We start from the raw sequence: 72,089 nt of genomic DNA, 5'->3' as shown, positions 1-72,089 counted from the left end.
AGGGGCGAAATGAGATTATACACAATTGAAAAGCAAATGATTTATTGCTCATATATATATAGGCAAGACGTGGTTTGTTGTATTTTTTATTATTTCAATTAGTTTGTGTTTTTAATTGTGTGTGATATATTTTTTCTACCTAATTTGTTACTTGTAAATTTATGTGATTTTGAATTTGTGTTTACTTTTTATCAAAGTATATTTTGTAGTATATATTAGGTGTATTTGAAGTGTATTTTTACGGCCACGGTCACACCTTTGTTGTAGTGACAACCACGATTGCTTTTGACATTGATATATTTGCATTATATTTATAGTATATTTTCAGTATATCTTGAATGTGTTGTTATTTATTGTGGTTAATTTGTTATTTTTTTATTTTTTCATGTTTTGTTAATGTAAAGTTTCAGTATATCTTGACGCATTCCAGCTAAAATTGATGCAAAGTTTCTCCGTATGAGGTACGACGCAAATCGACAAGGCAACCCTGAATGCATTTATTGATAACGAGCAACCACCAATACTGTCAAGGCTACCGTTGATTATGATGCGATGATTTTAGTAGATGTTCGGGAGTAGATTTGTAGGCCGAGCGAGTTTATGTTTTAAGTTGTTTTTTTCTCAACTTTTTTTTTATGTATAACATCAACATTGCGACATTATTTTTATGAAGATTTTAGAAGAAGTTTTATGTATTTTGGTAATGATCCCGCTTGTTGTATAGTCTAATCGTAGATTTGAATTCTGTTTTTAATACATTTAAATTTTTCTTGTATAGGTACTGCTAAAAAATTACAAAGTGCACTTCAATATCAAATTTGTATTTCCTACATGTTTTCACTATATTTTATTGATGAACCAGAAAGAGTTCTATGCATTTTCTCTACATATTCATGGTACACTTGAATTCATTATTGAACCATAAAATCCATTTTTACGTACAATATACTTCAAAAATTAAAGAACAATTTTAATACTTCTAAAATACATACAAAATACAAGTGAAATATATTGTAAATATATTCATTACGATTCAAATCTTACGTATCAATTAGAATACACTCAAAAATACAATCATAATACAGATAAAATACAGTGAATCAAAAGCCACCCTTAGGGATTAAAGTTTTTTTATGGAGTCAAGTTTTCCCATCTTATTAAAGTTACTAAATAATATTCAATATCAGCTTATTGCACTCAATAACTAATATTTTTGATTTTTAATAATGTAATTTCATTGAATATTTTTAATGACGCACACAAAATCGATGGTCATAGCATCAGGAGACAATCTCAACTTGTCACTATGCAATTCAGTTGATGAACAAATCAAGCTTTGCATGATTTATGGAACATTAAAAAGAGTTTTTTTTTTTTAGTTATATTTTGGGAAAAAATATGATGAGTGTTTTTGAATTCAAATTTTATGTGAATGATTAGATGTTGAATGAGATATGTGATTAGATATGGAAGAGAATGAGATTTGCGTGATTTATGGAACATTAAAAACGATTTGTTTAGTCGAAAAAGATTTTTTTTCTCCCTTAAATAGAGGCATTATTTGCTCAACAATTCCGTGTATTTAGTCTATATTTTAGCTATATTTATGTGACGCGTCCAGGACCTAAATATAGAAAAAACCAGCTACGAATTGTAAATAATAAACTTATAGTTATAACTTGTTAGAAGTAGCTAAAAGATAGCTATTTGTGAAAATTTTACATAATATATACTATGATAATTAGTGATTAGTATGTAAAAAATAAAGGACTTAATAAAAATGATGACGAACCATTTTGAAATTTGTGATAAAGTAATAATAGTGATGTCGATAGTAAAAATAGTGAAGATGAAAAATAACGATATTAATAGTAGTAGCAATAAAATAATAGTAAAAATAAAGTATTTAGCTCGTTGATAAATTTAGAAGCTCCAGGAAATAAATTAGAATAAGGAGGGGCAAAATTGGGTGTCAATATAAGTAAGCCGGGGATTCTTTTCTGTATGTTTATTCAGTTAATAAGGTAAATGGGAAAAAAATAGGGGAAAACCTTAAAAATTGGAGAAGCAGAGAACAAGAGTACAAGAACGGTTAATGGCACAAGGAGCAACGACGTTGCGGTAAACTTTTAGAGAGACAGCGGAATTTTATGGTAAATAGGACACCTTTTTTTTTTTTTTTTTTTTTTTTTTGCAGGCTAAAATTTATCAATCAGGCAAAGGAGACAAGTAACTGCCATGGCTGCGGAGACATATTGATCTTTTGCGAGTCTCAAGTCGAGTGATGTAATTCATATATAATCTGCTATATTTGGGCTTCACCCTATATTTGGGTTACTCTTTTCGTACTCTCTGGCTCTGGATTTGGCTCTCAAAAATGATTTCCTCCTCACCTAAAACCTTCTTCTCATCAAAGTTGTGTACTAGAAATTGGATATGGGGGCAAGAATTTAAATTGTTTCTATGCATATTATAGCTTTTATTTTGTTGTAATGGTGTTCAAATAAAAAAACTAGTACTTTTTTGTTTTATTTTTGTCAGACTGCAGTGAATCAGAGTCCAATGATGATGAAATTGCGGTGGACCTTCAGCCATATCTTCATAGAATTGTTCGTATTGATCGCATAGATAGGTAAAGTTGTATAGTAACAATTGTGACTAGCTTATCTAATGCATTGGTGCACTTTGTCTATTTAAAATTGTAGGGGTATTTAGTAACTGAATTGGTTCTTGGTTTTTTATTTACAGTGGTCGAAAAGATGTGTGTGTTTGGACTTGTGTTGTTTTCGGTATAAGTATTGCTAAACATTTCAATTCATAAACAGAAGAGAGCCAAAAGTTGATGTGCTTCAAGGAGCTAAAAATCAAGTTCCAGGGCGTAACCATTTTAAAGACATTTATTTGACAAATATAACATTTGGATTTGATACAAGACTAATGATAAATTTGTTTCCTTTACACACCTAAGTGTCTAAATTGTCTAGGAGAAGGCAATATTACAAGGTCTTGAAATACTTTGGGTATAAGAATTGCTAGGATTAGGCATATTCCTATCAAATTGTTATTAGTGATATATCAATGGAAAAGGGCCTAAAATACCCTTGAACTATTGAATTTGGTGTAAAAATAGTCTTCATCCACCTTTGGTGCCTAAAATACCCTTGACGTTAACCTTTGGGGCCTAAAATACCCCTGACGTTAACCTTTGGGGCGTAAAATACCCTTATTTTTAACAGACCCATTTAATTTATTACGTGGCACCCTTTGATTGATTGACAATTTAATTAACTTAAACTAATTAATCCCCCATTTAACCCGATCCAACAAATAACACCCGACCTGCCCCAGTTAAATCCCCATTCCACCGTATCAAAAAAAACATAAAAATCCAGGTCATTACAAACCATATAAAAAAAAATCCACGAACCTATTTCATTACAAATCGTGAACTCAAAGAGAACAAACCATAATTTCTACTCAAATTTTGACATGTTAAGCTCAGTAATGTCCACATTCATAACATTTACTAAAACCTTACTTCATATGGTACACGGGTATGGTAATTGGCTTCACAATATCACAACTCATCATAAGCAGTAACAGAAGATGAAGATAAAAGTCATGAAACTGGAAATTCACATAATTTTGGGTGATGTGGTATTATCAGCAAAAACATAGATATCAGAGTCACATAAATAACAAGGCCGATCAAGAATACATCTGATATGCAGAGTGAAATGCTGAAAATCATATATAATTTAGACAAAAAATGAACTATCATAATTGAAGCACCACAATTCACGATTTGTAATGGAATGGGTTCGTGATTTTTTTATTTTTTTTTTAAATATGGTTTGTAATGACCTGAGTTTGTATGTTTTTTTTTGTACGGTGGAATGGGGATTTAATTGGGGTGGTTCGGGTTTTATTTGTTGGATCTGGTTAGATGGGGAGATTAATTAGTTTAAGTTAATTAAATTCTCAACCAATCAAAGGGTGCCACGTAATAAATGAAATGGGTAATAAGGGTATTTTAGGCCCCAAAGGTTAACGTCAGGGGTATTTTAGGCCCCAAAGGTTTACGTCAAGGGTATTTTAGGCCCCAATGGTGGATGGAGGGTATTTTTGCACCAAATTCAATAGTTCAAAGGTATTTTAGGCCCTTTTCCGATATATCAATTGTCATTCACGGATATGACTCCATCTGCAATCATTATCAATCTCAATTTGCTTCAGTGTTTTATATAAACTCAATGGACATTTCATGCAAGTTGAAAAGTTAGTTTTTTTTTTTTTTTTTTTTTGGCAACTAGGTTCCATTGTCTGTTGCATTGAGACTTTAGAAAAAACTGCAAGCAAAAGCCATAAAAACATTCTACCTTTAGCTGCTACAGTTAATACTCCAAGTAACACACTACAAATAATAGAGCTCCTACTCTTGTGGCCATATAAAATGGTTCAAACACGTATTTAACCCAAGCAAATCGCCCATTTACCACAACTACAAGAAACATTTGTATACTCTCACGAACCGTTTGGTTGATGAACAAATTATACTAGAATTATAATGACAAGATTATAACACAAAAAGTAGTAAAATAACACACGGTGGATATGGAAATTTACATGGTGATTTATAGATTAGTTAATTTACAGAAGGAAAAAAGCTTCATAAGTGGTTGTATATATAAAGTTTTATTTATATATTGTGTTAGTCTTAAATTGCTATTTTTAGTAACAAATATATGTTCACTTCATGCACAAACGCCGTTCCTACCAATGTTGTATATCTTTTTTCAACCTACTTAAGTCTAACCCATTTGGACCCCTTAGAGGCTCTAACCATGGAGCACGCTGATTCCAAAAATGCATAGTTTCTCCTCCAAAAATGACTTCTCCGGTCGGGGAACACATTAGATATTTACCTAAACCAGTTGGTCCTTGAGCGGATCCCACGTTAGCCCCAAGACGTTGGTCTCTAACTAAAAAAGTAAATGCTTGAGCTTGAGAAGCTTTTGGTCCATTTTTAGTCTTGTATATTGGGTCTTTGGTAGTATATAATTAATATTATGTAGAAGTATATACTCAAACTAAATTTTAATTTATAAACTAACCGATGATTAACCCAAATGTGCATCGTTCATGAGCATTTTTTTAATAATAAAAAAGTGGAATTGAATCTAAATTTCTTATCTTTTTGTTAGTTCTCTGTATAAATTTGTCATGAATTTTATGATCGCGGGAAGCGCGAGTAACTTTACTAGTTAGTTCTAATTTGCTTAATGAGCTCATTGACAAATCATTGTTGCAATACTTGCTTCCCCGGCAGGTTGAGAGAGATGAAGTCTAACCCTCTTTCTTGGAACGATTTATACACGATCAGACATTTAAAAGATAATTGCAGGAAACTTTTATTTAACAAGTATCGATTAGCACTTAACTCTTAAGAGTAAATGATAAATAACATATTATAACACATAGCGTAAATGATGTTTACATTTTCAACGCATATAGCTTAAACTCGTCTTTAATCCATTGAAGCAGACTTTTTAGGGGAGTTCTTTGCGGCAACGAGTTATAGCACTGCAGCCTCTGTGATAATGGTTAGCTGGAATTCTTGTTTTTTCATCTCCAACATGTGGATTTGGTGGAAATTTTAAATATTTCTTGTTGTCTGGAACCTTTGCAGAGCTTGAACCTGCGACAAGTAAAATGAAGCAAAGAACAACGACAACATTAATGTTTCTGTTTCCTATTGTTGAAGCCATTTCTTGGTTATGTTTTTGTGGATACAGAGACTAAAAGTTCGTCAATAAATACCAGTGTTTCGATTCTGTTCATATGTAAATATAGCCTAAGGTAGTACGAATTTTGAGGAATTCCGTAGAAATTTGTACAGAGACTAATATTTGTTATTTCCTGGTCTCAAATAATTTGTGGTTAGTTTGAAATTTTAATAAAAATTAGCGGCGGATCCAAATTTTTAAGATCGGTATTGCTAAAATTCGTTACTTCAAACGTGGATCCACCTTTGTTGTGAGCTTTAATTTTTATATTGGAAGCTCATTTCATTACAATTAATTTTATTGAATTCAAATTCGCGTGATTTTTCACCCCAAAAAATAAAGGAAAAATATACTTTTGAAATAATTTTTATATTGGAAGCTCATTTCATTACAATTAATTTTATTGAATTCAAATTCGCGTGATTTTTCACCCCAAAAAATAAAGGAAAAATATACTTTTGAAAGGAAAATAGATAGTACTAGTAAAAAAAGATGTAGTATAACAAAATTTTGTAAAAGAATATCTCGAAACTCTATGGAGATCGAGTTAGGTCTTAATGAGCAAATCGGTGTTTAACTATTAATTACAAGTTTCACGTTTGACTCAGTATTCACACGGGAAATTTCAATCAATGAATCATAGGGAGAACCTACAATCTTTTCAAATACAAAATTCAGTATCTTCTCTCGAATTAGTGAATCAGAAAGAATCCATTGTCTCTAATAAGAAGTGGTGGGTCAATTTTCATGAATTTCATCATAAATATGAAAAACTTATGAAAATGTGGGAGAGAGAAAAAAGATGCAGTGAATTAATAAAGAACCAACATCTCGTGTTGATCTTGTCTATAGTTGATATTACAAAAAATATTTTTACTTACGAATAAAGCATTTCATTACTGATAAACGGAAATGATAACCTTGACAGTACAAAATATTGAGAATCCGTTATTGTAACACTTCTTTCTCATGGCTAGAACCCGAGAGCGGAGAATTAGGAGCCATCACCCGGGGTGCGGCCCCATTTAGTACCAGTCGACCACGACAACGAGTTATAGGACTGCAGCCTCTGGTATAATTATGTGCTGGAATCCTTGGTTGTTCTTTGGTCCCAACATTTAGAGGTGGTGGAAATTTCATGTACCTTGCGGCATTTGCAAACTCAACAAAACATGAAAATGCAACAAGTGAAATGAAGCAAATTAGAACAATGTTATTTTTTGTGTTACCTCTTGACGTAGCCATTTTTAAGTGATGGTATGTGAAGGTTTAATGACGTATAAATATTGCAAATTTAATGAACTTGTAACTTACCTCAAAGGTATGAAATTAAGATTGACAAAATTCAAATCCTGGATACATAGTGAATACACTTTAGTTATCATATTAATTAAAGAGGAACATGAACTAATCGCCATTAGTTAACATGAAACAGAAGGAGTAATTAATTAAAAAGAAATCTTAATTTTCAAGGTAAACAATTGTGATAGCGGATGGGAGTAAATTCAACCTGATGAATTCTAACCATATTTTGTTATGCTTCACCATTTCTGAAAAAAAAGCCATCACTTAAAATTTGAATGGCAAAAAATAATCACACAAAAATCTTCTTAGTTTATTTACTGATCTAGTGTGTTCTACTTTTTAACTTAACTTGCAATTCAAAGGTGGCAAGGGACGAAGTTCACAAATACCCGTTTTTGATCTGCCATCTGACTTATGTTCGCTTTTCAAATATTTTTGCACATGTATCCGGTTCGAACAACTTCAAACATACTTCTGAAGTTTCATATGACTAGAGTTCAGCCTCAATACCACATATATATACAGTGGATCTATTGTGCAGAACTTTTAAAAAGGTCGATACATATAAAGAGCCCGTTTGGATTGGCTTATAAGTTCTTTGATAACGAACATAAGTTGTTTTAATTTTTTTTGAGTGTTTGGTAAATGAAACATAAGCCATTTTGTGCTTAAAATAAGCCCAAAAAAATAATTGGGCCCATTTGACTTAGCTTATCTAAAGCGGCTTATAAGCCAAAAAAGAAAAAAGTTGGGCTACCCCAGATTTTTTTTTTTTTTGGAGGCTTATAAGCTATTTTCAGCTTATAAGCTGTTTTTTTTAAGCCTATCCAAACAGGCTCTAAATGACTATATGAAAGCAGAGTACCGCGTGAATTTTGTACAATGACAAGCTGGCCCACCGACACAGATAGTGTCTCCAAAGGTTGAAGCTTCGGCATTTTCAGGGTCCGGAACAAAAATGATGCAAAAAAAAAAAAATTTAACCAAAATACCCCAACAAAAAAAAATGTTACCAATATACCTTTAGCGCAGTATTTCTTTGCGCTAAATCCTGCCTGTAACGGTTCCGTTAAGTGCTTTAGCGCAGTAAAATACTGCGCTAAAGGGACTTTTCTCGTGTGCCTATAGCGCAGTATTTTACTGCGCTATAGCGGTGCCATTTTCCAAAACCAGCCTATTTACACTCCTTTTTACGTAGTTTAGCCGTATATTAATCATGCTTTGAGACTCCGGAACTTCAATATTTTATATAGAACCCTACTTATATTTGTACAATTAATAAGATAGGCTCAATACATAAAGAATACGCAATACTTTGGATTGTCGTTTTAGTGGTTGAAAAGTGCTCGAAGTCCCTTTTTGTTTGAAGACTTGTAGTCATTAGCTTTACGTTATTTATCTTTTAGGGTTTCGTCTTATTTTTAAATTAATGCTTAACTTTATTTTGAACGTGTCAGTTTTTTTTTTTTTTTTTTATCAATTTAGGGTGTGAAACTATAAATAATAATAAAAACTAAGATAATATGTATAAATATACAAAAAATATATTATATTTACGATAAATTGTACAACACTAATGTATATACACTATCGAGGATGGGTCCCACATGTAGTATGCGGAGACTATCCCTAGGCCTAAGGCTCGTACCATCCCCCGCCCTCGCCATCGTCTCCATCGTCCTTCTTCCTCTTGCTTAGGACGCTCAAGTCATGATCATCTCCTCTTCCCCCAGCCCGTGCGCCCTTGACTAGAACGTGCTTCTTCTTGGGATCTGTTCCGTGGCACGCTCGGAACCTCGGTGAGAGCTAGGTGCGGAGACTCAACCACTTCCTCGTACGGAGTCGCTACCTCGGGCGCCGAAGGATGAACCTAAAAAGTATATAATAATTAGTACCATTTCTTATTTATATTGAATACATTAACGTTATTTATTTAATCAAACTTTGTGTGTCGACGGGCGCACGAGTAGGCTCTGAGATGGGCGTAGGCTCCTCGGATGGGGGTGGTGGTGAATATGAGGTAGTCTCTGGATGAGATGTTCGTAGTCAGTAAAGGTTATAAAAATTAAATAAATATTTACCTTATATTGAATAAAAGTAGTTATAAGTAAAAAACTTACGTGCGCCTCGGTAGTCTCATGAGAAGACACCTCTGCCTCGACGGTGACCAGGAATGCTCTGAGTGGGTCGCTCTTGCGGACCCGGCAGCGTCGAATCCTAAAATATCAAAATAACGAAATAATAAGTAACATACATATTTAAAATAAGTACTTTAAATAATAAAATATGTATTAAATATTGATCTTATGTTGAATAAAAGAAATTGTAATAAAAAGCTTTGTGGCTCGGTGGTCATATGGGAAGACACGTGGCGGCTCGACGGACCCATGAGAAAACGCACGAGTGGGTGACTCGGTGGACCCGCAGTGCTTAGAATCCTAAAATATAAAATAATAACGAGTAAAATATATATATATATATATATATATATATATATATATATATATATATATATATATTTAAATAAATAATTTAAATGAACAAATAAGCATTTTAAATACTAACGGGATCAAAAACTCATCGAAGTCAAGAATCACGGGTCCCTCTAAATTCCTCACGGCGGCTTTGACTAATGAAGCGCGTAACGCCGCCAAATCAACGTTATCACGCTCCTCCATGTATGCATTACGGCTCGGGCGTGATGACGACCGGGTATCTCGGCAAGCAAGAGCGCCGGCGTAAACGTAGGTGAGTCCCCGGGTGAGGGCGCCGGCAGGCACGGAACTGCGGATGGACTAGGCCGTGAACGCCCTGCGGAATGGGATAGGCCTCGTCCGCCTCATCTACCGGATGGTGTCCTCCACCACCAGGTCCTCGCAGCGGCACCGCGGCCTCTGCGCGCGCGGCGTCCCCGGCGGCACGGCGTCCCCGGCGGCACGGCGTCTGCCCGGCACGGCCGCCTCTGCAGGAGCACCGGTCCTCCTCACAGCGGCGATAGTCGGCCTCGGAATAGGCTCTCCTCCGCCTAATCTCGCACACTGCCCGGATACCATCCTCGCTATCCGTACCATCTCGCCGCGAGCCGCAAGCCCGGGTAAGGCATATGCTCTAACCCCGACATGTGTGTAATTTGTACGGCCACCGAAAATTTGCATTTGTGTTCAACGGGGGAAAAAAAAAAAAAGTTACTTTTTAAAACGTAACATTCGATGCGATTAAATAAATCTAAATACGATAAACTTACCAATGCCTCGTCTTTGCCCGCGAGTGCTGGTATCCTACGTCCCCAGGGGGACGCAAGGCTGGGTTGCCGATCAATCGGCGTGTGATACGATGATACCCGGCGCGTGTAATGCTGAATGGGAGTCAAATGGCGACGACGGCTAAAGTGTCAACTTTGTTCTCCCAACGGTGGGTGAACATGCATGAAAGCCGAGAAAATCATCATCGACGGCGGCTCGATCGTCCCGCTGGTAGTGTCGGAGCTCGACGGACGTGAGGGTATACTCGCGCGCGCGCGCCAGCTTGTCGTAAGACACGGCTCGGGCGTGTGCTCTCCTACGATGTCCGGGTGTATCAATGGACACCGCGACATCAAACCCACGACACACATACTACGAGAAGGCGGCAAACCATCTAATATAGCGACGTACGGTGTCCGTATAAATAGCGCATAACATATACATACAAATCGGTGATCACCAAGTCGAAAAGACGTTTAATTAAATTATTAATGTAAATTTAAATTGTTTTACCGCATCGTCGTCATGTGATCAGGCGGTCCGGAATGGTAGAATGCGTGGTGCGTATCCACGTCCCGATCAAAACCGGCTGTCCACACCTCATCGCGTAAGGCATGTCAATGTCGAGGTGATGCTAGGTACGGTGAAAAGGCGACGTCCTCTCCTCCCGTACCCATAGGTTTGTACGGCGATATTAGAAAATACGATTTTTAAGTCGTCTTTTCAAGAGTTTTGTCTACATTAAAGGAAAGGAAGGCATGTAAAATATTACTTGGAGAGCGACAAAAATCCACACACGTACGCGCAACTCCAATAGACGCTCGGCACGGACATACGTAAAGATACGCCAAAACGGCCCCCCATTTGTAGTCTCCCGGGCGGTCCGGATGCTCAAAAAACCAAATAATGTGCAACCGACAAAGGCACCGATGAATTCGGGGAACAAGATGCCCCGAATATAATAGCGGATACAAACGGGCATGACGATCGACGGCGTCTCTTGGGTGCGTCGTCGGCCGGATCAAGACCTCTCAAAAAAAGTGCGAGTGCCTAATCAGAACCGACTGCGTCGACATCGGCACTCGGGCAACGCGGTACGAAGTGGGTGAGCCTAGTCGACTCCGTCGCCCGTGTCGACCGGGGAGGAGGCTCGTACCGAGTGTATAATGGCTCTCCGTCTACCGCGGTCAAATAGGACCTCCGCGTCACGAAGTGTAATCGTGCCTCGCCGGTGCGAAGATGGAAGGTATGTGTCTACGGCCTCCCGCTCGACCATGGGCGTGATGAGCGCCCGATCATCTTGTACTCGACCAACGGACACGCAACGGTAGATGCCGCCCCGAAACAATATCTCGAGACGCGAGGGTGTGGGGGTGCTCGCGTAAAGAGCTCAGCTGCGCGGCCTACGGGAGCGGAGCCTAGTAGATATCACATGTACGTGAAGCCCATAATAAGTCGATCTATGATTGTCTTGTAAAGACAATGCGATCTATCGAGAGGGTCCGGGTGAACGAGAGGGCCCGCGTGAGCATCGGGCCCGAGGGGAACATCGGGCCCGGGGGAACATTCGGATCCATGAAAGAGTCCGTCTGTACAAAACTAAATTAGTCATTATTCTTGAAATGAAAGATAAATTATATTAACTAATTAATAATTTGTAGGGAATATGTGAATTATGTAGTATTATATCTTGTGAATAATTAATATGGATATGCAACAAATTTAATATGTGATAGTAAGGACACATATGTGATGGCAAAGACTTTTTTGAGAATCATCTTAAGTTAATTAGTTTGAGAATCGAAATTCAGCAGTAATATTTGTTTAGAACTTTATTTTGAATAGAAGAACTTTAACTATTCTTTTTTAGATAATCTTTTTTTATTTAACATATATATATATTCACGCTTTTAAAATTATATAGCTAACAATTCATAATCATTTACAACTTATCTGGATGGTTGTTACCTATTGTATTATATTATGTTGTTAATTTAAATACAATGTTTGTTTTGATTGTTACTTTTCCTACAAACTTTACATTTTTATCGTTAACTTATGTATTTATGAAAAGAAGAACTTTAACTATTCTTTTTAGATAATTTTTTTATTTAACATATATATATTCACGCTTTTAAAATTATATAGATAACAATTCATAATCATTTACAACTTATACGGATGGTTGTTACCTATTGTATTATATTATGTTGTTAATTTAAATACAATGTTTGTTTTGATTGTTACTTTTTTAGATAATTTTACATTTTTATCGTTAACTTATGTATTTATGAAAAGAAGAACTTTAACTATTCTTTTTTAGATAATCTTTTTTTATTTAACATATATATATTCACGCTTTTAAAATTATATAGATAACAATTCATAATCATTTACAACTTATATGGATGGTTGTTACCTATTGTATTATATTATGTTGTTAATTTAAATACAATGTTTGTTTTGATTGTTACCTTTTTAGATAATTTTTATGTAACGACTTTTAAAATTATATAGATAAAGGTCTATTTTACGTAATCATTGATTTGGTCCTATACAATATGACACAATACGAAAAATGTCAAAATAATACATAACAATCATCCAATCAAAGTGTTAACAACATAATAATTCATTACCATTCAATTTCTTTCAATTCATACACAATATTTAACAACTAATAAATTCATAATTAATATTTAACAAAATAATAATTCATTAACAATTCATAAATAATTAACAAATTATCAACTCATAAACATATAACAAATTAACACTTCATAAACATTTAATAAATTAACAATGCATAAATATTTAACAAATATTGAATTAAACCAAAAAAAAAAAAAATCGAACGGTGGCTTGCCAGCTGAAAAAAAGAAAAAAAAAAAAATTGTTTTTTTTTTTTTAAAACATAGCAAGGATTAAATGTTAAGCATGCTTAGAATATAATGTATATAACAAAATAATAACAAAAGTTCATAGTAAAAAACCTTAATCGAAGATTTTTTGTAGAGTTATTTAATCGAGTTCTACGCCGCTTTTCTCCAAAATTTGAACTTAGAATTTGCTCCTCGACTTGAATATACGAGAATCTAAACTTTCCGGACGAAATTTAATAGAAAGTGACGTTTTTGGAAGTGGGACCACCTCTTTTTTCTCTTGATAGGCCGTTTCTTTTTTTTTTTTCAACCCGGCTGGAGCGGACCGGTGGTGGAACCCGATCGTTTATGTTGATGACTATAACGCACTTGTATTTCTTGCGTTATATCGTAACGCGAGAAATGCGCTATAGGCGCACGAGAAAAGTCCCTTTAGCGCGATTTTTCTTGCGCGAAAGCTATACTGAACGAATTACGGTTAAGTGATTTAGCGCGATGAAATCTTGCGCTAAAGGTATATTGGTAACATTTTTTTTTGTTGGGGTATTTTGGTTAAAAAAAAATTTTTTTGCATCATTTTTGTTCCGGACCCGCATTTTCACGGGTTGGATTTGAGCTTCTTCACAAATTATATTTGGACAAGTTTATTTCACGGGATACTAAGGGCATTTCGCATGAATGTCCCTCCTTGCGGTGGTCTTTAATTTTTGTCCCTCAAATTGCAGGTCTTTAATTTTTGTCCTTCGACACTTTAAGTAATAAAAGGTGGCCGAAAATATCCCTGACATCGAAAAAACAAAAAAAGAAATTTGAATCTATGACCTAATTTCGCAAGGTAAGGTTTCATAAAAATTATGCCTATTCGGGCAAAGTTACATAGAAACTATGCCTTGTCCGGCATAGTTCTGTAGAAATTAAGTTATCCTACAGAACTATGTCGAAGAAGGCATAGTTTCTATGTAACTTTGCCCGAATAGGCATAGTTTCTATGAAAATTATTTTTTAATTTTACTTTGCTGAGGATCGAACCCAGAATCTCTGATTTTGTAGACCAGCGAATAAGGGTACTGTGACCCACAAATTTTCATTAAATGAGAAGCAGGGTCAAAAATTAAAGATCAGCGATTTGAGAGGCAAAAATTAAAGACCGATACATGTGAAGGACAATCCACACAAAAAATTGAAATGGGCTACGCCTAAATCAGCCCATCAAAAAATTAGACGGGTATAGACCATTTTTGCATCCGTTTCGTGTGAGTTAAAATCTTGGTACTCACACTGATGGTTTCAATAATTTATTAAAATTTCGTGTAGTTCAATATTTCACCAATTATTAATTCGATATACATAGAGTAGACCTGCTTTCCCACAATATAATACTAAAATGTAAAAACACCAAATAATCTAGATTGAAAGAAGTATCAATACTTTCCTTGAGCCGAGGGTCTATCTACCCTCCTCTGACCCTATCTGGTGGGATCGTAAGGGGTATATTGTTGTAAGAAGTATCAATACTTGGGAAAATCTTAAATCTAGGCCAAAAGTTGATTTGTTGGAATCTTGATCAGTTCAAGAGAGAAAAACTGTGATAAATCGGTCAAAGAAAATTATGGGAGATGAGCATGAAACGAAGCGGGTCAAAAGGAGAATCCTTTAAAAACTTTGTGCTAATTGGTTTCGAGATCCCATTTCCTAATACCCAACGTTTTCCCATAAAATTGGGATTAGATTTTATTCTTTTTCCTCCATTCCCAATATTATAAATAGATTCAGAGTTTAAAGCTTATAAGTTCTTAATTATAACAGTCTTAAATTAATATTTCTCTCGGTTCATAATAAGTGACCTTTCAACTTTTTTATTTTGATTCAAAATAATTTTTAAATTTTTCCCTAGCTAGATAAGTGAGTTTTTATGTGATCAGAAAACTATTACTATTAAATATGGAGTATTCTTTATTTAAGAGGAAGTTAGTCAAAATATCTATTTTTTCTCTAGGAATTAATATTTTCTTAAGAGATGTGTCAAAGGTCAAAAGATCCCTTATTATAGACCCGAGGGAGTAGTATATTATACTAACAGGGTTCACAATCAAATATTTATACATATACACAAAAATTATTGATTCTTGTGAACTCGTAACCATTACTGTAAATTCTCCCCTGCCAAACATCGACGCACACGAAATTAAGAAAAGAGTTGTCACTTGCCAGCTCTTCACGTATTCAATTTCAATCTTCTAGGTCAATGTCAATGTTGGTTTAGCTAGAATTATTAGGAGTTGCATCCAGGTTAACGTAAACAATCAACCAAGATTTATTTAAGAAAAGTCTTCATTTATAAATAATTTCTAATTATTATCCAACGGTCCCTTTATTTAAATCTATATCAAGTGAAATCGTAAACCTCAAGTCAACAATTGAATTGTAGTTAAACTGTAGTACCTGCTTCCACGTTACATTGCTTATATGTAAGGTTCAAATTTTATATGCATTCCCTTCTTGTAAGTGTATATTACTCCTCGTAATTTATACAACTTTTGTCTTATACTATAGTTCTCATTACGTAACATGCATAAGGAGTTCTGCACCTATTAGATTGTTATTGACTTTTAATTACAACATTGAACAGGTCTTTTGCTTATACAATTTCTTAATTATGGGTGCTAACTTTATATTATTAGCCATCAAGGGAAGGTGGTAGAATGACAAATGAAGGTTCATTTATCCAAAATTAAAGGTTAGTTCTAACCTTGGAAACTATTCTTTACGGAGTGTTAAAATTAACCAGCCATATTTTGAATTAACTTTTTATTTTTGAAACTTTGACTTACAATAATGAAATTGTTTTTTCTCTGTTTTACACCCGGTGTTTGATACCTGCTTTAGCGTATGATTAATCATAATTCGTGCTAGAAGTTTTTCTTTGAAGAATAAATCACTCAGTACTAAAGATGACTTCATTCTCAGACTAGTAGCCAAGACTTTTGATTCAGGATGGAAAATAGGAAAAGTACTTCCAATTCCACCACCAATATCAATCTTTGATCGTAGATGGTCACATCCTACTCATTTTTTTATGGACAAATGCGAGTCTAGTAGATATAACTCTAGGGAGCAACAAAATTCATATTTCATCATCGGATTATTATCAATCTTGGACTCCCAAAGGATTCTGCTGTCTGCGACTTCTAGTCATATTGCAAAGTCATTTTTGTCTTATATATCATCTTTACCGCATGAAATCACGAGTATTTTCTCAGGTCTTAGGAGCCGTTTCGACATGGTTTGAAATCATGTTTGAACATGTAATTTGGATATCTTAAGTTGTATTTTCTCTTCTAGACATAAAAACTCACAAATTCTGAAAATTATCAAAACATTCTCAATTCTTATAAAATCTTACCAAATGAGCAACTCATAGTTCATTACAAAATTAATACACTACTAGAACGCCTTTCTAAAAATACGACGTGATTGATCAACTTTAGTTCAATAAAAACAAAAATTTAACATGAATAGTAATGTAACTACTCTTTAATATAATCCTCCCACATGGTAGACATAAATAAAGTTAATGAGGTTGGTAAATGGTTGGTGGGAGTAATTGTTAAAAATATTTACCAACTTATGAGTCTTTTATTATAAAATATAAACTTATAGGTCAAGTTTTATATTTAAATTTTTGAAACCATGAGATAAAATGCATGTCCAAACGCTGGTTTCATCTCATGGTTTCAAACCGCATGAGTAAATCTCTATTCACCTCAGTGGCGCAGCCACGATATTCACTAAGGAAGTTCAAAATATGAAAAAATAAATACACGAAGAAGCCAAAAGGGGTTGATCAAACGTCTACTATATATACATAAAACATAATTTTAACCATGCATAGATACTATAATTTTCTGCCGAAGGGGATTCGGATGAACCCCTTGGCCCTTCCTCCCTCCGCCCCTAATTCACCCCACAAACATTTTTATTTTGGTAGACCAGGGATTTATGACTAAAAGAGAATATTGTTATATACCATGTCATGGAAACTTAATTAGGGATAGAAAAAACAGTTTATAGTTTATCACTTTATCTAATGACCAGGTAAAAATTAAGAACATAATCAGGGCGGATATAGAAGGTAAGGTATGATTTCAGATGATCTTAGTAAAATTTGACTCGAACTTTGCACATGTGTTAAAAAGAACAGTACTATAAATAATTAATTTCAGACCCAGAAAATTGAATGAGTTGTGCTAGATTAATCTTATAACTAGAGCCCGTAAAGTTCAAATCATGAAGTCGCAGCAATATAATCCTATCAAATTACAATAAACGTGCAAAAGATTATCTCTATTCCAAACAAAACAAAAAGTTCAAAAATCTTGTTCACAGTGCTGTAACAAATTGTGTACAACATTAAAGAACATGGGAATATCTTTGAAAACTATGGTCAAAATTCAATTTTGGTTGACAGATATGCATAATGATAGTTGCCACCAAACAAAATTTGTAGGTATATGTGAACATCCACATATCAATTGCGTCTCTGTTGAAAACAGCTTATTCTCTTTTATCCTTTTCTTGTAATATTCTTTTTTTTTCCTCCTTAATAGGATTCAAATCAAATTAGACGACTTTTTGTTCCAATTTTCAATCAAGAACATGGCCACAAGAATCACACAATTTTTCTGGCTCTATCTCAGAGTATCCATTCACTCGAAAGTGCTGGACTTCTACAGTTACTTTTCGTAATCAAGAACAACCTTTAATCGTAACATGAATATATACAGGAGTTCAAGAAAATACACATATAATTCTAAATGGTATTTCGTTTACAACCTCTATTACTCGAATCCTCTAAAAAGATCGGGGTGTCCGTGTCCAATCCTAAATTTTTCAAGATTTGGCACGGGTAAATCTGTATTTTTGAAAGATTCAAGCAACATAGTTTACAAGTAAGCTAATTATAAGCTGAAATGAATAAAAAACAACAAATCAATGGAAGAGAACTAATTATACAACCTTATTTTTTCAATTGGAGAGGATTTGGTTTGGTCATGGTTCTCCTTTTCCATAAATTAATTTCCTTCTTTGGCTCCAAAGGAAAATTTGGTCTATTATCTCTTCCTACTAAAATTGGAGCTGAAAATGGAATAATTACCTCTTCTTCTTCTTCTTCATCAGAATAATCTTCTCTATCATCATCAGAATAATATTTTCTATGATCTTCTGGTGTAATTTGCACATTTTTCCAGTCGAAATTCGACAAAGTACCTTCACGACCACTAGCAAATTTTTTCAACTGGTTCAAACTGGGTGCACTGTTTTGTACATCACAAGAACTAGTTGTATCATCACCAGATTTGCTCCCCCTTTGAAATATATTTCTAAATTTGGATCTTGATGATTTCTTCTTACTGGGATTTTTCTCTACTACTGGAGTTGGTGTGGTTGTTTTGATGATTTTTTTCTTGTTTTTCCTCTGTTTGATTTGGCCAATGCATGAGACTTTTGGTGATGTCGGTTCTTGATATGTTTCATTATTTGATTTTCTAGTTCTTGCTTCTGCTGGGATAATTGATACAATTGGACCAGAAAATCCTTTGTGATTATGATGAAATCTTTTTTCTCTGCCTGGACTATAAGGGTGATTTTGGAATATAACAGCTGCAGCTGCTGCTTTTGGCAAAAACTTCAAGATCATGTTCTTCTTTGACTTGGCTGGTTTCTCTTTCTCCATGAAAATTTTAGCTCTTTTGATCTTCTGTTGGTGCTGATATGAAAAGAAAAAAAAATCTTAGTTTTGGTATTTAAATGATTAAACTTGTCATATTTAGGGTGTATTTATATATGTGTGTTTGGTGGGAGTGGGGGAAGGGTACAAGAAAGAAGGTTGGATAAGGGTAAGGATGGGATTATTGACCATGTCACGACTAGGATTGGTGAAAACTGAAAACATTGAGAACTAGATGATTTGAGAAGGAAATTGTCAAAAGAGTCAAAAATAGATAAATATGACTAGGCAAAACCACAGGCCAAATCAGTGTATTAATAAGATAATAAGTTTGATTTTGTTTAGATGCATATTTTTCATGGCGGCGGTGTTATGTGTTTTGTGTAAATTTGCCCATCACGAGGGGATTTAAAATTTTAAGTTTATGAATTTTAAATTCTACATTAGGATAACAGTTGATTCATGATCTATATATATATATATATATATTCTAATTTTAACTCAAACATAGATTCGCTATGGCGCACACCTCGACGTTGGCTAGATATTTCTGTTATATTTCGATTTTACAGATATCAAGTAATTTTGTCCATCAAAACTTAAGTAAATTAAAAAATACCGGTGAAATTTTTCAATTTGAACATGAGATCAGGTGTTTCTTGTTCACTTCATTAAGCAGAGGTATCAAAAGTCCAAAACGATATTCAATGTTCAAATCCTATAAGGTGTACAACTACGTGCTAAATCAACTTTGCTGACATACTAGGAGTTGTGTCCAACACAAGTTGCATTGCTATTTCAATTAATTGACCTGTTAAATCTCAAAATGACTCCTTAGCATTTTATAATCTTTGTTTTTCTTTTGGTTGGCAAGAGATGTAGGATGTCATGCACTAAAGTGACATGTATATTTTATCCAGCTTTTGATTTTTTTTTTTTTTAAAGATATAACTAAACTCAATTAACTTAAGATTGAAGCTGCCTAATTGATTGATTATTTGATGGGATAGAAAGCGAGATAATGAATAATCAAAAGCTCCTTTGCCGCAATGTTTAGTGGGAGAGAGATTAAAAATGTAGAGTTTCTATTTTTTAAAACTTTTTTTTTTATCCACTATGCATTGTATAATTTTTATATAAGCAGTGTGATTAAACTTATAGAAGGGGCGGAGCGTGGCAGGTTGGTAAATTCTTTAGCGCCAGTAATGACCGGGAGGTCGCGGGTTCGAGCCGTGGAAACGGCTCTTGCGAAATGCGAGGTAAGGCTGCGTCTGATAAACTTATAATCCATGCCTCCCGACCCCCGCATAGCGGGAGCTTAGTGCACGAGTGTGATTAAACTTATAATACGATGAATATTACTAGCAAAGATTACAAACTACTACAATTTAAGTAGGTGAAATATTTTTTACCGACTAGCTAAAAATATTGTAAAATCTTTCTTTTTTATAGTTCAGACGAATATTAGTGATGGACAGAGAGGAAAAGTTGAGCCACATGTTGCTACAAGCCTACTGCATGTGATTTATTTCATGGCCCAAATGAACCTAGTTCTGGGCTTGTGGCCCAGAAAATTACGCCCGATGACCTTGTAAATAGGAAATAGTCTTGAACTTTTGAGCCCGCATCGGCCTACGAATAAACAAGGTCAAAAGCTCAAGACCACCCACCTTCCAGGCCATTCTTGTAAATCAACCGTTCTGGCCTGCGGTCTTCCATCATAATTCATAAGATGGATGTTGAACGAATAATGAATGAGAAATGAATATCTCTAGGAAAAGAAAAGGCTTTCTTTTTCTCCCTTCCTTCACTCTTTTATAGATAAGGAATGCTGCCAAACTACAGCTACTTATCTCAATGACTAAATGCACACTGCTACTCCTAGGTATCTTTGATGGACTTGTTATGTAAGAATTACAATACAGAATTTAACATATGGTGAATATATATATATATATATATATATATATATATGAACTGTAATACGACGAATATACACGGATTATATATTATTTAAGTCATACATGTATTAAATATGATGGTGTAGAAACCAAAATGAATCGGTAATAATGCAAGTTTAATATGGAAAGACTAATATCGTATCAGCAATTCGGATTTTGCGTTGGAATATTACTTATAGGTCTTAATATATTTAGGCTTGGATTTTTCTTTCAAAATAAATTCAAGTAAATTAAGGGTAAGGCTAAGTGGTATAAGTAAGAACATTCTCATTCAAAATCAATTATGCCAATCTAGATCACTTACAACATAGTTCACAAACTAAGCATACCAAACATCTCAACCAAGCCAAGTTGGTTACTTTTTGTACCACAAACACTTAACTAGTCCATAATCATCTCACAATCAAATGTCCCAATTAAGTATAATTAAGCTCAACATTTTTCAACAATTTTAATAAGTAACCCTAACTCCTTGGTATCTAAGAATTTCTCCAATAAGTTCTCCTTTCCCAGATCCAACATACCTTCCACAAATCTCCCCATCTCTTATAAACAAAAAAGTAGGCACTTCAACTACATCCATGTCTTTCAAGAACTGCATACAACTGTCATTCTCATCACCGTTCATTCTCGCGAACACAACTGTATCAGACATCTGCTTCGATAGCTTAATCACTGTTGGATAAACTTTAACACATGGTCCACAATGCTTCAATCCAACATCGAGGACTACGAGTTTATGATCGATTTTGTGGTCTTGAATTACTTTTTCTACATCCTCTCTGCTGTGGAGCTGTAACACTTCGGAGTGGCTGTCACCGTAGTAGAGTACGTCCCCGACTAGTTGGTCTGGTCCTATGCCTTCTTCCTCGTGGATCTTTTCCATGCTTTTGTAGAAGGTGAAATGGGGTACCTATTGGGAAAAAAAATGAGCTTACATTAGCTAAAATAATTTATTAATGTTCTAACCGTTTCGAGTTTGATGATAGTGTTAATAAATGAGAGGCCAATTAAAAGTGTGATACATAATTATTGGATCATGTAGGTTATATCATATTTGCTTGGAATTAATGTCTATTAAGATCGTCGATATAGGCTTAACTTCATAAGTTGGTAAGAAAGGGTCATAATGTGTTATTAACGGGGGTAGAGCTAGTATATTTTAGTAATAGTTCAGGAGAATCTAGTAACTAATTTAGTACAAATTTTGTATATTTATTGAGAAATTCACTAAATATACACATATAAACTTCAGAATATACATACTTCAAATTTCGAACCAATCGATAAATTTCAACTCCTCGATCCACCTCTAGTTACTAAGCCATTATCTTAAGACAGGGTCATAATAAGGGGTTGTAGCTCTTTTATGGGTTCACTAACTTAGTATTTCCATGCGGAATGTTAGATCAAAAATACAACATATTCAGGCTAAGAATTTCAAAAATTGAACCTATCAAGTCTAAATGTTAGATCGCCTCTAATCGGACGAAAGATCTAGTCGTACATAGTCAAATATCGTTCAAATTATATTAGACTATACGCCGATGTTTTTATTACCAATATTCATGTATATATTATTGTAGTGTATTGCTTCAGCCGTTTCAATTTACGTAACACTGTTTTTTTGATTAAATTGTTCCAAAATAGTTAACACGAAAACAATTAGCTTTAAACATCCTATCTTAACTTAATGATAAACTATTATAGTCTTACATACAATATTGACATATTTAAGACTTAAAATTTTCAAATGTTTCCCTCTCTTAAATTTCACGCCAAATTAAACCATTGTCACATAAATTGACAAGGAAGTAGTACTATCATTATGTTTCATGTAGAGATTTAATTATGTTTTCAAAGCATTACCTTGTCAATCTTTTCTCTCCGGCAGAGTGCCTTGGTCTTCTCCGATTCATCACCGATCACCAGCAAGAAATCAACGTCGTTACACGTCTTACTTAAATTCACCATAAAAGGATAAATATTTTTGGAACGTTCACTATCTTTGCCTGCATATTCCACCACAACTAGCTTATTTTTGGCTTTTTGAAGTGCTTCATCCAATTCCTCCATACTATTAACCTTTTGTATTCTTTCATCTTTGTTCACTTTTTTCTCAACACCAGGTGCTGCTGTAGCCTTTGTAGTTAATAAGGGCCTGTTTGTTTTGAAAGTCCTCAATTTCTCGAAAGATTGGTTTGTAGGGAAATTGCAGTAAAGTGATGGGCTAATTTTGGTAATTGAAGCGAGATCAGGAGAGGGTTTGAGCAAAAAGTTTGTGAGAGTAGCCATTTTATTTTATTTTTTCGCAGAATTTCAGTAAAAAATTGCCAATTTAATAAATAGCCAAAGAGAAAAAAGGAAGAAGAAACTAGAAAGGAAATCTAGTTAAGATGAGGCTAGGCTGTGACCCTATTGGAGTAACTATAAACACATCCACTTGATAGGCTTTGGTTACATATCAACCACATATATATATAAAGAGGATATCCACCACATTCTTTAAGATTTTTTTTTTGTTTCGTTTGTTGTCTTTATGTGTGACGGTTCTTTCAGTCTTAAAATATCATAAAGAAGAGTTTGATTGGTAATTGACTTTCTTAAAGATTTATATTGGTTTATGTACAGTTTTCTTACATAGTAGATGTATTTGCTATTATATGTGGAGCAGCTAATTTCTTTTGCCGTAAAAGGTTCAATTATATAAATCTTAGTTTGACTTGTTATACGTGTATTTTGTTTTTTTAAGTGGTTACGATGTAATGTGACTGATATTTTGTAGAAAGTTGAAATGATAAGCAACTGACACGTTAGGCATAAGTATTATTCCCTTATTTGTCATACTTTTTTTCTAGGCTGTTTTTAAACAAAATGCTATATTTTTTATTTAAAAATAATCTAACTTTAAAACTTATAATTATACTCTTAATGAAATGATATCTAGTCAGATAATATTTATATTTGTTTTAGACCACATATTTCAAAAAAAAAAAAAAAAAATCCCTTCTTAAGGTATATGCTCAGTCACCACATACATTGAGACAACAAAAATAGAAATAGAAATCGATAAAAGTTGAGGAGAAATCCACGCTCCTTGAATCTAATCCATAATGAAAAGCAGTATGACGTATATTTTCATTTTCCCTTCAAACGCACTGGTCTTTAATTTTTGCTCTTCGCTTAAAGAAGTGACCGAAAAAACCTTGAGGTTCTAGGTTCGAACCCCGCTCAGTAAAAAATAATAATAATAAAAATAATTTCGTAAGGCAAGACTTTCGCAAAACCTTCACCTTAAGGCCTAACATTTGTCCAAATTAGGCCTATTCGGGAAAAGTCTAATTTTTCCCAGAATAGGCCTAATTTTGGGAAAAAGTTTGCCGCAACACCTAATTTTTGCCCGAATAAGCCTAATTTTGCTACAAACCTCTGACTTTGCAATTTTTTATTTTTTTTACTGAGGCGTGGTTCAAACTCAAAATCTCGAGATATTAGACGAAGGATAAAAATTAAAAACCATCCCCCAATAAGGCCAATCGGCCTGTTGGAATCCTTGATATTTGAGAACCCAAAGACCAGCCTTAGTGGATCTCTAATCTGACTGGGTTGAACTTGGTCATTTGCAAGATTAACCTTCAAAGGCACTGGACTTTAATTTTGGCCCCTCAAATTGTTTTTTTTTTTTTTTTTTTTTTTAACTTTTGTCCTTCGCCTAATATCTAGAGGTTCTAGATTCGAATTCCGACTTAGTCTTTACCCTCAAATGCACTGGTGTTTAATTTTTACCCTTCGTTTAAAAAAGTGACCGAAAATATCTTGAGATTCTGGGTTCGAACTCCGCTCAGTAAAAAAAAAAAATTATCAAGGCAAGACTTTCGCAAAACCTCTGCCTTAAGGCCTAACATTTGTCCGAATTAGGCCTATTCAAGCAAGGTCTAACTTTTGCCTGAATAAGCCTAATTTTGGCAAAAGTTCGGCGTTAAGGCTGAGGTTTGCCTTAAGGCCTAATTTTGGCCAAAAATTGCCTCAAGGCCTAACTTTTGGCCGAATAGGCCTAATTTTGCTACGAAACTCAGGCTTCTGATGTATTTTTTTTATTGAGCCGAGATTCAAACCCAGAACCACGAAGTATTAAGCGAAGCACAAAAATTAAAGACCATCCCCGAATAAGGCCAATCATGCAAATTGTCCCCCTTTTTTTTTTTTTTTTTTTTTGGGGGGGAAGCCCAAAGAATAGTCACATGAAATCTCAAATATCAAGGATTCCAACTTCCAACAGGCCAATATCAAGACTTTTTTTTTTTGCGTGAATTGTCCTTCATTTGGTGTGGTCTTTAACTTTTGTCCTTCAAATTGGTCGCCTTTAATTTTTGTCCTTCGCCTAATATCCGGGGGTTCTGGGTCCGAACCACAGCTCATCTAAAAAAAAAAAAAAAAGAAGGAAATTTCGCCAGGCAGATGTTTGGATTCGCAAGGCAGAATTTTACAAGCGAATCCAAACTTTACCTTGCGATTTTAAAAAAAAAAAAAAAAATTGACTGAGCGAGGGTTCGAACCCGAAACCAAGAAATTTTTAGCGAAGGACAAAAATTAAAGACCAGTTAATTTTTTTTTTTAAAAAAAAATCGCTTTTAGCGAAGGACAAAAATTAAAGACCACCAATTTGAGGGCCAAAATTTAAAAACCACTCCTAGAGAAGGACAATCCTGCAAATTGCCCATATCAAGAACCCAAAGACCAGCCTTATTGGATCTCTGACCGGGTTGAACTTGGTCATTTGCACAATTGTCCTTCAAAAGCACTGGTCTTTAATTTTTGGCCCTCAAATTATTGGTCTTTAATTTTTGTCTTTCGCCTAATACCTAGAGGTTCTAGGTTCGAACCCCGATCCAGTAAAAAAAAAAAAATCGCAAGGCAAAGGTTTGTAACAAAATATATTCGGGCAAAAGTTAGGCTTTAAGGCAGATGTTTGCCTTAAGGCAAACTTTTACCCAAAATCAGGCCTTAAGGTAAACCTCTGCCTTAAGACCAAACTTTTGCCCAAAATTAGGCCTATTCGGGCAAAAGTTTGCAAAAGTTAGGCCTTAAGGCAAGACTTTTGCCCAAACTCTGTCTTACAAGGTTCAAACTCTACCTTAAGGTTTTTTTTTAATTTTATTTCTCCAAAACTCTGCCTTGCGATTTTTTTTATTTTTGACTGAGCAGGGGTTCGAACCAGGCACCCATAGTTTTTAGGCGAAGGATAAAAATTAAAGACCAACAATTTGAGGGACTAAAATTCAAGGTCAGTGCCATTGAAGGAATTCCGCGCAAAAATTTGGTTGAACTTTGAATTAGCCCACATAAACATCCTACTACTAGAGTTTGTCCTGGCCCATCGTCCAAACCAGGGCGCGTCTGTTCCAAATTTTAGGAAACTCTTTTGTGGTCGGGTGATTTACAAGAATGGCCTCAAAAGTGGTTGGCATTGAACTTTTGACCACGTTTTTCCTATTGGCAAAACTTCAAGTTTAATTAGTTTTGTTGCATGGGCAACACTTTTGACTTTTGATCTTGAAAGTTTAATCATGGGGCAAGAGGGATTCAAAACCATCCATTTTCAAGGTCATTGAGTTAATTTCCTGCTTATTCGGTCCAGGTTGGTTTTTGAAAGAAAATTGATGAAAGGTCCAGTTAGCTATTGTGCAATTGTCAAAAAGCATAGTTACTAAGAGAAAGTAGAAAGAAGATGTTTTCTTTCGGCTACACAAAATTGAACTTCCGTTGACATTGACAATTTATTTTAGGGGAAATTTCAATAATGTATGATCTAGCATAAGAAATTACATTCACGTAGTCATATTTTTATTTACATTCGCATAGCCAATTTTTCACAACATTATACAATAATATATAACTTTATATACCTATTGTAGACAATGTATCAATCTTGTATAAAAGTGCATAACAAATGTTTATGCGCACTTCTACATTGCTATATAAAATTTTACAAACTTATACAAGAGGTATTTATACATAAGAAGTGTTTATACTGTATACACTTTCACACTGTATAAAAGTGTATAAGAAGTGTTTATACACACCTTACCATAAATAACACCAACATTAAACCGTAAACCAAACTAAAAACACTTCAAAAACTTTGAGTGGGCAACTTAAATGGGGCATTGGAACCAAAGTAACCACCAAAAACAAAAAGTAACAACAGTACCTTTTGCGCACAAATTTTGTGCGCAATAGGGGTTAGTTTTATTTTCCCACACTTATAATTTCAAAATTTTGAAATTCATGTTTTTTCCATACTTTGACCAAAGATTAGTCATGTCTCATAACTCCGGAATATTAATATTTTATATAGAACCTAATATCTTTTTATGCGAACAATAATGTAGGCTCAATACATCAAGTATACCGAAACGTTTGGATCGTCGTTTTAGGGTTGTAAAGTGCACGAAGTAAAATTTGTTTGGAAACTTGTTATCGTTAGATTTAAGTGTTTTATTTTATAAGGTTTTGATTCAAGTGTTTTATTATTTAATCAAGGCATTGCTTTATTTCGAGTATGTCGAGCTTTTTTTCATAATTAATTTAGGACGTCGCACAAGTTATTAATAAATGATAATAAAGACTAAGATAACTAATTATCTTTAAGAAAATAATATCAAAAAAATATAATATTAACATAAAATGCACATAAGATAATGTATTAATTACATAAAATGCACATAAGATAATGTATGAATTAAAATAAAATGCACATAAGATAATGTATTAATTAACATAAAATGCATCATGTTAAAAATATAATATTAACATAAGATAATGTATTAATTAACATAATGCATTTTAGTGCGCAATCAACAAAATGCCAACGTATGGAAAAGGAAAAAGCTAGTTGGGGTGAGGTATATAACTCCTGAAATATAAGAGGAAACGTCATTCTTTCTTAAAGCAAATAGAAAGAGATTGAATGTTTGATCCAAAACTTACTATTTTATATTGCGCACAAATTCACGTTTATATATTATATTTTTCTAATAACTAAAACTAAAATTATTTCTTAGTCTTTTTATGTTAATATTATATATGTTAATATTATTAATATTATATATTCCATATAAACATAATATTATATATTTTATATTAAAAATTATGTTAATATTATATTTTTTTGGTATTATAAAATATATAATATTAACATAAAATTATATCATGTTAATATTATATTTTTTCGGTATTATTTCTTAATGATAAATTAGTCTTTATTATCGTTTATTAATAACTCATGTGACGTCCTAAATTAATTATGAAAAAAATCTCGACATATTCGAAATAAAGTAATGTCTTGACTAAATAATAAAACGCTTAAATCAAAACCTTATAAAATAAAACACTTAAACCTAATGATAACGAGAAGCCTAAAACAAAACTTACTTGGCACTTTACAACCCCTAAAACGACTATCTAAACGTTTTAAGATACTTGATGTATTGAACCTACATCATTGTTCGCGAAAAAAGATATCGTGCTCTATATAAAATATCGATATTCCGAGTTCCGTATACGACTCAATCTTTTGTCAAACCATGGAAAAAACGTGAATGTTAAAACTTTAAAATTATACAAAGTGTGAGAAAAATAAAACTAATCCCTATTGCGCACAAAAGTAATGTGCGGTGGGAGGGTTCCATCGCGCACAAAATTTGTGCGCAAAAGGTACTATTGTTACTTTTATTTTTGGTGGTTACTTCTGTTCCAATGCCCCAAACATGGGCCATTTAAGTTGCCCACTCCAGAAACTTTATGGCTTCGGGTACTATCCAACGTCATTGTCAGCCTTATCATGTCCATTTGAAATGGACAAAGCAGGGTAGCCAATTATTCGCAAGACCCAAAATGGATCACCACATACTCCACCCTCCATTTCATCCATTGTTCCACCCAAGAGCAATTCCCCTCATTATTATTCGTAATAGATCTGTCAGCAATTTAATTAGTTGCACATATTCCTAGCTATGGAGGAGTACGTAATCTACTTAGCAAGGAACCTGTCCAGCGGTCAATATATGAAAAATTGGCTATTTCTAAAATTGTTCCTTCAAAGCGTAAGCCACATGACAAAGGAGCTTACAATTGCAGCAGTGGGCTTTAATGAACATAATCTTGAAGCGTAAGCCACAGTTTTTTAATGAACATAATAGGTTGATATTTGTGATGATAGAAGGTAATAATACCCAAAGAAATATAGTAGAAATGCACCCAAGTAAGAAAATATTCATTTCAATGTTGCTTTTTCGTTACTCTCTAACTTATATCAGTTCTCCTGTATATTAATGTGCCATTATACGTCCTCTTTATGTATCAACTGTCTCCATATTATGTATGAACAACAACTAGATTCACTTACCAGATAGCTACTTTTTCGAACACTTGGAGTGATGTTGCAATTGAGTGAGCAAATGGAAGCTACTCTTGGCAAAACTTCAAGATATCGGTACAAAAAAGAAAGAGATATCTTAAGACGCAAAAGAGTATATTTTCCAGAGTGTAGTTATCATCACCATGAACACATCAATAGAAAGGAAGGTACTCACAATCATTCTATCAGGGTTGTCTAAGTATATATCATATTGAGACAAGTAAAAATCATGAGATCTGGATGATAAAACGGGCTCAATGAAAATTTTTAATTCAATGGTAACCACATATAACGATACATTATGAAATTTCTTCCCCCATTAGGCAGTTCTCGACACATAAGAATAATATAAAGAGAGTAGCTATGTACCTAAAGTATATATGTAGACAGAGGATAAAAGAATAAATCTTTGTGGTTTCCGAGCATAACTTGATTTAGAATAAAATTGTATAGCTACCAATTCTTACCTCAATAGACCATGGAGCAAATTTCCATCCTTTCACTCATTGGATCCATAGCTCTTCAAACATCCTCCAGAAAATTTGGCGAAACCAGACTTTCCACAAATAGATTAAGCTCGCCTCCATCATCGCATTCACAACGTGTTTGATTCTCAGGCCGCTCAAAAGTGTCATCATCTCTTGAAACATACCACCACACTAAACCTGAAACATCTTGCAGTAAAATTTCATCATTCTGGGAGATGAAAATGGGCCAAACCACCTTATTTACAAATTTAGGGATCGAAGCAACCTTGGTCCATACTCCTTCATTATCCACACATCTTTCTTGGTTCTATAGTCACAAGTCACGCATAGATTACCTGCTGAAAACACTAATTTCCAGTTAGAAGTATCACCACTTGGGTTCGGCAATGCTAGATTTCCAAATGTCTCATCTACAGGGTTGAACCGTGTGGCATTCCTATCACTAACACCACTGTTGATCCAATGAAGGTTTCCTTTTAACAAATTTAACAGGTTCAGTCAAACAGATACTTGGGTAGTAATGAATCTTTTTCCAAGAATTACTTCTTAAACTATAAACACTAACATGAGGAACCAGAAAATTACTAGATTTACTTGCCACAATTTCTACGATTCTGTAATCATTCTGACACGGAATATAACCAATGTTGGGTATTAATGTGTAATGGGCATTAATGTGTTATGAATGGGAAATGGAGGGAAAAAATGAAAATTTTGAATTATTTCCTTTGCTTTATGGATGAAGCATTTCTCCCACATTGGTGGTGGAAAGGGAAGTTCTTGTACTTATATAAAAACATTCTTTCTGGTTGCTAAAGGGTTAAGAAGAGGGTCTCCCCTCACACCGTCGTCGTCGCTTGGCTTCGGATTTGGTCGATTGATTAATAATCTTTTTGGATCAAATTTTCTTTAATTAATTATTAATAATTATTTAATTATTAATTAATTATCCAAATCATGACCCGGTTTTTTGACCCGGATCCGTGCACCTGACCCGTTCTCTTTCCCGGTTAAATTTAAAATTTTCCACCATTTTTAACAGGACTGTGTTGCCTCAATGGCTATAAATTCCTACTGATACTCAGATTTTTCCTTACGAATTTTCTGACTTTCTAATCTACTTGTCCTCTCTTAAACTTTCTGTGTGCTTTACTGTCTTCGAGTGGTTCGCAGTTCGCCGGAGTTTTCTGTAATGATACATCGGTGAGTAAATCGTTCTATCCTGAGAGGATATATTCCACAACCTCGGGTACATTGAGAAAAATAATTTCCTTAAGGACATACTGTGCATTCAGTGGGCTCGATTTGCGTACATTTTACCCTTTCCAGACCCAAATTCTGAAATTACATTGGGTATGTTGTTGTTGATAGCTAAGTCTCGTGAATCCTAAAGTACTCAATATTCAATAATTTGTATTTATTTTTTGGAGTTAATATACCACTAGATAGTGTAACTAGAAGGTGATAATATGCTTAAAGATTCATTCAATTATTTTATAGACAAGGACCCAGCAAATATAATTTTGCCATCTCAACTAACTACGCTTTGGATTGTAAAATGTGCTTAGAGTTGTGTTTTGCTCTGGTCTTTCTTATTTTAAAGTGTCTGTTGACGCATCTTCAATATTAAAGAAGTATTTAGAAAAAATACTATAAAAAAGACTCATTTAAATATCCATCTATTAATAGTGCCACGTAGAATGAAACAAAAGAAGTACAAAAATAGAAATAAGGAAAAGTATATACCTATATGCAACAATTATTTCTTCATAATTTTCCTTATGGAAATTCTTACATTTAACATTAAGAATCTGAAAAGTGGTTTCATCAATAAAATCGTTCAGCCTCTGATATTGGTTTCTAACTCATATAATTGGCAAAAAGATCAAAGATAGGCTTTCATATATATTCTTTAATTTCCCTATACTACAACTTGTTATGAACTAGTGAATTTACCATATTAATCCAAAATATTAGTTAAAGAAAAGAACAAGTTTAACTAAAATCTCTCAACCGAAAGTTGATTGCTATTAAAGACCTAATGTTATTACTATCTTCTAGTGTACGTAAAGAAATAGGACCAAATTAATTAATAGAAAAAAAGACAAAAGAAAATGACGTAGAGTGGCCCCCGCCAAAGTGTGAGTTGCTCATCCTTTAGCTTGTACGCCTCAAAGCGTAAGCGCCACATAAAAAAAAAAAAAAAGAGCTTGTGATTGGCAACTTTTTTTTTATTTCCTCATTTGATTTAAGTTTTAACGAATAATTATATGATAATGGAAGATGCTAAGAAATTTGATACTGTATGAAAATTAAAGAGCGAAAAATACCAATTTGTTCCGAAGTCACTTTAGAATTTGATTTATGCTTCGCTATGTTCCGATATCTCAAATCGAGATGGTTCTAAACTCAAATTTGTTTACCTATCTAGTTATAAAGAGAGAAGAGGGGCTTTGAAGCTTGATTCACTTGTGTTTCAGAAAATCAAATCAAAGTTAATTCATTCAACAATGCTCCTTCGGACATACAAAAATAGGAAAGGGATGGAGGCATGCACGATATTTTTTATATTTCAAAAGATTGAGTACTTGATCTTGGGATAATAGATAGTGCTCTTCTCGAATAACACAAGCCTATTATCAATTCTCTTGGAAAGCGTCTGAGTTGAAGTGAAACAACATTTTTATACACAGAGAACGTTAGCAGTTAATTTCGATTGAAATTATATCGGAGAGAATAGCGAATTTAATTCTTCGTTTTTACAAAAAAATTACAAAATAAAATAAAGTAGAATAAGTTTGTGATAAGTTAATTAAAAAATTCCCTTTGTAGCCAATCATTTATTTAAAAAATATTACGCTTAACACAAACGAAAATAAAGAAATAATTGTAACTTGATCCCGGACATCTACTATTATACTCACAATGATCGGTCGTGCTATGACTATCAATAATGGAATGATCATCTGCCAACTTATATAACGGATGGCATGGCAATAATAATAATAGTACCTGTTATCATTATTGCAACAATAATAAGAACTACGTTTCAATCCCGAATAAATTGAACTCGGCTATATGAATTATCAAGATAATATATACCTTAATTAAAAAGAAATACATTCGAACTGCACATAAAATGATACAGACACGAGCACTAGTGCAGTGAGTTCCACATTTACAGTATGTTTTTTTTGCATGAACTTGCAAGCTACGCATCATTTCAACGTCGCACTTTCATTACTCTTTTGACTTATATCACTCCTCTTTGTATATTAATGCGACATTATATTCCCTCTTAACCCAAATTATAACCACTTCCCTTTTTCCCTGTTTTTACTTGTTTATCATTTAGTTGGTAACTTCCTTCATTTCCTTTCTCTTTAAACTGTATAAATACTTTTGCTAAAGAGTGAATATAATCTTTCAATTGTCATGCAAAAAAGAAAAAGATCATTCAAAAGTCATAAACTCCTAGAAGACAGAGGAACAATTTTTCTCCTATGAAGAACTGTCTTAGCTTCTTTTTCTGCTTTTGAGATTGGCTTTTTGCTCTTTTCATTTTCTTTAAATTAAGTGTTATTAGAGCTGTGAAAGAGCAACAAAAAATAACTGAGAAGTGATTAGAAGGTGACAGGAAAAAAAGAAGCAATGGAGAAATACTCTGGTGGGCTGAGTCACCTATTCATGACAGTATTTTTTAGTTGCTTCTCCGCATCCATGGTGATTCCACCTATGACTGATATCACTTTATCAGCCATTTGTCCAGGCCAAGATGAATGTTCACTTGCTATTTACCTCTCCGGAGTTCAACAAGCGGTAATGTTTCCTCCTCTATTAATTTTGATTATGGAACTGTAACAATCTAACCCCTCGTTTTCAGTAGTCGAATACTAATCCGTGTTTAGAACATGTCTTGTTTTTGCGCCTCGTTGAGATAGTTAGAGTTTGAGTTCGGAGGTGTTCGAACGCTTTTTGGTACTTTCAGAGTGAAAATTTTGGTGCACGGCCAGAGTTTAGGATTTTTATTATGGAGAGTTAAAATATAAAGAATTAAACACATGAAAAAGTTAAAGAGATTCACCATATAGTATTATATGTATTAAGAAAAATTTACATAACTACATTGTGTAATTTTCTGGCGGATCTTGAATAAAGATGGCTCCGCCGCTGTATGTAGCTATGCGACTGCCGCAGCATAACTGACATGTGCAAGTAGTTAGTACTTGTATTACGATGTGAAAATAGTTGAAATTCCTTGTTCTTAACTATAATACTTCCTCTGTTTCAATTTATGTGAACCTATTACTATTTGGGGAGTCTACGAGGTGCTTCGACCACGTTTTCCTTACATTTTTTCTTAGTTATTCGAATTATGAATTATCATGACTTATAGTACTTTTTATGTAGGTTCTAAATATATAAATTTTATTTTTATAAACTTGAAAAATTTATGTCAAAATTTACGATCAAAGTTATAAAATTTGACCCTCGTACTCTGAAAAGGTTCACATAAATTGAGAGGGGGGGGGGACTATGAGATTAGAGTGCTTGCATAAAAAAATCTCTTAATAGAAAGTGCTTTCTCCTTTCAATAGACTTATTCGACGTGAATTAAGATTAGTCGAACCGGTGGTGCTGCGAACATCTCGCTGTCAAAAGGGCAAAAATACTTTTTTATCTCCCTTTGCTTTTCCTCAGCATTACTTTAATTTCTTGAGTTAAAATTATACTCCTTAATACGTATAGCCATTTCAAGAAAAAGTAGAAAATTTGCTTTTATCATCCATGTGACTGCAGTTATCTATTCTTTCTACTTTCTTATATTCATAGCCACTTTTGAGACTGGAGCAATAGCTCAGTGCTTCTTTTTTCCCCTCCTCCTCTGTTTTCAGATGAGAAAAGGCCATAAATAGTCCCTGAACTATGGGAGTAGGCCTAAAATGGTCGAACTATACATTTCGGTTTTAGTCTTTAACTATTCAAAAACTTATCAAATTTGGTCTCGTCTATTTTTTTATACAAACGGCGAACAAACTCATAAACCTTCGTGAGTTTATGAGACCGCTTCGCTTTTTAAAATGAGACCGTCGATTTTTTAATTTTTTTTTTTAACAAAACCGACCTACTAGGTCGGTTTTCCGTTCGATTTTAACCAACGCAGTCCGTCGGTTACGAAACGCGAGAGAGATCTTGAGGAAAAAAGTTGAGGTTAGAGAACAAACTTGAGGAAAAGGAAGCGAGAGAGAGAAATATAGGTACGAGGAATGGTTTAACGATTAATCTCACGAAGGTTTATGAGTTTGTACGCCGTTTGTATAAAAAAATAGACGGAGACCAAATTTGATAAGTTTTTGAATAGTTAAAGGACTAAAACCGGTAAGTGTATAGTTCAGGGACCATTTTAGACCTACTCCCATAGTTCAGGGACTATTTATGGCCTTTTCTCGTTTTCTGATTAAAAAGGTATCTTTTCATTTCTTATCTTACAATCAACGTAACACTCATTGCTTTAGAGTTTCTTCTATGGATATTTTCAATGTACTCGTGCCATTTGTAAATTTTCTAAGTTAATTAATTGACATGTGATTAAGTTTGATGGTAAGTCTCACCACGAAATTTTGAGGGGAAAAAACATGTAATATATACTTAACTTGTACAGCTCTACTACATACAAATTTTTTATACTATCGGTATACTTTAACCTATTATAACAAGTTATCTATGTTATTTTTCTTGATTATCCTTGAAAATACCTCTTTGCTAACCAACTGTAACTCCTTTTTTATTTTTATTTTTTATTTTTATTAATTACAGTCATTATATAAAAGTTAAGCTCTTAATAAAATATACTAATATAGTAAAGAAAATGAATGTTAAGTAAGAAATTAAAACAAATTGAATAGAACGTGAAAAAGCTAAAAGGAAAAGAAAAAAAAGGCAAAAAGAAAGTGAATGCTTTTAATTTGATAGCTAGATAAAGAATCTTAGTACAGTATATTGGGATATGATAATTAATGTCTCCACGCCTATAGTACGATGATGATCATATTACATTTTTGGACCACTTCATATAGGAAGTTACCTAAAAAAAAAAAAATTAAAAATAGATATATAGGAAGTTTCATCTTCTAAGTCTTGTTCTCATTGTCTCTTTAAGAAACTTCCTCCACTGGCAAGTGAATTATTTGTACTTTTTAACTTTTTGAACTGATATTTTAACACTTCGTCACTTGCCAGTGAACAGAGATCTCATGTTAGCTCGTGTTATTATTTGTCCTGCTTCCCTCTTAAGATACCCTTTAAAGTACTATACATTTTTTTTCTTTGTATTCTACTTTAATTTTGCATTTAAGGTATATCTCCAACGGATTTCGGTGCATCTTTTTGGGCTAAGTTATAATCCTGAGCAGCAGGGGAGCTACAATGGTGCGAGGAATTTAATTGAATTCCGTCTGTCAGAAAATTATATTTAGCACTTTAATTCATTTTTTTAATTTTATACATAACCTGTTTAATTCGGTATTTGAAGACCACAGATTTGACTGATTTGGACTCTAAGGTAGGCCCATTGTGGAAGCCGAAGTACTCCTACCAAGAAATTGGCATTTCCATGATTTGAACCCCAAATTTGATTACGGATAGAGGACCCCAACCATTCATCACATTCAGTGGTGGTCGTAATATGTGAAGTAGTAACTTAATGTAGCCTTTTCGATATGGGTCCATCTAAATATATATGAAGAAACCTATTAAAATTTCAATAAATGTGAATCCATAGTTTTAATAGGACAATGAATTTATTGCAAAGTTAAACCATTAAGTTTAAATGTTGAATCCGTCTCTAACTTAACGATTGCGGATTTCTAAATTTATTAGTCTAATTCAACTAATTCCTTCATTTTGTCCTCTTTTTTTTTTTTTTTTTTTTCCTCTTCACTATTCATAGGATCGTCAATTCAAAATGATACCTAGAGAAAATGCATAAAAAGTTTGATGGTATTTTTGTCGTGGTTTTTGGTTACAACATTGCAGATAGTAGGATTGGGATCACTAGTAATGATGCCAGTGTTGGGGAATTTGTCAGACACATATGGGAGAAAAGTCATGCTTACTGTTCCCATGACTCTTTCCATCTTCCCTCTAGGTAATCTCTACTACTTTGCACGTTTGACTTTTACTTTGTCATATTTTGCTTCTGGAAAGTTAATTTACTAATTTTTGGAAATAAATTAAATTAAATTAATTTAATATTTTAAATTTTAAATTTATATGTTCGAAAACTATATAAAAAATATTATAAGTTGTAATTTTTCTCATCTTAAAATGTCAGTCGAAGTCCAAGGAGTTTGACTCTCAAAAATAGAGACGGATTCAGGATTTAAATTTTATGGGTTCAATCTTAAGAATTTTAGTATTGAACTCATTATATATTAAAAGTTATGAGTTCATATGTACTATATATACAATTTTAATAACTTTTTACATATAAATTTATACTCCGTGTTGAATTGAACCCCCACTTAATAGGCTCGATCCGCCCCTGCTCAAAAATTAAAACTGGACTAGTAAAAGTGAAGGAATAAAGTATCTCCATTTTCATTTATTCAACGTTTCTTTCCACTTAACTTAATGGAATATTTATTAAAGCACTTCTGCATCTGATCTAATTGTGATTAGTAGTACTTAACAGGAATTTTGAAAATCGTCATACTATACGTCTTAATCCATTCATTAATTAAGTAGATTATCCATTTGGCCTTTGTATCCATTATGATGAAAGTTGAAAAGTTTTTTTTAGTAACAATCTAGTATCCAGAATTTATTGGCTCGACTAATCAATTACTTAGATCATTAAGGAGAAATACTATCTATCAAGAATTTTCTATTGTGAGAATTCTAACTGGAAATTTTAACTAAAAATGATGGAATCTCATCCAGCCCACTAATACTAGCACTACCGAATTTGTTGCTTTGAAACTCTTTTTCTGAAACCTACAAGCCTACTTAAACTTTGTTTTCATCAGCTAAAAGCGGAGGACCGAAAGTGGAAATTAATATTGCTTTCATGTTCCTTCTCTTTTCCTCCACTTCCACTCTTAGCTTCTTTCATTTTCCGTTTTTCCTTTAACATCACTTCTTATGGTGGCAAAGAAAGCAAAGAAATTCTCTTTCTTCCTGTTTGGTTCTAGTTTTTCTTTTTCTTAATCTTCAAAAATAAAGATAGGTCATGTCATTATGAAACAATCATACGGATCTTTTAAAATTAGAAATAGCCAACTCGATCACACGCCAAAAAAGAAGTTAATGGAATATTAGTTAGCGGCATACCCAAAAATTGTAAAAAGCTAGTTAACATTTAAAGAAGCAAATAAAGGAACTCTTCGTTGTAATTATGATATATTAGAAAGTCACAATCTAGACTATAAAATACAATTTAAGTATATTGCTAAAAGTCTAACGAGTTTTTTTTTTTTTTAAAAATTTTGTATTCGTGGAAATCTCGTTAGAGGTGTTTTTGATAAGTGTCTTTTTTTTTTTTTTTTTTTTTTTTCATTTTAAGACATGAAATGGAGCTCTGGAATAGAGGTTTAGTTGATTGTTAGGGTAAGAAGTTAGGCTTAGATTCCTTACGAACTCGATCCTTTTCAGACAAATGATGGTAAAAAATTTAAGACATATACATATAAAGCAGAGGTTCAAACCCCTGGCCGTGATTAAATGAATAATACATATTTAATTGATTGAATTTGGAATTATACAACTTACTAGTCCCAATATATATACTCCATTATATATATACCGATATGTTTTTTCTTATTTTTGCATAGTGTATATTTAGTACAATTTCTCGACCAAGCTTTGTCGAGTGACACCGCTCGGACTAATGTGGCTCCGCCCGTGCTATTAGTAATGTAGGTGGGCTAAAGTGCATCAGACGAATAAATTAAAGTTTAAGTTATATGTATTGACTACGTGTTATTGCAATGGCCACAGCGATATTGGCATACAGCAGGACAAAATACTATTTCTACGCTTACTATGTGCTTCGGACCCTCATTGCCATGATTTGTGAAGGAAGCGTTCAGTGTCTTGCTCTTGCCTATGTGGTAATTCTCAGACTTTAACACAAGATTATTGCATCCCGAATTTTTTTAGATCAAATCGCACTAGTTGTGTAGATATAATGTACAACCAAATTTACAAAAAAAATATGCTCTGTTTCTTACATTTCAGGCTGATAATGTACCAGAAAGTCGACGGGCCTCTGTTTTTGGAGTCCTCTCAGGGATTGCCTCCTCTGCTTTTGTCTGTGGAAACCTCTCTGCTCGCTTCCTCTCGACTGCTTCCACTTTCCAAGTACGTGACATTTAACTGTGATTTAAGTTATATATATTGATCGTGTATATTTGGTTACATTGTTGGTATACGTAGCTTAATTGGATGTAACATGTTTTTACTTACTATATTAGTTACCTTATTTTAAAGGGAAAATGTTCGAATTTACTGCTTTATGAAATATCTTTTGTTATACTTTGGGGCCATTCATATCTTTGTTGTTCATACATAGCCTCATATTTGTTCTTGACTTTAATGCTTCATTAGGATCTAAGGCAAATATAAGATGTTTTGCTAACAACGAGTATATGAATGACCCTAACCGCCTAACGTATGACAGATTGTAAATTAAGATGCTTCGTACACTAGAGGTAGAGTGGTACTTTTGACTCCTTCATAAATTGTTAATCGATTGTAACAAATTAGTTACCCTATTATTTAGTACCTTATTTCTAATTTACCAATTCAAGCTTATTATTGAAAGTTACATATGTAGGTTGCTGCAGCAGTGGCAGTGATAGCTTTAGCATACATGAAGATGTTCCTCCCTGAGTCGACAATGAAAAGTAACATTTGTTCGAAAGAAACCCAGACCATATGTCTATTGGAAAAAGCTCCCAAGAAAGGCTTCCAATTTTTGAAGACATTGCCTTCTTTCAGCGATATGCTGTGCTTATTAAAGACCAGGTAGATTTAGACTTGTCTCAATCTTTTTATCATTCAAAAGAGTCAAGCAGAGGCAGATCCAAAATTTTAAGTTAACCCGTAACTAACCCTCTTGATCCGCCCTGGGAGTCAGAAGTGATATTGCTTCCTGTTGATACTCATAGTCATTTTGAATGTGCTTTGCAGCTCGACATTCTTACATGCTGCTATTGTTTCCTTCTTTGTCAATGTTGCACAAGTTGGCCTTGAGGCTTCTTTACTTGTAAGTTTGATTCCATGTCATGCAGTACTCCCACTGTTTTATTTATATAGTGGTGTTTGACTGGACATGATTAAGAAGAAAAGAAAGACGCTTGGCACATATAGGAAATACATTTGTAACTTGTGGTCTATATTTCTATGGCAACAAGCACGCATCATTAAGGATAAAATGAGTAAAATAATGTTAAAATGTTTTTCAAATGTAAACCCGTGTCATTCTGTTTGAAACAGACTATACTAGAAAAGAAATTACTGTAGAAAATGGGAATAGAGGGAAGATAAGAAATTGGTTTGTGTTCTTTCTGTGTTTGTTTTTGAACCTGAAAGATTGGAGGACTTCAATGACAAGTTTGATTTCATCAAAATCTATGCAGTATTTCTTGAAGGCACAATTTCACTTTAACAAAACTCAATTTGCTGATTTGCTGATAATTTCTGGGATAGCAGGATCCATTTCACAGGTAACTTGATTTTGGATCATTTCTACTTTGTATTTCAGTTTTACTGCTGTTTAATTAGTTCAAAAAATTGTTCTGATTTCTTTTGTACTATTGCAGCTACTTCTCATGCCCATATTAGCTCCTGCTTTTGGAGAAGAGAAGTTGCTTTCTATTGGCCTCTTCTTCAGTTGTCTTCATGTACAGAGCTAATTTATCTATACTTAATAATTGTATATATCTTTTTAAGATATTAAGAAACCTTGCTTTACTGATGTTGTCTCCAAATTCAATTGCAGATGTTGCTTTTCAGCATTGCTTGGTCCACTTGGGTAGTTCCTCACCTCCTTAGTAGTCCTATGTTGTTCGGTTTCTCCAAAAATGTTGTTGCACCTGTGTGTGATCCTTCATTGATGCATTTTCGGAGAATCCAACATGGATGCGGCAATTTTTTTTGGAGGATCCGAACAACATGGCTTTTTATCCTTCATGCACTATTGGCATTTATCTTCTTTAAGGTGGATTTTTCCAGATGAATGAGGTTTTCTTAATTTACTCAAAATTCATGCAGGTCCCTTATGCTAGTGCATTAATCTCAACTTTGTCTATTTTTGCAATGCCATGTGTAAGTTTCATTTCAATAATCCATCTGTTGTTTCGTTAGTTTAAACATCAAAATTTGACAAAGGGTTTATGCTAAATGCAGTTAAAGAGCATTGCATCTAAACAAATCGGACCAAATGAGCAGGTACATTTTCAAGAATAGCTACTTGTTCTTGAGGAGTACTCCATATTTTTGTTTTCTTGCTGTTAAATATGGTTTAGCTTTAGGCAACAAGTTTTATTGAGTCGCTTCTGACCACAACCTGATCTTACTTTAATTTTCTCCTTTCAGGGAAAAGTCCAAGGATGCATCACAGGCATCTGTTCATTCGCAAGCGTAGTTTCTCCACTAATTTTTAGCCCTTTAACAGGTAGTTAAACTTTTTCTTTTTGTCTATTTTCCGCTGTTATTTTTTCCCGGCCCTAGGTCAACTTAATCTGAATGGTGTTGTTTCGTTCCAGCTTTATTTCTATCGCAAAACGCGCCTTTCCATTTCCCAGGATTCGGCATAGCCTGTGCTGCTTTTGCATCTGTAAGCACCTTGTCGTAATTCAAATATTCTCTGTTTACTTCAACAACAGCACAAAAAAGTTAAAAACTATGTTGCAAACTTGCAATTGCTTATGTAATATGTTCAATTGTCATGCAGATGCTAGCCTTCATTCAGAGTCTCTTGATAAAGCCTGATGAAGCTGTAACCAGTTGTACTCTAAATGATTCAAACTTAGCAGAGCCATAGCCTTGCAATTGGAGTAACCAGATTGTGTATAGTTCAATATATTCAACTTCCTTAGTACTTTATTTATTTATTCCATTTTGAAGCCAAGATCTTAGTTACTTGAGCCTCTTCCTAATAGGATATTAAGAATCCGTAGAAATGTACTATGGTCTGAGTAGATATTTAAGGTCCTTTTGTATGTTATTCTTAGAAGTGAAATGCAATATTATGCACCAACATTATTGCCTTTGTTTTCAAGAAATATTTCTAATACATCATCTATATAGTAGAAATCATTTGGATGGAACATGTAATTTCCTTCTTCCAGACAATTTTATTTATTATTTTCTTTTGTTTTCCTTATACTACTGCACATTACCTTTTATTAGTACAAGCCGACCGTTTGAAAGAGCCGCCATCTTCAATAGTTTTTTTTTACTTGAATACGATATTCTAGATATAACTTTTCTAAATCTTTAATTATAAGAATCGAAGCATGGTGTTTAGTAAGAAGGTGTAAATATTGAGTTCTGTAGTGGTGAAGTCAATGGCATCTATTATAGTGATACATGCGTTGGACGTGCTCAATTCATGAGTAAAATTTTTAAGAGTTGCTAAACTACCACCCCAATTTGGCCACACCTATGAAAAGATTACCATAACCTTTACTTGTACAATCTTTGTTACCATCAATTTTCCCTCCAAAACACCTTTTGTTAAATACACTAATTTATACTTATTCTAACCAAAATATCTGTAGAATTCAACTTGAAAATTCCAAGAAGAAATATATAGGGAATTTCAAATAACATAATTATAGAACGCTTTTCTTGCTTCATTCTTTTCGCCAACTTTAATCAAAGAAAAATCATCATTTTTAAAATGATTAGCATATTTTTTGAATATTATTGTCTACTAGCACTTAAAATCACGGAGGTAATATGAAAACATGAATAAGTCCAAAGATTTATTAAATTATGTAAGAGTAACCATATACTTTACAAACATTTTAAGAACCTTTACTAGAATTTTTTGGCGTATATATAATGAAAGAAGAAAAAAAGTATACTTTAAAATTATAGTTGAACCATAGGATAATGTTAAATAAACAATTTTACTATAAGTAAATGAAGTGATGAGAAGATAAAGCCATAAAGGTTAGTCCAATTTACCATGATTAATTATGATGGCAATAATTATCTTGCAAGACTAACTAATATTAAAAGAATTATATTATACAAAAAACAAAGAATAAAATGATTAATTATATTATTAATTTTTTCCTCATTAAAAATTACTCCCTCTCCCTCCTTCCAAATAAAAGAAAAGGAAAATCATTACTACTCCAATATTGTTACACCTCGGAAAATCTTCCGTTGATGCACAGTGAATAGACTAACGAAGGGCACGAAGTATACGATGTTTAGATAAGTAAGAAATAGCATTTTGATGATCCTAATTGAGATTTCAAAGACGTTCGAGGTAAGAGGAGAAAGTTTGCCAAGAAAGGCAAGGTATACGTTACGTACCGGAAAAGATTTTCGAGTAACAAGTTAATGATGACTAAATGATATCTTGGAGAAGAGTTATAATGTCCCTTAGATTGTCAATGAAGTGTTAAACAAGTATCAAGAAGGTTCCATAAGGATTGGAGATCAAACGAAACGACGGAAATCATTTCAAGGAAAATGGGGTTATACGACCGACTTATACGGTCCGTATAACATTATGCTGTCCGTATAACACCTTGAGAAATGTTGTTTCTCTCCGATGGTGAAGTACGGTCACTTATACGGACCGTATAAGTGTCCGTGAAAGTCCCGACGAGCTGAATTAAGTCCAAGTATAAAGTGATGTTCCCACTTCATTATTTTCAATCTCTCTCAAGGCTACTAGATGTTCTACATATTTCATCAACACTAAATCAAGACTAATCAAAGATTAACTTCATCAAACCAAGAGAACCAAGTGTAAGAAACTCATTAAGGTTCATCTAAAGCAAGAAATCTCATTGGAAGTGAACTAGGGTTTTGGCCCAAGTGAAGTATTTCCACTCAAGGCTCATTCCCACACTATCTAAGGTGAGTTTTATGATCATTCCATGTTGTTTAAGGTATTGAGAGGTTGAAAGACTTGGATTGTAGAAGGAGATAGAAAATGGGCCATAAATATGAGAATAGTGACATCTTTGAGTGGTAGCTTAGAATGAATCATGATTCTTGCTATGTTGTGATTATGATTATGCTATAAATGATATTAAGAACATGGGATAAACATTATATGTGAGAAAACGTACTAGTGTACTATGACCATGATTATGGATGAATTGAAGTGAAATTGTGAAATGTGGATAATGTAGATGAATGAAGATTGTTGGTTATTATATTGTGAATGTATTATAGACGTTTGGGAGTTGATATATGATATGGGGAAAGTTGCATAAACAAAGGAAATGCTTTAAATTTTCTCTAGCCTTAGTTGAGCATGTTCATGTGATCGATTAGCTAATGTTAATACGAACTCTCTTGAAGGTAGAAAAGTGAGCATTGAAGGAGAACGATCAAGCAATAGAATAGCTAAACGAAAAGGTATGTAAGGCTAGTCCCTTCCTTCTAAGGCATGACTCCCATGGCATGAATTCTCCTATTTTCCCATAACTTTCCTACATTGCGGCAATTATGAGTCTATGATTATAAAGAGCTTCATATGAGATAGAGAAACGAGATATGTCATGGGCATGATAGTGATGATGATGAGTTAAGTCTAAAGATCCTAAAGCGAATGATTCTAACTATGATCCATTGATGTTGTTTATTGTATACACTCACCTTACGTGCTAATTCTTTAAAGGTGAGGCAGAATGCTTATGAATGCTCCATAACGGAATCGGGGTTTCACGACCTTATGTCACCCTGATAAAGTATAGTCATCTTTGAGTTTCTATGCATGCATCATTATGAGTACATGATGATGATATTACACCGCGCCTACATGGCCGGGCAGACACCGCTAAGGTGGGCAGCGTATACACCATGTCTGGATAGCATGGGCAAACACCACTAGTGGGCGGCATGAGATGGTTACCCCGGACGCGAGAGGCCTGGATGTGGGCTAATGATAATCACACCGTACCTATATGGTCATGCAGCTTATACATATATATATGCATACATGATATGATGATGATGTTTATGAATTATTTCTATTAAAACTGACAGACAGTTACAGATTATTCTTCATTTGATATTCGCCTATTTCATTGATGTATTGTTATTGTTTATGCCTTACATACTCAGTATAATGCTCGTACTGACATCTTTTCTCTTTGGACGCTGTGTTCATGCCCACAGGTAGACCGGGAGGTGATCCAGATTCGTAGGAGCTATTAGCAGGCTTGAGAGCACTCCATTGTTCCGTAGGTGCCCCTGATTCTGTTTTGCATATATATGTCTTGGGCACGACGGGGTCCTGTCCCATCCATATGTCTAGTACTCACAATGCGAGGCTCGTAGATGCGTATGTGTGGGTAGTATTGGTCTCACGATTTCCTCATTGTATATATATTATTTCGATAGCCGAAGGGCTTATGTATATAAAGGTAAATATGTTTCAAGTGAAAATGGTTCTTCTATGATTATAAGCATGAGATTAACGAATGATCGCAGAACGAGTAGGATGAGTAATAGAATGAGTGGTGCTCGGTGGTTAGCCCTAGGTACCCGTCATGACCCTAGTTGGGTCGTGACAAATATTCTCTTAGAAAAGGCGGAGCTAGAGTTTAACTATGAATTCGGCAGAACTTAATATATAGCTCTGGTCAAAATCACATTTCGCCTATCAAAGTTCTGTTTAAAAACTTTATCAGAGAATTTTTATGGAGAAGGATTATTTCCCAACCGCGCAACAATACTTCCATTATATTTGAATTAAAATTTATTGAATACTTATATCAAAACAAAAACTTAATTTGATATATTTACAAAAATACTTGAACATGTCTCGAAAACTAAATTTAAAGATGTAATTCAGCTAGTTAAGCATGAGATGATCGAATTAGATGATTATTTTTCCTCTCTCGCTTCAAATGGTGGTAAGTCCATCACTCACCAAAGCTTAAAGTTTTGCAATAAGATTAACAACTCAGAATTTTGAGAAGAAATAGAGGAGAAAACATAAAAAAAAGAGTCATCATTTTATGTGAAAATTTTAATTTATTTTAAATTAAGTATTTGATCTAGATAATGCATCAATTAAGTAGAGTTACATTTTTTAATTTGAAAAATATAGAATGAAAACAAAAAATAGTAAAGAGTAAGTTTCTTGTTATTTTGTTATTGTTATATATGCAAAGTTATTTTTCTTTAAAAATATAAATCAACTCTTAGCAAGTATTAGAAAATTAGATAACTATTAATTGACAAAATATTAAATCAAGAAAAATAAGTTAAGGGTAGTTAACGCAAAGGCAAACTCACGTCAAAGGTGAGGGATCTCCAACACCTTAAAATTTTGTAAAACATCTCTCTTCTAGCATGATTCAAAATTTAACTTCTTTGAAAGCTAATTTAATTTAACTTTCACGTATCAGCCTATTCCACCCTCTCACTCCTTAAAACTTTTATTTTTATTTTTATTTTTATTCATTTACATTATTTTTTTGACTTTTTCCCGTAATGCTTTTCTCTCTCTTGTTCTTCTATTCTTTGAAGAAGAAAAAACGGGAGAGAATTTTTTGTAAATTCAACAATCTTCGGTTTGTTGTTTGCAAATTTATAAACAAAAAATTATTATAATAATTGTACCAATAGCAAACCGTCTGAATATACATGTTATTATCATTTTTAGACCAGTGACACGTTTACTCTAAATGTTTTGGTGCACCCGTGACCGTCAATTTTTGAATTCGCTTATGCATTGGTGTTGAAAGAACAATAAAGTTTCATCTCAAAGAATTCAACTTATAACTTAAACTCTTGAAATTTCTCATTTTACAAAAAATTTTGAGGAAAAAGTGACTAACGTATGTCATTATTAAAATTATAATTTTAATCATTAATTTTAAGTATTATAAGTAATCCATGTATGAAAATATTCTAAAAGTTTTTCTTTTCAATAATAAATAGTAATTAAGAGACAAATGTATTTGTGCATCTTTTGAGGTTCTCGGTGTATTTGGGGAAAAAACCTAAAATTGAATTGATGAAAGAGATTTCAAGCAAACTTTAAATTAAAATGAATTTTGGGAGGAAAGAGTGGACATGACATTGACTAAGCATAAATTATTAAATTTGACCTAAATACCCGTGTGAATTTATTGTACTATCCTTATTTAGGTCATTGTGGTCAAATTTAGTATCGTTGAAAATCATTTCTCAATTTTTAAATTAGATCGTGCTATTTCAAAATTTGAAGGTCTTTTTAGTAGTAGTTCTAGGGATTGGTTTACTTTTTGACACGCGCTCTTCTGAAAAATGTGCTTAGATCAGTGAGTAGAGTTTTAGGTTAAAATTGTCCCTTATCTATGCGAGTAGTTTCATTTTGGTCCCTCAAATATTACTCTGAGCATATTTGATCGATCTATGGGAGTAGGTTATTTGATCCCCAAATATAGCGAAGCATATTTAATCCTTAACTATGCTATAGTGGGACACTTTTAGTTCTAATAGAACGTTTAAAAAGGTACTTGATCTAAACCCATGTGACACTCACGTGACTTGTAAAAGGCTAAACCCATCGGACATTAACATAAAATTAAATCTTTGTATTTTGGACAAAGTAAATTTCTTTTTTTTTTTTTTTGGTTTTCTTTTTAGCTGAGGAGCATCCTTTTAGTATGTTGAGTTAAAGATTAAGTACAATCCACGACGAGTTACGAAGTTATGAATGAATAACAATAAATATATGCTAAAATCCCCATATATATAAACTATCACAGCAAAAAAAAAAAAAAAAAAAGGTTAAACAAATATAACCGTAAAATAAAAAGAAAGCAACATAACAAGTATTGGACGCCTTGTTTAGGTCGGTCGTGACTTGCGAGGGTAGCTTGCTTAATTTGCAAATTAAGTAACGACAATTTGCCGATTGACCACTTAAGTGTTTGTGCGCAACATTCAAACACAAGTTTTCTTGGAATTGGAAAAATAGAAAAAACAAAGTAGTTGCCGTTTTGTTGGGACTAGAGAGAGTCAAAGAAACCCCAACTTGTGCAATGATATTTTAAGGGATAGTCATAATAGCATTTTGGTCCCTAAGTTATTGCTGAATTTTGTTTTTGATCCTTACAATATATCACTTAATATATTAAATTTTAGTTATTAAAACATATACTTTTAGCCCCTTCATGTAGAAAATATATTGTATTTGATTATTTATAGAACTGTATTAACGTAAAATATGAAATAACAATACAAACTTAATAGTCTAAGTAATATTTTAAAGTTTGTGAAACTAAGGTGTGTAAAGAGAATTTAAGTAATAATTCGTGAGTAAATTATATGAAAACCTATTTTAAAACATTTTGAAATTGAAAACTAATAATAATTCAGATACACTTATACTGTGACACTCATTCGTTTCAAGACAAATTTTAGGATAAACTTTAATTTGTCTCAAAAATTGCTCGTGTGGAAGGACAAATGGAGGGAAGGAAAATTGCTTGTGTTCTATCCACGTAAGTATACTTTGTGGTGGAGGGGAAGAAAATCACATGGGCGGAAGAACAAGTGGAGCAATATCTGATGAGTTTGACGTTGAGGAGGGTATGGCGTAGCGTTATCGCCAATCTATCAATACGCCAATACGACATGGGGATTAAATGTCCGCTTTGAATGACCCTACACGAGGAAATATTTGAATTACTGCGGGAATATTTTTACACCGATAACATAATAGAAGGTAAATTTGATCCTTTTAGAGGGGCAAATTTGACCCTTTTCCCTTTGTTTTGGTATGGGCAGTGGCTAAATAGCGCCAACATTTGTTTGGATTATTATGCAAAAGAACAACAAAAAGAAATACGCATAACGGCAAACTTTTGAGAATCTTTTCGCGAATCCACTAAAGACATTTTTGGGATTGATTCATTCTAATCGTCTAGAAACAAAAATAAGAATTTGGGGCCAATTTGACCAAACATCGCATTGAACACGGAAAATCGCCACGTCTAACACTATTTTATTGCAACACTTTCAAACTCCAACTCACCCAACGTGCGCTCCAGTTTTCTCTGACAATGTCTTAATTAACTGATTTTTCTGTTTTCCCTAACCAACCACCACGTTTCTACTTTTCCCACCACCGTGGCTACGGCGGTTACACCATAGCCAGGCGGTTTCCAATTCACCCTCAACATTTCACACCGCACAAACACATTGATTCAACGATCCTTTTTTGTGTGTTCATTTTGGCACAAATGATTTTTTAGCCCTTGATGTCTTTTTTACGAGGTGAAAAAAACACATAAGATTCATTTTCTTCTGTTCAAATCTCGTTAATTTTTATTAATGGCGGATGAGAATTGTGAAAATGTGGTATATCTACATGGAGACCTTGATTTGAAGATTCTAGAAGCTCGATGTTTACCTAACATGGATTTAGTAACCGAACGTTTACGTCGTTGTTTTACAGCATTAGATGTTTGTCGGAAACCGTTTACTCGCCGTCGCCGTAAAGGACATCATCGGAAAATAATTACAAGTGATCCTTACGTTACTGTTTGTTTAACTGGTGCAACGGTGGCGCGTACGCGCGTGATATCAAACTGTCAGGATCCTGTTTGGAATGAACATTTTAAAATACCGTTAGCTCATCCTGTTTCGGTTGTAGAGTTTCAGGTTAAGGATAATGATGTTTTTGGTGCGGATTATATTGGTGTTGCGAAGGTTCCGGCGAGTAAGATTAAGTCTGGTGAGGATATTGATGATTGGTTTCCTATAATTGGACCTTATGGGAAACCACCGAAACCTGATTGTGCTATTCGGTTGCAAATGAAATTCATCTGTTGTACTGGTAATGAACGGAAATATTCTATTCATAGTAATGTTCTCTGCAGTCTCCACAATAATTCTGATTATGAAAATAGCTGTCAGCATCCCTATTTATAAGCTAGCGTTTGGCAATAGATATTGGATCAGATTTTGAAATTTATCTTACAAATATCTATTTGGCCATCAAATTTGATCAGATTTGAAAAATTATCTTTAAAATATTGCTCAAACCAGTTTTTGAGAGAAATTTCACTTCCACTAACAAAACTTCTAAAAAAATTCCAAGTAAAATGCATGTCCAATCACAACTTCAAAAACTCAAAGTTTCAAGTTTCAACTTGAAAATTTATGGCCAAATGGGAGCTTAGTATGAAATCTATTTTGACTATAAATTATAACTAGACATGAATTGAAATATCATACTCTAACTATTTTTGGTTTACTGCAACTTTGAATTATTTTTTCCTTCCAACAGGTAATCCGGCGTATAATGGAGGCGTATCAGGAGATTACGGTCTGCGAGCGAGTTATTTTCCGGTGAGGCACGGAGGATCGGTTACATTATATCAGGACGCGCACGTGCCGGATGGAATGTTGCCGGAGATTAAATTGGATGATGACAAGATATTTGAGCATAGTAAGTGTTGGGAAGATATATGCCATGCTATATTGGAGGCACATCATTTGGTGTACGTAGTAGGGTGGTCAATTTTTCACAAGGTGAAGTTGGTTAGGGAGCCAAGTAAGCCGGTGCCGAGTGGCGGGGATTTGACACTTGGCGAGTTGCTTAAGTATAAGTCGGAGGAAGGTGTGAGGGTGTTGTTGTTGGTTTGGGATGATAAGACTTCTCACAGCAAGTTCTTCATTCAAACGGTATTATACTGTGTGATATTTGCTCCTTTCTGGATATACTATGCATTTGATTGATTTTCAATTATATAGTACTATTAGACTAGTTGGTGAGGTACTTTATGATGATCTACTTTAATATGCTTTTCCTTTTGGAACTTTACATGTTTGTTGGGGTCCTGTAGATTGTACAATGATAGTAGAATTCTCTCTTACCCCCTTTCCCTTTTTAGATCTTTTTTCCTTTATGGACTGTTATTCTAGGCTGTATCTTTCCTCTCCTTACATGGAAAGTAAATATGCTGGTTCTTTTCTTGGTATCATAGATGGATGAAAAAATGAATTCTTTCAGCTGATAATATTTTGGGTTTAGGCCTCTGCAGAGGAGGCCCATAACTTTATCTTTGTTCTTTTAACCAACCAGAAAAATGGGAAATAGGGAAATACCAGGATTTCCCATTTTGGAAGTTGCTAAAAGAACTGTGATATAGTTCAAGATCTAGAGGCTTATGAAGATTGCCACAGGAAGATAAACCAAGTTACTAGCTAGATCTTATGGTGATGATATTCTGTGATATTTGCTTCTTTCTGGATATCCTATGGATTTGAATGATTTTCAATTTTGCTTGGAAGATTCTACACCTTGGTATTATATAGTACTATTAGACTAGTTGGTGAGAAACTTTATAATAATCTACTTTAATATGCTTTCTCTTTTGGAACTTTACATGTTTGTTGGGATCCTGTAGATTGTACAGTGATAGAATTCTCTCTCACCCCCTTTCCCTTTTTGGATCTTTTTCATTTTGGGAAGTGTTTTTCTAGGCTCTATCTTTCCTCTCCTAAAATCGGAAGTAAAAATGCTGGTTCTTTACTAGGCATAATAGATGGATGAATAATGAATTCTTTCATTCCAGCTGATCAATACGCTGGGTTTAGGACTCTGCAGAACAGGCCCATAACTTTATCTTAATTTTTTTAACCAACCAGAAAAATGGGAAATAGGGAAATACCATGATTTCCCATTTTGGAAATTGCTAAAAGAACTCTGATATAGTTCAAATATCTAGAGGCTTATGAGGATTGCCACAGGAAGATAAACCAAGTCACTAGCTAGATAATTAACAACAATAATTATCCAGATGATGGTCCTTGTGGCTTAAATAATTAACAACAATAATTTGTCAACTAAGAAATATAACAGCAGCCGGCGCATTTTTGTGAAGGGTAACTGCATGAAAACACCAAAAAGTCCTACAAGCTAGCCTTTCCCCCAACTCTTTTTGCAATGATGCTAGTTACAAGTATAGTACCAAATCATAGAAGGCAATTTGGGGCTTGAATGTCCAAAAAGAACTAACTTTTGTGCTTGGAATGTATCCCACAGTGCACAATATCTACTGCCGACAATGACAAAAGGATAACAGAAACTTCTGTGACCCGGTACTTCTTATGTAATTGGATAAGTGTCATATGAGAGAAAAAATATCACTAACTACTTCTGAGAGGTTGTGGTGGTCTGCCTGTGGACATGTCTCTTTTTATCACTCATCTCTTTTCGGGTCCATTGGGTATAATACCAACGGTTTTGGTGGAACATCCATCAAGCTGGAACAATCTGGAGAAAACCTCATTTAGTGAAGATATCCTACTTCCAAGATCAAGAGCTCTTTTTTGCTTATTATCTGCTTGTGTAATGTCAGTTCATGAAGAAGTACCCCACTTTATAGATGCTTGGCTTCATACTTGCCTTTAACAAGAATTGTGCTACGCAGGACACTTGTTACCCTCATAAAAATTTAAAAGTTGATGGTATTACTGGACACCTCCCTTGTGCTCATTTGAAACTCTTCTTCAGTCTATCCCCATAGCCTATTCTATAAGAGACCCCAATAACCATTTTATTGAGCTTTCCTGTTTCTATTTGCAGTCCTAGCATATCAGTTAAATTGTGTTTGAAGTTTGTTAGGTGGTCGCCTGGTAAAACTTTGATCATGGCAATTAGTGGATTGTAAAGGTAGAATCCTTTATAGCTAGAATATTACTGGCGCTTGTTTCCAAAAAAAATTTAAAACTCTCTCGGGAATATATACTTAGACAAATGATCTATGCGAACTGAATGGGGCCTCCATAACTGAATCTCAGACTGTGGACTCTGTAGCCTTTCATGTGGCTTACCCCTGCACATCTACGTTGCCCTGCTTTGCTTAATAACTTAATTACATATATTATTCTTTTAGCAATTTCATGTACTTGATGGTCTTTTGATACTGTACTTCTGATTCAGTAAGCACTGTATTGTGCAGGATGGAGTGATGCAAACTCATGATGAAGAAACTCGGAAGTTTTTCAAACACTCATCCGTCAATTGTGTGCTGGCACCTCGTTATGCAAGCAGTAAGCTAAGCATTTTCAAGCAACAGGCATGCTTCATACCATACCAATATTTGTTTCTCCTTGAGTAAATGCTAGTCTGATTATGGATGTTTTCTGGCTTTTTAAGTTCAAGGGACAATTTTCAAGCCTTACAGTTTAGTGGTTGTGCAAACCTGAAACCCAAAATTATTGGTCCTTGTAGCAATCTGCTGCCTCTTCGTCCATGGTAGCTCTTTGCCATTTTAATTATCATAGTTAGGACCTACAATAAGAAAAATTTAATTCCTTATCTGAGATAGGAGATGTGAGACCTACACGGGAGCGGACAACTATTAGCTTCTCTATGTCGAAAAAACTTAAGATGTTCTTGTGTATGCTTTGTGTATGAGAAATTTTCCCGGTAAGGATATGTAAGTTTCTAAGATGTGCTTGTGTATGTGTTGTATGTTATTGCTGTGAAAATACTTGTGTCCTATGCAACAGGTGTACTGCCTCACCTTTTAGACATATAATCACCTATCTTTGAGCTTGCATAAGATCGCTCCCTCCAAAGATCTGACGAACTTTACAAGTTTCTTTGCATTTAAACCATCCAGATGTGTTACATTTCTGTTTATATGATATTCAGGTGGTTGGAACTCTTTATACGCACCATCAGAAGTGTGTAATTGTGGACTCACAAGCCAGTGGCAATTATCGAAAGATTACAGCTTTCATTGGCGGTCTAGACCTCTGTGACGGGCGTTATGATACACCTGAGCATAGATTATTCTGTGATCTTGACACAGTCTTCAAGGATGATTTTCATAATCCAACATTTAGCGTGAGTATGTTTATTGGTGATGTACCTCTGTGATGGGAAATATAATACACCTGAACAAACATTCTTTTAGCAATCTCGACCTTCCAAGCTATAACATATAGGCAATTAAAAAAATCTATTTTCTTTAAGCAGTTGATATTTTAGTTTTTCAGTTATCTTTCTCTCGTACAAGTCTATAAATATAATGATACGCTTGTTATCTGACCTAATGTTGATTCGGCTCTATCCGATCCTCATGTATTAACATGGTCACAAGTTTTTTTTTTTTCTGACTATTGTTTTGGGCTTTTCGCCGAGGGTCTTTCGAAAACAGCCTCTCTACATTGTAGGGGTAAGGTCTGCGTACACTGTACCCTCCCAGACCCCACATTGTGGGATTTCACTGGGTACGTTATTGTTTTGGGCTTTTCCTGGCAGAGATATAATTTTGTCTTATCAATAGGCAGGAACCAAGGGACCTAGACAGCCATGGCATGACTTGCATTGCAAGATTGAAGGACCTGCTGCATATGATGTACTCACAAACTTTGAGCAGCGGTGGAGAAAAGCCACAAAATGGTCAGAGTTTGGAAGACGTTTAAAAAAGATATCTCATTGGCATGACGATGCTTTGATTAAAATAGAAAGAATTTCTTGGATTATTAGTCCTTCCTCTTCTGTTCCAAATGATGATGAATCTTTGTGGGTTTCCAAGGAAGAAGATCCTGAGAACTGGCATGTACAGGTCTTTCGATCTATTGATTCAGGGTCTTTGAAAGGATTTCCAAAAGATGTTTTGTTGGCTGAATCGCAGGTGCATACTCTTGTAGCTTCTTTTGACGTCCATACTCAAAGTTGTATTCTCATGCCAGCTTTCTATAACTTTGGTTTTGAATTTGTTTAAGTTTCTTAATGAAAGGTCCTTGACATTTGTCATTACAGAACCTCGTCTGTGCAAAAAATTTGGTGATCGATAGAAGCATCCAGATGGCATATATTCAAGCAATAAGACAGGCACAGCATTTTATCTATATTGAAAATCAATATTTCCTTGGGTCATCATATGCTTGGCCTTCATACAAAGAAGCAGGTTTATTCTCGTCACTAGGAAAATTGTTGTTCCTAGTCTTACCTAGCATCATTTATCTTCTTCTGTGCTTTTGGATTGTCAGAGGGAAGTGAGAACGATAACTGCCTTGAGATATAACACAAAATCAATGTTTCTGACTAATGCAGCTTTCTATCATTTTATGTTTTGTTAGGTTAAAGAAGAGGGTTAAGTGGAAGGTGAATCAGGTGGATTGGAAGGGCTATTTACCTTGTTTAATTATGAATAAATGACGGGGTAAAGTAAAACTGTAGGCCATGGAACCTTTCTTTTTCAAAAGTTGTGATACCTTCTTTTGGAAAGAAATATTGTCATGGTGATGATAAATAGTTAAATTACCCTCTTGGTTCAAATCCACTGGAGGCAAAAAAGATACATGATTTCTTCCCATTTTTTAAGCATTGGTGGATAGAGTTAGTTGGTCTGTGCTGGTGAGGTACTGGAGGATTAGTCGAGACTATTTCTTGTATTTTCCCTTACACTTACGAAGTACTATGTAGATAACCCTTTTTGTTTGAAGAGAACAATGTCAATCGACCTTCCTTTCTTTTCCCTTCATTTAAGAAACAAAGTGTTAAAGAGGGGAAATGCTTGGTAAATTTCGTTGGTTTTTCACATCAACTATCGCCTTTGTTGGTGAGGTTCGATTCACCTTTGTAATCCTCTCCCATTTCCCCTTTCCCTACCCCCAATTTGGAAAAAGAAAGTGTTAAAGACATACTTTTGAAATTCATCATTGCATGCCTACTGGTTTTTCACCCAATAATGCCCATGGACATGAATCATCTTAACTCAAGGAGTCATACCTTAATAAGGCTGTTTGGTCTCCTAGAATACACCACTAAACAGCGGTAACTTTGTTTTGCGTGCAACTTTTTTGGCTCCATCTTTTTTTTTTTTTTTTCTTCCTGATAACAGTTTACTTATATCTTTAGGTGCTGATAATTTAATTCCCATGGAGCTTGCATTAAAAATAGCCAGCAAGATTCGGGATAAAGAGCGATTTGCTGTTTATGTTGTCATTCCGATGTGGCCAGAGGGAGTACCCACTTCTGCCTCAGTGCAAGAAATTCTATATTGGCAGGTTCTGCCGCATACAATTTTTTAAATGTTAGCATCATGTGTGTGATTTGATTGATTGAGTTTCTTTAATCAATAAAATAAGAATGTGATATATTGGGATAAGTGAGCCAAGCGTGATGATCTCTTTAGTTTGGTGGACAACTGAATATTTTGAGTTTTTATATGCCTGTAGAAGTCCTCTTTTAGTTTGGTGCTCCTCCTCTTTTACTTGTTTTTTCTGTTTTCTCTCCTCTTTTGGATGTAATCGACAGTCGACACTTTATTAGTGCTGTTTTTTTACATCAACAATACTTTCCATTTCCAAAAAAAGAGTCCTCTTTTAGCTAAAGGCTACTGACAATTCCATTACAGTTCTTACACTTCAGTTTTACTCCGTTTAATATGTTGAGTTTGTCGTAGTAGTTCTATACCAGCAATGGGGTGATATGCTTATCAAATATTGTTCTTAGTTCCTACGAGACTATCTCCTTTGCTGTTATTCTCATTATTGTGTTTCTCTTGCAGAGGCAAACCATGAAAATGATGTATGGAATCATTGCTCAAGAGCTAAAGTCTTCTGAACTCAAGGATGTACATCTTTCTGACTATCTAAACTTCTATTGTCTGGGTAATCGAGAAGAATTACATGGAGAATCGAAGTCTAACCATGCTTCAAACGGCGATTTGGTAGAAATCTTTATTCTCATTACGTCTGCTTGTTATGTTAGACTTTCACTAAATAGTTTTAAAATCTACCTGATGCTCCTGGAGTTATTTGTAGTTCAATATACCTAATATTTTCCACAAGTTCGGCTGCTTCTCCAACTATATGTGCTTGTCTCTGAAATTTTTATCATTGAGACAATCTTTAAGTAAAAGTTAGAAACATGTTTGTCACTTTGTATACTCTGTACCCACAAGTATCTAACTATCTATGCTAGTTTTCTGGATTAAAAGAAATAAATGTATTCTAACTTGTGAATGAAACTAGATCTACTTCTACTGCAAATTGGTCATGTCATGACATTGGCTGGTCAACTTCTTTCACATGTTCTTTCATTATCCATCAAGTCTGCTGTGCTACATTATAAACCAAAAGAATATTTTTAACAACATTTGACTAGTAATATGTGCTGTCAAATATTTTCCAAAGAGCTATTAGAGTAGCGTAGTAGTGTCTGAATCTTTTTTTTTTTTTCTTTTATAAGTAAAATATAATTCTAAAAGTACACCAACTTGGTGTGACTTACCCCCAAAAAAAAAAATAGAAAGATTCAGATATGGTTGTATGAATCTTTTGAAATCCTAGTTATTATTTCGTCATAGATAGTCTTGTAAGTGCACATAATGATGAGAGTAATTTTGCCATGCACTGCCATCAGATCTCAGCTTCACAGAAATTTGGACGGTTTATGATTTATGTACATGCCAAGGGGATGATAGTGGATGATGAGTATGTCATTTTAGGATCTGCCAATATTAACCAAAGATCTATGGCTGGTTCAAGAGACACGGAGATAGCTATGGGTGCATATCAACCTCATCACACTTGGGCTAAGAAGAAAAATCATCCACATGGCCAGGTGAGTTTTCATCTCCCTGAGTCTCCTATCCCAAATAAGGCAACTAGTACAATAGAAGTAAATTATTTGTTATCCATGACATATCTGATTGATATTAACAACTACAGCTGCATGCAGAGGCGGATAGAGCTTCTATTGATGGTTCAACTGAACTCAGTATTTTCGACAGGGAACATAGATATAGATGTGAAAAATCAGTAACATTGCAGAAAATATTACCTGCTGAACCTATAATTTTAAGTCCAATGAATTCAATGTTAATAACCTAAAGATTGAAAGCATCAAGTTTGAATTCTGGATCCATCTTTGGCTGCAGGTATATGGTTATAGAATGTCTCTGTGGGCAGAGCACATGGGTAAGTTAGACGATATCTTCACAAAGCCAGAAAGTTTGGACTGCGTAAAGCATGTGAATAAGGTTGCTGAAGATAATTGGAATAGATTTACTGCTGATGATTTCAAACCTTTACAAGGTCATCTTCTCAAGTATCCAGTCCAAGTAGGTACTGACGGGAAAGTAAGTTCCTTACCTGGTCATGAACATTTTCCTGATGTTGGTGGTAAAATACTAGGGGCTCGAACCAATTTGCCTGATGCTTTGACCACATAACTCTTCCAGTTTTGTAGTGCCATCAGTTAAACCAATTTCTTAGAGAAACATTGAGGATAATTATCACAACTCCGATGCAATGAGCAGGAACTGTACTATCTTGGTTGCTGTCGGAGTTCTGCATAGTGTACATTAATTGTTGTACCATTCTTTTGTATTTATAAATGTAATAATTATCTTGTTCATGATGATCTCTAGAATCTCTCCAAATGCATAGTAACTTAAAAGATGATATAATTTCAAGAGATGCAGAGTGAAGATTTTCGGCCATTTGCTGTTATCTGATTTCTGGCTGTTCTATATATTTCTACAGTGAGAGAATGATATTTTTTGCTGAGAATACATTTCCTGTTTATATCACAAACTGTGAATACGGAAAAGTTCATACAAGGTGGGAGAAGGTAATGTATGCTATGTTGCCCGGACTCTTTAAATATGTTGCCGCACTCGTGTTGGATCATCCAAAATTGCACTACTTTTGAAGAATCCAGCGACATTTTTGAAGAGTCTTGAGCAACATAGACTGTATGCTGTTTACCATCAGGGGAAAGGTTGAACTTTTTGATAGTACAAAAGCAACAATACAGTCCAAAAAAGTTGTTATTAATCACAAAATGACATTACATCCATAAATATTTCATTACCTCATAAAGAAAAGGGCAATACTTATACGAAAATGTTGAAACTGATGGGAATTCAAAGAAACTTTTACATGATACAGAGGTGAGAAATTAGTTAACCGTTACTTGGCCAACCATTCCAGCTCCCTGGTGAGGTGCACAGTAGAATTTGTAGGTTCCTTTCTCACTCAAAGTGACACTGTAAGTCTCTCCTGGTCCATTCAGATACTCCTCTTCAGGCATGGAAATCAATCTTACATCCACACCAGCTGGGATTTCATCTTCATCAAAGACAACGTTGTGGGGGAACCCGGCATTGTTCTTGAACGTAATTTTCTCACCTGCGGCAACTTCAAAGCTTCCGGGAACAAAAGCAAGACCACCATCATCGCTACCAAGCAACACTTCAAGAGCCATGGCATTGCTAGCAAGCATTGCGCTAGCGGCGGTGGCGACAACGACAGCACCGACGTCTTTCAAAGACGCCTTCACGGCCAATCTGGAGGCCGGAGTAGCGGCCACCTTGGCGGAGGCGGTGCTAACTCTGGAAGCTGAGGAAGCACCAGCCTTGAGGCCAGTGAAAGATGAGATAGCAACAGCAGAAGAGGTGACAGTGGCCATTGTTAATAGATATGAGGCTGATGCTTTTGTTATTGATTATCTAGTTGAAATTATGGAATCAAGAAAATGTGAGAGGGGGTTGATGGGGTTTTAATATGTGAAGTTGTGGATAGAGTATTGAAGGAAGAGGTTGATTCTCAGATGAGTGGTGTGTACTTGTGGAGGTTTATGTGATGAGAGGATGGACAGTTATCTGATGTGAGTGAATGCTATTGGTTGATATGGATTATATCCTATGACGTGGATATTTTATCTAAGGTGGAAATTGGAGGGTTAAGAGTTATGTTGAATCACGAAATTTATGAACTTGTAGAAGATTGAACATAGAAATTTCAAGCCGTAGATTTTGCATTATCTAAAAGTCCACAATCAAGTTCACAATTTGTTGAAAATGATATCGCAATGAGAGATGCAGACATGTAATTTATGATAAGCTTAGACACATTTACGTCTTCGACTCGAACTATATACCTATAGCTTAAAAAAGTTTTAAAGTTTTATTATGTTAATGGAAAATACTCAAAATAGTGATTTATTTCTTATTTTCATTGATCTTCCCAATCTTTTTTTTTCTTTTCCCAAACAAATGACAGGCATCATTATCGGTTATTGTGTGGTGCAAAATGAGACACGATTAAATAACCAAAACTCCCAAACGGGAAGATATTTCGAAATACGTATACCTCGTACATAAATTATTTTAAGAAAACTAGCTGAGGAGGAGGCAATGCTAGATAGAAACTTCATTCTCGATTTTTCTTACGTAGAACTCCTTTGCATAATACTAAGACAGTAAGAAGAACCGCAAACAGAAAGACTTTTCCGAGCCAAATGACATAAAATAAGTGCTACTTCCTATAACTTATATACACTGGCAAGTGAAAATATTTACACTACAAAGTGTAAATTTATCGAATATAGCACGTTACTTGCATTTTCCCTGATTGCTAATTCTATTAACTATATTAAATAATCTTTTAGGTAATCTGTAGTTTAAAATTCCTTCACAACGCAAGTAAACTACATTATGTAATATTGGGATCTTTACATGAAGGGAGGACTCACCTGTAATGTTTCCACAATCTGATGCTCCATACCCATTTCTAAATTGACTGAGGACAGAATATGCTACAGACATTAGCAAACATTTTCCTTTGAACTCATATTTATGCTTCTTGTTAGGTACTTGAAAAAGGTACTCTTAACGTACTACCCTTACTCCTGTTGTACTGCAACTGTACTAAGCAGCTTTTTGGTACAAGTCCCAACGGCCTCTGCCATCTAGTTGTGCTTTACAACTCCAATTCAAAATATTTTGCATTGTTATTCTGCTGTGATTTCTAAAAGTTATCTTAAGTGGGGGTTTTCATACTTAAGTATGTACAAAGAACAACAGAAAATGAAACCACTAAGTGAATACATTCAAGCTGATGGAGATCTTGCACTATCTTGAACTTTCCAACTATGAGTTAAACCTGAAACAGAAGTTTAAACAATGATATTTTGTGATATTCTACTCTTTTTGCTAATGGTGGTGTTAAGGTCAGCTTGTGGATATCTTGACAAGTTCAACGAATAAGTATTGCTACCTCCTACCAAAACAAGTATTGGATAATTCTACCTACCAAGACTTAGATAGAAATTAGAAGTAACAACATCACCTAACATTTTTATCTCTGCTGGAATTTGAATCCTGATTTCCAAGGTTTTTGCTCATTTCACTAATCGCTAGGCTATACTTGAAGATATTATTTTCCCGTGCTTTACATGTAGATGCCTAGGTAACACACTCAATTCTCAGTCAGTAACATTCAGTGAATTGGTCTACAGCTACATAGCCATCTAGTGAAGCAAATCAAGGTGCCATCAAAGATTTTTTTTTTTTTTAATTAAAAAAAAAAAGGGCTAGGTGAATTCTACCATATGCTGAACCTTGATGACAGAGTTACCCCCCACACACACACATACATATACATATAAAAGCACAACATGATCTAATCAGATTTCTGCAGACTCATCTTAAGGGACATAGCCCAAAAAGATAGTCTACTGTAGTTAACGAAACTCGAGTCATCTGAATAATGTATATAGGAGTGAAGATTCCTACTAGAGGGTACTTGTTTAATCTCCTAATTTGACAAGCCTTCAACAAGAAAATAGTAGCGATGACAAATGGGGAAGGCTCTAGTCCAAGTTTCATAGGTTCTGAAGAACAGAGTAGGAGGAGAAACTAGAGGCAATGACACAGATCAAATCATAACATAGACAGAGGCAACGGCCACCTAATGGAATTTCGCTGTTGCAGAATCCTATGGCCACAATGAGAGGCAGAGATGAGAATGGCATATTCTCTCTACTCTACTCTCCAACATAAGATGAAATACAGTAAGATATCTCTATAACCATCCTCTATAACATCTCACTATAACAGCCAAAGTGTTCTTTGGAACCGACTTTCAAGTTATGTTATATTATATGCTCTCATAACAGCATTTCGCTAAGGCAGCCAAGAGGGGTAAGTAGGAAAAGCCACTAACCTTCAAATGAGTAGCCAGTAACACACTTCCTTCAATCAAAACCAATATCAAGCAAGGTTCCACTCTGGATAAGTAACTTATCCAAAAGATTCCCTAATATAACCAACTGGCTTGCATCCCTGCGTCACCATTCATGCTCCGTCTTTTATTGAGCTAAGGAGTGTCAAAAGAGAAACTACAAATTCCAGTTCGAAAGATTGACCGCCCTTGAATCTGAGCTGCTTTAAATTCCAACCAAGTTACTACTCGATTTCTCAAGATCACAACAGGCATATCACACCCAGATGAAAAATAATCATAAACTCGGGTATGATAGTACAGTAAATACGAAAACGCTTTGCTTTGCTCATCCAAAGAAATCCCACAATAGAAATCAAACGATTCAAGAGAAAGAAAGACAAGACATAGATGTGCATATTTCAATTTGTACAGATTCAATTATTAACACACACATATAAACAGGGTATACTTGTTATTTACAACTCATGAAGAGAGAAATTTCCTAATAGAAGCAAGGGAATGTATAACACCCTAATCTTTACACATCCTTCTACCAGACCTTACAAAAGGGGAAAGACGTCGTCGTTGTCATCATCCATATCAAAATACTTGAAGCCAATATCATTGTCCGGATATGGATTGAAGTCTGTGCTCACGTAGCATTTCATCTCATGAAACAGGTTCAAATTATCCACAAGCTTGTGAAATATATTGCATCCACAACACTGCCAAAACAATAAACCAAATAAATTAGTTTATACGCCAAGCGTGAGGGAATGCTAGACGTTTTGTACTCCGACCAGGAAAAAGATCCCATTGTAGCAGCTAATCCCATGCATATGTATGGACATCTAGTTGATAAATTGCATAATATCATAAGTAGACCCCAGGAAAGTTATAAACAAATAGAGATCTTCGGTCTCATCCTCAATACTAAAATATACCATAAGACCAATAAGTTGATTCAAAATCTCGCTATCAATCTCTTGGAATAAAAAAAGTAATCTTTCACAATAAAGTCGGTTGATTAGGGTAAAATTGTAACCCCTTTGATGCATACGGTTCAAAAAAGTGTCAGAATCAATGTATAGATTCCAGTCCTCTTTCTTTTTTTTTTCTAAAAGGTTCTTTCTTAGCTCTAACAAAGGGGCTTCTCTTCGATTTTTCAAGAAAGATGAGTAAGACTCCTCTTTTATATTTCGATTCCATTATAAAATTATAAGCTATAAGAAAGGGTCACTAATGTATTCTTTCATCAATAGATGTAACTTGTAATGTGCTTGTAAGTAAAGTACCTGGACAAAAACAGTGCCATCAGTATAAGCATGGGGATTGATGGCACGAGTAGTGCGTTGGCCACAAACGTTGCAAGTAAAGGCCACACGCATACGCCTTCGTGGAGATTTAGTAAAGAGAGACCAAGGGAAGGTGGAAATCTGGTCTGTATTGGATTCAGATTCCGAACCAGCAGGCACAGGTGGGCCCTCCATGCCTGAGCCAGTAGTCCAACCTCTTACATTAGCTGCACTAAGGACCAAACCCATAGCTGCATCCTGGTAAAAAGTCCCAGAAATACCCACTGATCAGAACCCCAAATTCACCACAATGTCACTAAAAACCAACAATTTCAACACATGGACTTCTTCGACAAAAAATTACACTATATATAAGGTCAATCTTTTTATAGTAGATGTTAAATCCCCTGGACTTTTTCGTATGTTTGCTTCTTAAGTCAGACCTCTCTATAACAACATCCGCATATAACAGCATCTTTCTATAATAGCCAAGTTTTTTCGAAACCGATTTTCATGTTATATTTTACTTCTTTATAACAGCATTTTACGTATAACAGCAACAACCAACTTTTTAACAGTACGCTCTTTGTAAAATTACCCCCATATAACAGCAATCTTCTTTTTTTTGGGTAAATAATAATTAACCATCTTCATAAAATTAGAATATTTATGATTACCAATAATAAGTATAGAGATTTTGACCAAATATTTGATCCTTTAATACACTATTTATGACAAAGAATATCATATTCTTTCGTTATACAAAGTGTGATTAAGCTTAAAATTTGACAAATAAAAATGAAACATTAGATTTTATCTTTTTTGCCTATAACAACGAAATATTATTTAAATGCCACTGTTGTTATAGGTGTGTATCAGCCAAAAAATCTAGGACCTAGTGATGTTGTTATAGAGAGGTTTGATTGTATTTTGAATCCCCTAGTGAAAAAAATCCTAAATCCACCGCTGAATTTAGACAAAGAAAGAAATCTATCTTGAGGATGATGATTCAAAAAGATCCAGCACATCCCACCAATTGGAATTCCAAAAATCACCACAACTTCGTCGAAACCCAACTATTAAATCAAAGAACGAAAGGAACTTCGAGGGTGACGAATAAAAACTACCCTTAAACCCACTAATCACAACCCCAAAATTATATATAGTATCTTTGTGGCAACCCAACAATCAAATGATAAAAAGATTTCAACTTTTAAGCATGATCAATCAAAAATTACCTTAAATAAGTAGACCCACCAGTAAACCCAACAATTAAATCAAAAAAATTAAAGGAACTTTGAGGTTGATGAATCAAAAAATACCTCTAGATAAGTAGACCCACAAATCAAAACCTCAATTATCACCATAATTTTGTGAAAACCCAACAACCAAATCAAAGAAAGATATCAATTTTATGTATGATCAATCAAAAATACCTTAATTAAGTCAAGTTACCAGTCAGTACCCCAAATTCGTCAAAACCCAAACAATTAAATCAAAAATGAATCAAAAAACATCAAATCAAAACCTCAAAATCACCCTATCAAATCAAAGAAAGAAATCAATTTTAAGTATGATAAATAAATTTAAAAAAAGTACCTTGGAGAGAGTAGGATTGTTGAAAATGGGAACGATGCTGGTGCAATCATTAGCATCAGACTGAAGATCGGGCTCATTTCCATTATCTGAAGGAATCAATAGAAACAAAACAAAATAAAATTTGTGTTAGAAGCAATAAATGATCATAAGTTTCAAAGAAGAAAAAAAAAAGGATTGAGAAACAAGTATATACTTTTGCGTGAAAAGGAAAACTTGACAAATTTACGAGAAAGATGATTGGATTTAGGAGAGAAAATGGAGAGAGAAGGGGATGAAGATACGATTGTAGTTGTCGCAGAAGAGGTCAGAGTTTCCATGGCTTTTCAGATTTTTATTTTATTGACTTTGTGTTTGCTGTTTTGTATGTTGTAATAACGAAGATGAAACAAGAAAACATTATCTGGCTGCTGAATATATTCTCTTGGCTTGCCGACTTTAGTTAAGAATATCTATTTTCAAAGAAATTGCATAGACCTCTCACGTCTCCTCATTAATTAAAATATATATATTCCTTTGTGCTAAAAAATGATATAGAGCCCGTTTGGATTGGCTTATAAGTTGCTTATAAATTTTTTTTAGTGTTTGGTTAGTAAATTTCATGCGTTTGTCTTAAAAATAAGTAAAAAAAAAATTAATTGGCGTCAATTGAAACTTTCTGTCATAAAAATCCAAAAAAAATATGTTCGCCTACAAGTTATTTTTTTTAAATTACATAAAATGCTTTTTTGCCCCATCCAATCAACATTTCATACTCCCTTCGTTTTACAAAAAAGGGCCGGATATACTCCTGCAATATCGAAAAAAGGTCAAATATACCCTTCGTTATATTTTGGATTTAATTATACCCCTTCACAGTAAAAGTTGACCCCAATCCTACATGACATTAATATTTTAATAAAATAAATGTTATGTGGCATCACTTTACAAACCCACGATTTTAACCGCTTCCTCCTATCTTCACCACATCTCCCCTCTAGTACTGTCGTTCTTATGCCCACCGCCATTTTCACAAACTCAAACTTAAAGGCGGTGTGTTAATTGGGTAGCAATAAATAGAACCTAAACATGTTGTCAACCAATGGGACATTAATCCTAAGTCAATGTAGCCCTCTATTTTTTGTTATTTCTTTGAATTAGTCCCCTATATTCATTCTCTACTGATGATCTCCTTTCTTATATCCTCTTCTTAGCCTTTGTTGCCTGCAAAGTTCCAACACATTGAGCGAAACAAGATGTAAGAGTTAAATATGACAAAAGCATTAAAATAAAATTAGGAGAAACAAGTAAAAGTAGACCTGTTTTTGCCAATCAGTGAAACCTAGTATGAAGGAAAGACTAGTAGCTTGTATTGCAGAACCAACCAATAGTCCAATCCAAAGGCCCTTTGCTTTCGGATTTACAAGGAAACACAATATAGCAGGGATTCCCAATAATTAATGGTAGTGGGCATAAGGACAGTAGTACTAGAGGGGGAGGTGTGGTGGAAGAAGATAGGGAGGGGAGGGGTAAAATTGGGTTTGTAAGTGAGGTGGCATGACACATAATATTTATTTTATTAAAATATTAATGTCACGTAGGATTGGGGTTAACTTTAACTGTGGAAGGGTATATATGAACCCAAAATATAACGGCACGAGTTTATTTGGATCCAAAGTATAACGAACGGTATATTTGGCCCTTTTTCGATAGTAGAGGGGTATATTTGGCCCTTTTCCGTTCGTTTTATGTTACATTTTATTTTTTGAAAGTCCAACTATTAAGGATACTAAAAATTTGTATTTTGTTTATTTTCCAGTCTTATATTTTTCATTGCTTATTATTTTCTTAGCATTATAAAGGGGTAAATATCTCAAAAGACCATTGAACTTTGAGTGAGAAATTATATATAAAAAGTCATTGAACTTTGCTACATATCAATAAAATCACTCAACTTTAGCCTATTATCTCATAAAATCACTCATCTACATATGTCATCAAAAAAATATAACATAGCAATATTAATTAATTATTTTATGCCATGTAGATGTGGGCCACACAATAAAATAAAATAAATCCATATCTTTAAACCCACACCCACACACCAACCCTTCATCCAAAACCCATTTTTCCCTTATCTATACCTTCTTCTCACTGTTTCCTTAAAATTAGGTTGGATCAAAATAATTACTTAGCCAATATAACTTAGAGAGTAAATCAAAACAACTATAGTAATTTACACATATCTTATTACCTCAAAAATGAACAAGTTCCACTCCAACGTACCAGATCCATCACCTCTCAAGACTAAGACAAGCCCAGGAAAACATGTAAGAACTCCTTAATTCTTTATACAAAACCATCACAAAGCATGCAAAAAAGCCACACGAAGATACACATAGTACTGCTAGTCCCCCAGCAATCACAAATATTACCACGATACGCCCTAAACCACAGTTAATTGTTACCACTAAAAATCTACATATATAACATTAATCACGCAAAATTGTAGAGTCAGAGCCCTAATCTTCATTACATATAATTTTGGCTGTTATGAGCACCATGTTTGCCAACAAAAAAAAAAAAAAAGAGGCGCAACACACCGTGTCATAATAGGTGTTTGACATAACCACAAAAAATTACAAAGATAGTTCCTATACTTTGCTATGAGTTCTAGTCTTCTTCTTCTCAACTTCAACAATATACTCCTCCATAACTTCTCTCCTAAATAGCCTGCCTCTCTTAGAAGTATCAGTGGAACTTGTTCATTTCTGAGGTAATAAGATATGTGTAAATTATCATAATTATTTTGATTTACTCTCTAAGTTATATTGGCTAAGTAATTATTTTGATCCAACCTAATTTTAAGGAATCAGTGAGAAGAAGGTATAGATAAGGGGAAAATGGGTTTTGGATGAAGGGTTGGTGAGTGGTGTGGGTATAAAGATATGGATTTATTTTATTTTATTGTAAGGCCCACATCTACATGGCATAAAATAATTAATTAATATTGCCATATCAGATTTTTTTGATGACATATGTAGTTGAGTGATTTTATGAGATAATAGACCAAAGTTGAGTGATTTTATTTATATGTAGCAAAGTTCAACGACTTTACTACATAATTTCTCAAAGTTCAGTGACCTTTTGAGATATTTACCCCATTGTAAAGGCATAGTAGTAAAATTGCTCTAGTCCACCTTAAGTGAGGCAAAAGTTTTTATTTTTTAAACCCTTTTTTGTTACGCATACTCGAGCCGAAAGAGCCACTCCTTTGTTCATATTGACAAGATCAACAAGATTCTCTATGTTTGTAGTTTTATTATGTCAAAATTAAAAAGAAAATATCAAAATGAATACATTTAGGGGCATAAATATTCATCTGAAGTTTATAACATACCTTTTTTCATACAGAGTATGAAAGACTTGAGGTTTTTGTAATATTTAGAAGCACAAGGGTAGCATATGTTACAAACTAAAATTTAAGGGGAGATTTGTGCAATTCTCTGCCTTCTTCCTTTTAAAAATTTAATCCCAATATTTCTTTTAAGAGAAAAAAAAAAATGAATAGCTTCAATTTCTTTTCTTTTTCTCTTTCTCTTTCTTGTTTGGTCAAAGAATGGCCGATGAGTATGAGAATGCAAAAAAGAAGAAGAAAAAGTTATTCGAGTTAAGAATTATCTTTCCAAGTTTTATGTTTTTAGGATAAGCATATATGCATGAGTGCATTACTAGATATTTAAAGGCGCAGTACACAGAACAATAAGCTAAGTATGGAGCAACTCTACCAATTGTTAGTTGAAACTTCATTAATAATGTAGAATCAGCTTATCCCTAAGACAATTAAGCATAAGGAGGATCTATTGCCATTGATAGTTCTCTTGCTCAATAGTTGCTCGTTATTGGGAGAACGTTAGTAGGAAAACATTTCAAAATCTCATGTTTTGTATTATTAAAAAGTAATTTTGAAGTTGATTTCAAACTTTATAAACCTGTAGATCCTATATCTTCATATTCCCGTGCATTAATAGAATTTTTGTGAAGACCTAAAAAACAAAATAAATGAAACTGGAGATTTTACAATAGCATGCAACTATTCATTTAGTAGAGAAAGACACAAGTAAGTAGTTATCTCTTTTTAGTTCTTTAGGAAAATTTCTAGGTTTTTGGCCCAAGCCTACAAAGAACTGGACTTCAATAGAAAACCCATATATAAACATTTTCTTTGCACGGATTGGCTTCAAAGACGCAAGTCTTTAATTTTTATCCTTCGCTTAAAAAAGTAGCTGAAAAAATTTTGAGATTCTAGTTCGAACCCCCGCTCAGTCCAAAAAAAAATTTTGCAAGGCAAGACTTCGCGAACAGTCTGTTTTTTCTTTTTCTTTTGCCTTAAGGTAATTTTTTTTTACTCTGCTGGAATTCTACAAAAGTTAGGCTTTAAGGCCTAATTTTGCAACGAAATTCTGCCTTGCAATTTTTATTTTACTGAGCTGGAGTTCGAATCCTAAACTTCAAAGTATTTTAGGCGAAGGCCAAAAATTAAATCTCAGCAATTCCAGGTATAAAAATTAAAGATCGCCCCTGAATAAAGACAGTCGTGCAAATTACCCCATATAGAACTGGGCTTTAGTAGAAAGCCAACATAGAACTGGTTCAATAGAAAAAGGCTTGGACCGGTAATAGGCCAAAATTGGACTTCAATAAAAAAGGGCTTGGACCAGTAATGGGCCAGCTGGACTTGAACTCTAAGCCCATTGTTAAAAATGGACTAGTATGAGATTCTGCTAGTAAACTTTTCCCAATGATGGTTCTCCTTTAAATGTTGCAAGTGTAGCTCAAATTAGACTAAAAATTCAAATTTGATCATTACTGTCATTCATATTGTATTCATAAATATTATACGAGCAAAAATAGTTCATATTGTTTATAAAATCCTACTAATTTCATACTGAAATTAAATTGATTGATTAAAGAATTTTTTGTTGAATCTAGAAATCATTTGGATTCCATTAAAAATAGTGAATCACTAACTGATTAATATAGTGAGCATTGGAATGTAGGTTCAAGATCCAAGTGATACTATCGCTAGACCCTTCAACTATTATTCTTGAAAAATGACCCGATCTGATCCATGCCCAACAAATTGTTTATCAATGACCGAAGAATATGAACTTTCTACTTATGATCGTCACGAATTGAATTATAATCAAATCGCTTTGGGTCGCTTACCACCCAAGGACGCCTTCGGCATCCAGGGGTCACGGACCGACCATAGAACCCTGTTCAATAAGTAAAACGCATTAGCTGTCCGCTCTCAGGTTGGGCAGTCAGGGTCGGAGAAGGGCAATGACTCATTACCTTTTGAGTGAGATTCCTCGAAAGAAGTTATGAGCTTACGATGTCATGTAACCGAATCTCGAGTATTAATTAAGTCCCAATCATGAAATCAAGAACCAAATCGCAGCTTAAGATTTGGAAAATCAAGTTACTCACTTCAAGTATTTAATAATTTTATCTTAACGTTGTCGTGCTTGCATCTAAAATTAAACTATTCTTTGACAACCTCAGGCTTAATTACAAATGATAGCAATTTGACAATTCACTTACCCCTTTTTATTTAATTCAAAAGAGAAAGAACTATCAACCCTGTCAAACTTTAATATTTAAGTTAATCTTTCTCTAGTGTGTATTCTTCTCAATGGGGATAAATCTTGATTTTAAAAGACCCCGATGATGTATTATGAGAAAACGCTTAATTATATACCTACTTCTTGTTGTTGTATGCAGTGATGGAGCCACATGAGCTAGCAACAGAATATGTGAATTTCAGTAATTTTGACTTAAAATTTTGTATTTGTGTTAAAAAATCATTTAATATGCATAAATAATTTATTTAAAATCCATAAATAAAAAGAATTATGGTCTAGAATCCATAAACAAAAAATCATGATTTCACCTCTAGTTTTATGTGATAATATAAATTATTTTGATGAAATATAAGGGGGAAAGAATATACTATACATGATATCACTAAGTCAATTCATGATTCACCTCACTCAACAGAACAACAGAAATTGTTAGTATTAAAAGGATTACTATTGATGATGAAAGAAAACCACATTGATCAGAAGGTGACAAATATTACATTCATGTTTCTCTTTATGTTTATTCATATAGGAGTAGGAGTTTTAAAACGACATAATTCATCACTCATAATTTATTTGATACTTTTTTATCATTAACTGATTTGACCAATTTCAAAGCTAAATTGAGTTAATTAAATTATAATTAAAAGCTAAATTCACATATTTTGAGACTTATTAAAAGTATAGTAAATTATTTTGTAAATATACCATTTTAGTGATTAATGAATTTTTGCTAATTACCTTAAACAAAAAATGTTACAGCCTCCGTTCTTTTACATTGCCTTTTGAATTTCTGATGCACATATTAAGAAAATCAGATAATATTATTAATTACTATTAGCTATGTCTTTTTGAAACGGTAAAGGTGAAATTAGAAAGAATGAATACCTTTTCTGATCTTTTCAAAAGCGATGAATATTTAATTTGTGGTTGTTGTAAAAATGATAGATATTAGAAGCAAAGTGGCATAGAAGTCCTGTAAAGAGTAGTGTCATGTTATCATTGGATTCGTCATCATTGGCTAGTTTCTTCCAATAAACTAGGAGGGAATCTCACCCAAGCTCCACATTTTTGTCTGCTAGCATTATTAGTAGCAAATTACTATACACTAATAGTAGTATATACTGTATTTAAAAAATATAATACAATTCCTTTTTTCATTCGATAATTATTAGAAAAGAGTGTCATTTTAAGAAAAAATTATACGTAGCATTTGTTATTGTTAGTGACATTATTTCATAGTCATGTAAAACACCGTGATAGAAAAAACGAGAAAATGACCAAAATAGTACATTATTTTTTGCTTTAGATCTAAAACCATATATGTTCTTTTACATAGAGCATTAACAGTCCATTATATTTGTATAAATGGTGCACTTTTAGTCAACTCCCAAATATGTTGTTAAAAATTTAACAAAAAAGGGCAAAAATGCCCTTGAACTATTAGAAAAAGCCTAAAAACACCCTTCATCCAACTATTTTGCTAAAAATACCTCTCAGTTCAACTTTTTAGCTCATTTATGCTCTTTGACAATCAACAATAAATTTTTAAAAAAATTATTTAAATTACGATTGTGTGTGA

The 72,089-nt window shown here is 34.0% G+C and overlaps 8 protein-coding genes and 1 pseudogene across 8 annotated transcripts in view; 3 read left to right on the top strand and 6 right to left on the bottom strand.

Annotated features, from left to right (window-relative positions):
• The window catches only part of LOC132034763 (uncharacterized), a 1,919-nt gene extending 1,899 nt beyond the window's left edge, over positions 1–20 (bottom strand). The window contains exon 1 of the mRNA XM_059425122.1: positions 1–20. This exon is cut by the window's left edge and continues 748 nt beyond it. The gene's annotated coding sequence lies outside the window, so the exon portion shown is untranslated.
• Positions 1–2,409, top strand: part of LOC132033090 (pentatricopeptide repeat-containing protein At1g20300, mitochondrial) — a 7,247-nt gene extending 4,838 nt beyond the window's left edge. The window contains exon 3 of the mRNA XM_059422956.1: positions 2,198–2,409. The gene's annotated coding sequence lies outside the window, so the exon portion shown is untranslated. The remainder of the gene's footprint in view (positions 1–2,197) is intronic.
• Positions 2,410–18,002: 15,593 nt separating this feature from the next.
• On the bottom strand, positions 18,003–19,048 carry LOC132035263 (uncharacterized protein At1g76070). The gene has a single exon (XM_059425535.1). It carries the CDS (start codon positions 18,947–18,949, stop codon positions 18,233–18,235), a length of 717 nt encoding a protein of 238 aa, XP_059281518.1. The 5' UTR covers positions 18,950–19,048; the 3' UTR covers positions 18,003–18,232.
• A 2,108-nt stretch (positions 19,049–21,156) lies between these two features.
• On the bottom strand, positions 21,157–23,339 carry LOC132033089 (thioredoxin-like protein CDSP32, chloroplastic). The gene is made up of 2 exons (XM_059422952.1): positions 22,774–23,339; positions 21,157–21,817 (listed from the first exon to the last, which is right to left on the bottom strand). The coding sequence occupies exons 1-2, from the start codon at positions 23,197–23,199 to the stop codon at positions 21,356–21,358; spliced, it is 888 nt and encodes a 295-aa protein (XP_059278935.1). The 5' UTR covers positions 23,200–23,339; the 3' UTR covers positions 21,157–21,355.
• A 5,447-nt stretch (positions 23,340–28,786) lies between these two features.
• LOC132034762 (F-box/kelch-repeat protein At3g06240-like) lies at positions 28,787–30,484 on the bottom strand (annotated as a pseudogene).
• Positions 30,485–33,015: 2,531 nt separating this feature from the next.
• LOC132033088 (uncharacterized) lies at positions 33,016–42,143 on the top strand. Its single transcript, XM_059422951.1, has 14 exons — positions 33,016–33,630; positions 36,847–36,958; positions 38,809–38,921; positions 39,049–39,171; positions 39,647–39,837; positions 40,003–40,078; positions 40,452–40,538; positions 40,635–40,715; positions 40,814–40,846; positions 41,086–41,139; positions 41,221–41,262; positions 41,410–41,488; positions 41,580–41,650; positions 41,768–42,143. The coding sequence occupies exons 1-14, from the start codon at positions 33,463–33,465 to the stop codon at positions 41,855–41,857; spliced, it is 1,320 nt and encodes a 439-aa protein (XP_059278934.1). The 5' UTR covers positions 33,016–33,462; the 3' UTR covers positions 41,858–42,143.
• Positions 42,144–49,091: 6,948 nt separating this feature from the next.
• LOC132033086 (phospholipase D delta-like) lies at positions 49,092–58,494 on the top strand. Its single transcript, XM_059422949.1, has 10 exons — positions 49,092–49,846; positions 50,300–50,697; positions 52,980–53,096; positions 53,678–53,872; positions 54,315–54,665; positions 54,794–54,941; positions 55,895–56,043; positions 56,547–56,708; positions 57,404–57,604; positions 57,921–58,494. The coding sequence occupies exons 1-10, from the start codon at positions 49,342–49,344 to the stop codon at positions 58,212–58,214; spliced, it is 2,520 nt and encodes an 839-aa protein (XP_059278932.1). The 5' UTR covers positions 49,092–49,341; the 3' UTR covers positions 58,215–58,494.
• Positions 58,495–58,796: 302 nt separating this feature from the next.
• Positions 58,797–60,527, bottom strand: LOC132033087 (plastocyanin A'/A''). The gene has a single exon (XM_059422950.1). The coding sequence runs from the start codon at positions 59,453–59,455 to the stop codon at positions 58,946–58,948; it is 510 nt and encodes a 169-aa protein (XP_059278933.1). The 5' UTR covers positions 59,456–60,527; the 3' UTR covers positions 58,797–58,945.
• A 1,846-nt stretch (positions 60,528–62,373) lies between these two features.
• LOC132033085 (uncharacterized) lies at positions 62,374–65,278 on the bottom strand. Its single transcript, XM_059422948.1, has 4 exons — positions 65,080–65,278; positions 64,887–64,972; positions 63,288–63,545; positions 62,374–62,717 (listed from the first exon to the last, which is right to left on the bottom strand). Exons 1-4 carry the CDS (start codon positions 65,201–65,203, stop codon positions 62,553–62,555), a joined length of 633 nt encoding a protein of 210 aa, XP_059278931.1. The 5' UTR covers positions 65,204–65,278; the 3' UTR covers positions 62,374–62,552.
• Between the last annotated feature and the right edge of the window lie 6,811 nt (positions 65,279–72,089).

The sequence above is a fragment of the Lycium ferocissimum genome, chromosome 10 (genome assembly GCF_029784015.1).
Source record: "Lycium ferocissimum isolate CSIRO_LF1 chromosome 10, AGI_CSIRO_Lferr_CH_V1, whole genome shotgun sequence".
In the NCBI taxonomy this organism is placed as follows: domain Eukaryota; kingdom Viridiplantae; phylum Streptophyta; class Magnoliopsida; order Solanales; family Solanaceae; genus Lycium; species Lycium ferocissimum.
Note: the sequence above shows the minus strand (reverse complement) of the source record. Positions and strands in the feature narration are given on the sequence as shown.

Coding starts and splice junctions, on each gene's coding strand:
- LOC132035263 (XM_059425535.1), bottom strand. CDS start 18,949: ATGGAGAAAGAGAAACCAGCCAAGTCAAAGAAGAACATGATCTTGAAG.
- LOC132033089 (XM_059422952.1), bottom strand. CDS start 23,199: ATGGCTACTCTCACAAACTTTTTGCTCAAACCCTCTCCTGATCTCGCT. Junction 21,818..22,773: donor GGAGAGAAAAGATTGACAAG/GTAATGCTTTGA, acceptor TTTTCCCAATAG/GTACCCCATTTCACCTTCTA.
- LOC132033088 (XM_059422951.1), top strand. CDS start 33,463: ATGGAGAAATACTCTGGTGGGCTGAGTCACCTATTCATGACAGTATTT. Junction 38,922..39,048: donor GTCTTGCTCTTGCCTATGTG/GTAATTCTCAGA, acceptor CTTACATTTCAG/GCTGATAATGTACCAGAAAG. Junction 39,172..39,646: donor CGACTGCTTCCACTTTCCAA/GTACGTGACATT, acceptor TTACATATGTAG/GTTGCTGCAGCAGTGGCAGT.
- LOC132033086 (XM_059422949.1), top strand. CDS start 49,342: ATGGCGGATGAGAATTGTGAAAATGTGGTATATCTACATGGAGACCTT. Junction 50,698..52,979: donor GCAAGTTCTTCATTCAAACG/GTATTATACTGT, acceptor TGTATTGTGCAG/GATGGAGTGATGCAAACTCA. Junction 53,097..53,677: donor TAAGCATTTTCAAGCAACAG/GCATGCTTCATA, acceptor TATGATATTCAG/GTGGTTGGAACTCTTTATAC.
- LOC132033087 (XM_059422950.1), bottom strand. CDS start 59,455: ATGGCCACTGTCACCTCTTCTGCTGTTGCTATCTCATCTTTCACTGGC.
- LOC132033085 (XM_059422948.1), bottom strand. CDS start 65,203: ATGGAAACTCTGACCTCTTCTGCGACAACTACAATCGTATCTTCATCC. Junction 64,973..65,079: donor GTTTTCCTTTTCACGCAAAA/GTATATACTTGT, acceptor TGATTCCTTCAG/ATAATGGAAATGAGCCCGAT. Junction 63,546..64,886: donor ACAATCCTACTCTCTCCAAG/GTACTTTTTTTA, acceptor ACTTTTTACCAG/GATGCAGCTATGGGTTTGGT.